General features: G+C 41.0%; 5 protein-coding genes and 1 long non-coding RNA gene across 7 annotated transcripts in view; all 6 read right to left on the bottom strand.

The window, feature by feature from the left end:
* The window catches only part of LOC133531411 (histone H2B), a 520-nt gene extending 199 nt beyond the window's left edge, over window positions 1-321 (bottom strand). The window contains exon 1 of the mRNA XM_061869615.1: window positions 1-321. This exon is cut by the window's left edge and continues 199 nt beyond it. Within this exon, the coding sequence (XP_061725599.1) occupies window positions 1-321 (321 nt within the window).
* Window positions 322-6394: 6073 nt separating this feature from the next.
* Window positions 6395-7096, bottom strand: LOC133531415 (histone H2A). Its single transcript, XM_061869620.1, has one exon. The coding sequence runs from the start codon at window positions 6861-6863 to the stop codon at window positions 6489-6491; it is 375 nt and encodes a 124-aa protein (XP_061725604.1). The 5' UTR covers window positions 6864-7096; the 3' UTR covers window positions 6395-6488.
* A 370-nt stretch (window positions 7097-7466) lies between these two features.
* Window positions 7467-8496, bottom strand: LOC133531407 (histone H1B-like). Its single transcript, XM_061869611.1, has one exon. The coding sequence runs from the start codon at window positions 8335-8337 to the stop codon at window positions 7660-7662; it is 678 nt and encodes a 225-aa protein (XP_061725595.1). The 5' UTR covers window positions 8338-8496; the 3' UTR covers window positions 7467-7659.
* Window positions 8497-28153: 19657 nt separating this feature from the next.
* Window positions 28154-46942, bottom strand: LOC133531580 (uncharacterized). 2 transcript variants are annotated; one of them, XR_009801557.1, is made up of 5 exons: window positions 43105-46942; window positions 41013-41169; window positions 38106-39573; window positions 30608-30718; window positions 28154-29799 (listed from the first exon to the last, which is right to left on the bottom strand). It is a non-coding gene; the product is annotated as an uncharacterized LOC133531580 (long non-coding RNA). The 2 variants fall into 2 exon arrangements; XR_009801556.1 differs by lacking the exon at window positions 43105-46942 and having other exon boundaries at window positions 41013-41780.
* Window positions 46943-55239: 8297 nt separating this feature from the next.
* Window positions 55240-56366, bottom strand: LOC133531582 (THAP domain-containing protein 3-like; the record flags this gene model as incomplete). Its single annotated transcript, XM_061869886.1, has 2 exons — window positions 55240-55584; window positions 56293-56366. Coding segments are annotated over 2 exons (270 nt in total), but the record flags the coding sequence as incomplete, so codon positions are not given.
* A 14637-nt stretch (window positions 56367-71003) lies between these two features.
* LOC133531263 (zinc finger protein 320-like) overlaps window positions 71004-72089 on the bottom strand; it is a 17071-nt gene continuing 15985 nt past the window's right edge. Inside the window, exon 6 of the mRNA XM_061869394.1 lies at window positions 71004-72089. This exon is cut by the window's right edge and continues 706 nt beyond it. Coding sequence (XP_061725378.1) covers window positions 71114-72089 — 976 coding nt within the window. The 3' untranslated portion in view covers window positions 71004-71113.

Genomic DNA, 72089 nt, shown 5'->3' with positions numbered 1-72089 from the left:
GGCGAGCTCACCGGGCAGCAAGAGCCTCACGGAGGTCTGCACCTCCCTGCTGGTGATGGTGGACCTCTTGTTGTAGTGAGCCAGGCGGGAGGCCTCGGCGGCGATGCGCTCGAAGATGTCGTTCACGAAAGAGTTCATGATAGACATGGCCTTGCTGGAGATACCGGTGTCGGGGTGGACCTGCTTGAGCACCTTGTATATGTAGATGGCGTAGCTCTCCTTGCGCTTATGCTTCTTCTTTTTCTTAGAGTCCGACTTGGAGATGTTCTTCTGAGCCTTGCCGGATTTCTTGGCGGCCTTACCGCTAGTCTTGGGTGGCATTATGATATAAGTAGTTAGTTAGATGCTTACAGTACGAGAGTCGAACTTGCTATGTGAAATCCGGTCGGTCGAGTAATCTGTCGATACCCCCCGTCAGGGGGGTATGAGGGGCCGCTACCGCACAATGGCTGCGGCGGCTGTCGCGGGTCGCTTCCCCACCGACTGGTGGGGTGGTCGAGTGGCCGTCATTTTGGGGACGGTGTGGGTTGCTGGTGTGGGCCAGCTCTTCGCTACCGATCGTTTATCCAACCCCACGGCCCCTAACCTGGTGATACCGTTTGAGCGGGGCCAGGTTATGGAGCCGCGGAGAAGGCGACCGGCAGCTTAGCTGGCGTGTGTGGCGTGTTGCATCCGAATGTAGTGTGGTGAGCAGTGCTTGTCAGCTACTGCTGGTGTAGAAGGGCTCGGGGCAAGTCCCGAGCCCACCTCTCCGGAGGTCTGGTGTTGTGGTGTGGCGCGATGTCCCGAAGATGGTCCAGGCCGGCGTTGTCCGCGCGGTCAAACATGACCCGCGCGAGACGCTCGACGAACTCCTCCAGGCCGCGCCACTTCAGTGTCTCGGTGAGGGCTGCGTTGCTGACGTACCGCGGGCACTTGAGGATGGTCCTCAGTGTGAGGGTCTCCTGGCGCCTCATCTTCTCCTTGTTTGACCTGGAACAGAAAGAGTACCAGGCAGGTGAAGCATAAGTCAGTCTTGATCGTACGTAAGCTTTGTACAGACCAAGCTTGGTCCGTACAGGGAGCTTACTGCAGAAGACCGGACGCAGACACATGCGAGCGACTTTCGCTCTTCGAACTGTGTCTGCGGCGTGCCGGTCCATGTTGAGCCTCCTGTCTATGGTCACCCCCAGGTATTTCACTGCGGGCGACCATGTGAGCGGCTGACCTAAAAGAGAAGGAGGATTGGGTAGGGCGGTGGCTTGCCCTGTGATGAGAGCTTGCGTTTTGCCCACATTGACTGATAGCCTCCATTTGGAGAGCCAGTCAGGAAGGGCGTCAAGCGTCGGCTGTATCTTGGATACAGCATGCGGCATCTTAAAAGATGTCGCAAAGTAGGCGGCGTCGTCTGCGAAGAGGGCTAGCTGCGCTTGCCCAACGACAGGAATGTCGTCGGTATAGCACGCATAGCATGCGGGCGACAGGCAGCTCCCCTGCGGGACGCCAGCCTGGATGCGGCGTTCCTGCGACACCGCGTTTTCCACTTGTACGTGGAAGCGGCGGTCTGTCAGGAAGGATGCGATGACTCTCACGATGCGGCGGGGTGCTGTGGACAGAGAAAGTTTGTATATTAGACCATCGTGCCAGACTCGGTCAAAAGCTTTCTCCATGTCTAGGAGAACCGCGACTGTGAACTCCTTCTTGTTGAGCGCCGCGCCCATGTGGTGTAGGACGCGGGTGAGCTGCAGCGTCGTGGAGTGTTGAGACCTGAAACCAAATTGCTCCGGCCTGGGAGTGATGTGTGGTGAGAGGTGCCGGAGCAGCATCCTCTCAAACACCTTAGAGAGGTTGCATAGCAACGTGATTGGCCGGTAGTTCTTCGGGTCTTTTCTGTCCTTCCCTGGTTTGGGAAGGACGATGACCCGCCCGGTCTTCCAGATGTCGGGGAAGTGCCCCGACCGCAGGATCCCGTTGAACAGGCGCGCCACCGCCGCTAAGGTGTTTAGCGGCAGGTGGCGGAGCGCCATGTTTGGGATCTCGTCGGGGCCCGGCGCCTTCCTCGGGTTGCAGTGGCGTTTGATGGACGCCTGGACCTGTGAAGGAGAGAAGTACAGTGGGTCATCGTGTGTCTGTACAGGCACGCTGAGATAATCTCGAACGTGTTGAACGATGTCCGCTGTGTGCTGCGGGTCGGTGTCGGGATTGGGCCTGAATTGTTGCTCAAGGCTGCGAGCGAGTATTTCCGCTCTGTCCTTGGCAGTGTACTTCAGGTACCCGTCCGTGTCGTCCAGTAGGGGCCGAATTGGTTCGGGCGCCGTGCTGAGTTGTCTGCATAACCTGTGGATGGACGGAACGTGATCAGTTATGCTGTCAATGTGTGCTTCCCAGCTTGCAGCTCTGTGCTCGCTGAGTTTGTCCCTTAACAGTCGCTCTAGACGATTGAGCTCAGCCTTGACCGACTGAGCCCTAGTCCTTTGCCACTGTTTCCTGTACCAGCGCTTTTTCTCCAAAAGCGCTTGGAGCGGCCTTGGGAGAGGGGTGCGCCGGTCCGTCTGCGGGATCGTGCGGCCTGCCACTGTGAGGGCCGCCTTGATGTCCTCCGTGATTGTTGCTGCTGCTGCGTTGACCTCTTCTGCGGTCGAGATGGGACCTGTACGGGGAGTGTTTACCATGGCTTCTGAGAAAGCCGTCCAGTCGTAGCGGCGTCCAGGTCCTTTGGTGAGTCTCGTCGTCGGCTGGTCTGCGATGGTCAGGAGCACCGGCCTGTGGTCGGATGAGAGATCGTGAAATACCTCGTGTCGCATAAGGGCATTGACTCCGCGTGAAATCGCGAAGTCGATGGTGGTACCTCTGCGGTACACATCGGAGTCGTGGTAGTGGGTGGGCTCGTACGGCCCGGCCGCTACGAGATCCAGGTCCTCCACGATCCGGTAGATGATGTCCCCCGGAGGGGAGTGCGCGGAGGAGTTCCAAGCGGGATGCTCGGCGTTGAAGTCCCCGGCCAGGATGGTCGGCACGGGGGAGTCCACCAGAAGCTGCTGTAGGTCGGCTTGCATCTCTGCTATCCGGCAGTAACCGCAAGGCCTGTAGATAGCAAACAAGCGCAGATTATGCCTTTGCAGTTTGATATCTACCCCTAGAGCAGAGAATGATGTTGGCTGCGGCATGTCCACCAGTTGGTGGATGATAGTCCTCTTTATGAGGACTGCGAGGCCTCTGTAAGGGGCTCCGTCGTCGGGCCTCCTTTGGTCGAAGCGGTACACGATGTAGCCGCTGGCTGTGAGCGTCATTGATGGTTTCAGCTTTGTCTCGCTGATCAGCATGACGTCGATGTCTTGGCTGTGGAGGAAAGTGCGGAGATCATTAATTTTACCATTTAATGTCTGCGCGTTCCAATATACAACTCTTAAATCTTTCTCTTTAAGGCCGTATAAAAGTGCAGCTGGCGAATAACTTGCGTTATTGCTGAGAGAGGAGGGCTAAGTCTGGGTTTTAGCCAGTCTTAGTCAGAGACTTAATAACTACTACCAACTCGTCTAGCGTTGCCTTCAAGGACTCAGTCACCGCGGCTTGCACCGTGGCGACTATGCTCTTGTGCAACGCTTCGGTGTCGAGCGCGGGGGGCGCTGCGGGTGGCGTCGCTCTGGGCTCTGTTTGTGGCTTCCTCTGCTGTTGCTGTCGTCGCTGCTGACCCGTCGTCCGGTCCTTCGGCTGGTTGGCTGGCGCCATCAGAGAACCTGTGGAAGATTCTACTACCATGACTGGAGTGTCCGAGGCCCTCGTGTCTGGGCCTCGTTGCGGCTGGCGGCGGGTGGGCGGGCGGCGGGTGTGAGAGCGAGTACCCGCACGCCAATTCCTCAGCTCTGCGAGGTAAGCTGGGCACTGCCTGTGGTTGGCAGGGTGGTCCCCGAAGCAGTTGCAGCACGTGGCTGGCTCCTCCTTCGGTCTCGTGCACTCGTTTGAGTGGTGGTCCAGTGAGCACTTGACGCACCGGACCGCCCTGTGGCACCCGTGGGACGAATGCCTAAACCCCTGGCACCGGTGACATTGCGGTGGCCCGGGCTTACCTCTCCAAGGTTCGACACGAACCTTGGTGGTGATGCCGGCTAGGTCCGTGAGGTCCAGGAAGCCTGGATTCTCGCGTTCCGTTCCGACGAGCTCGACGAAGAACACGCTGCTTCCTCGTCCTCTGCCTGGGGATATAAGTTTAGAATGCGATACGTTATACCCCTTTTCGGCGCAAGCGTCCTTGACGTCTTGCACCGTCGTTGTCGGTGGAAGGCCGCGGATTGCGGCCTTCATTGGCATGGCGGACCTCTCCGCGTGCTCGACGAACTCGAGCTTGTGGTGAAGGTCCCGCTGCTCCACGAGGTACTTCTTGACCCCTATGTATTCTACCCCGGACCTAGGGTAGAAACGGAGGCCTTTTGGGCCTGCGGTCTCGGTTGTGGCCGAGAACCCAAGCCGCTTGTTGATTGCCTGTACGTGACGGCGCCAGTCCGGGAAGTCCTCGACCAGGATCTGGGGTGGCTTGTACTTGGCCGGCTGGCCAGGCCTCTTCTTGTTGCTGGCTGTGGTACCTGCGGATGAAGAGGGGGCGGTATTAGCCTTTTTAGTCTTTGGCGGCGGCGATTTGGCCGCGGCGGCGTATGTGTCAGTGCTAGCTGCCGGCGTAGGCAGCAGCACTTTACGCTTTGGTGGCTGGTGTGATGTTCCGGCGGCTGGTGTCGATGGCTCCGCTGTGTCCATCGGCTGTTGGGAGACCTGTGGGCAGACCGCGGGTTGAGTAGGACCGCGCGACACAGGAGTGATACGGTTGCATTCCCGTTTCTCCTCCTGTGTCGGCGGGCTGTCCTCTTCCCGCTGTCTCTTCTGTTGACGCACCCCAGAGTGCGTCAATAGGGTTGACAGTAGCGCCGCCTCGAGCGGACCGAGGACGCAACTATCTAGCGATCCCCGAGCTACTCTGTCGAGTTTCTCGAAAATCGCCATCCAGGCGTCCCCGGTCATCTCGAGGCCGGGCTGAGGGCGGCAGGGCGACTTGCGGCGGCGTTGCGGCGAGTTGGCCGGCGTGATGAGGTTGCCGGCCGGTTGGGACGGACTTTCGGCACGTGGTGATTTACTACCACGTGGTGATTGGTCAGACCGAGACAAGTCTAGTGGCGACAAGTCGAGGCACGAGAAATCGCCACGTGCCAGACTCCCGACGACTGCTGTCTGCTCCGGCTCCCCGTCCTCGGGCGTCCCCGAATCGCATTGGCCCTCCGCGTTTGAGCCTTCGCTAGTAGCTTCCACGGAGTCAACGACGTCAATGTGCTCTTCCGAGTCACTATTTGACATGGTTGACCCCGTGTAGCTTCCTCGCGCCGGCAAACGCTTTGGTCCTTTACTCTCGGGTTCGTCCTCGGTCTCGGCGAGCAGGAGCAGGCCAGTGTCCGGGAGCTTTATCACCCGTGCCGCCGAAGTCGTCGCTGTGGCTGCGCTTTCCTCCGTTGTGGCCTTTGCCGCCTTGGGAGGCGTCCTCTGAATGAACATTGTGTTGCGTCGCGGGTTGACCTGTAAATTAACACAGGGTAAGCACAAGATAATACAGTAAGCACTATGTTGGGACTGGGCTATGGTGCCCCGTTCGTGGTTTGGGTTGTCACCGTTAGGTATCCACCAACAAACGGCCACTACGAAAGTGGTCTTTCAACACTGGGGGCCACTGCACTTTGCACAAACACTGAAGCTAACACAAGACAACTAGTGAGTTGGATAGGGTGCGTAAGTCTCGAGAGCTAGCTCAAGCGCGTGCGGTCCCTTCAACGTCACAGTCGCGACTCTGTGTGTCTATTCTGTTGTATGTATCTGTTGTCTGTGAAATCCGGATTTGATACCTCAATTTTTGTTAGCGCGGCGAACGGGAAATAGGGGATTAAAGATCGAGCGTCGCGCCGGCGGTATCTCGACCAATGGCGTTCGTGCATTATTAATATCGTCGGTCGGCATGGTGGGGAGTGCAAGCGCGTGTTGTTATTACACTTTATTATAACTATATTATTATTCTACCACCGGATGTACTATGTAATAATATAGTTATAATAAAGTTTAATTATCATATATATATATATTTATTCGTATGCTTAATAACCATATAATAATAAATAAATTGTCGTTTAACATTCGATATTTCTCGACGCGATAAATATCTCCAATTTAGAATATTACAAATATTCTATATTAGGATACAGTTAATCTACTTACAATTATCATTGCATTCATTGTTTCATAAATTTGATCGATCGAATGACATCATATACGTATGCGTTATATACATGAAACTTATAAACGTTATCACAGAATTATATTGTGGCCCTGAAAAGGGCCTTTTGTAACGGCCACTCGGGCGGGAATGTAACAGAGGTCCCGTGCGATAAATAAATATACACGAGACAAATGCACACATTCACCGATAGCCGGGTGTCACCGCTATAGATGTAGCCATGTAGATGAGAAGTGAAGTGCACTTAAGCCTTCTTCTCGGTCTTCTTGGGCAGGAGCACGGCCTGAATGTTAGGCAGCACACCGCCCTGGGCGATGGTCACACCGGAGAGGAGCTTGTTCAACTCCTCGTCGTTGCGGATAGCCAGCTGAAGATGTCTGGGGATGATCCTGGTCTTCTTGTTGTCGCGGGCGGCGTTACCCGCCAACTCGAGAACCTCAGCGGCCAGGTACTCCATGACGGCGGCGAGGTACACCGGGGCTCCGGCACCTACGCGCTCGGCGTAGTTACCCTTCCGTAGAAGCCTGTGGATACGTCCGACGGGGAACTGGAGTCCGGCACGGTTAGAACGGGACTTTGCCTTTCCCTTAACCTTGCCACCTTTACCGCGTCCAGACATGTTTTAAGAGATTTAAGTTTAATTTACACACACACAAAACGAGAGCACGAATGCTTGTCAGTGTAATATTAAAAAATTGGCACAGCGCCCCTAAGATTATATAGGTTCACGGAGTGCGCTGTTAGTGGGGATACAACGAGCCGACATAACACGAGCCCGATCGACCAATCAACGCCCCGCGAGCAAGAGCACGATTTAGATAGAGATAAAATGTTTGAAACGATTGATTGATTGTTTGAAATCTAAGACTTTAAATAAATAAATAAATTAATTAATTAATTAATTAATATAAAATTTTGTTGGTTATACTAACGGGTGTGTGTTTATTCACGTTCGTGTGTAAATAAATTTATGAAAACCTAACATAATATGTATTATATTGAGATCATAATGATAATAATCATATCATATCATATTGAGACTTTTCCAAATGTCTGTTTGTTTACAGATGTATTTTTGTGTTAAGAGTTGCTTATAAGACACTTGATTTAAGATCGAGTTGTTTGTTTGTTTCTTTATTTATTTATTTGATTTATTTTGATCGATCGACTCGTGTATGTGCTTGTTGCAATGAAACAGAGGCGATGAACCCTTGAATACATTTGTTAGCCCTGAAAAGGGCTTTTTGATGTGCGTTTAACGCGCACAGGCGTATGACGTGAGTCGAGAAGAGGCGACACGTCGTCGTATAATAATATATAGCAACGACAATCAACATCTCCTCTAACAACATATCACTACAGTCACGCACGACCGATGTAAGAACGACGACGACGACGACAACGCGCTCGCAGTCTTACTTCTTCGCGGCAGCCTTCTTAGCGGCGGGCTTCGCTTTGGGAGCGGCCGCAGCTTTCTTGGGCTTGGGAGCTTTAGGCTTCTTGGTCGGCGGCTTCGCGGTCTTCTTGGCCTTGGGCGCGGCGGCGCTCTTGCCCTTGGCGGGGGTGGATGGTTTCTTCGCGGCGGGCTTCTTCTTGGCGGCGGCGGCCTTCTTGTCTTTTGTGGCGGCCTTAGGCTTGGCCGGGGACGCGGCGGCCTTCTTCGCCTTAGCCGGCTTAGCTGCGGCGGGCTTCTTAGCGGCGGCTGAAGATTTAGCGGTAGATTTCTTGGCCGCAGCGGGCTTCTTGCCGGTTGACGATGACTTTGACTCCAGTTTGAACGAGCCGGACGCGCCCTTGCCTTTGGTCTGAATCAGTGCGCCGGATTCGACTGCGCTCTTCAGATATTTTCTGATGAACGGCGCCAGCTTCTCGGCGTCGACCTTGTACTGGGCGGCGATGTATTTCTTGATAGCCTGCAGGGACGAACCGCTTCTCTCCTTCAACTCCTTGATGGCGCTGTTAACCATCTCCGAGGTCTTGGGGTGGGTGGGCTTCGCCTTAGGCTTCTTAGCGCCTGCGGAGGCGGACGCCTTCGGTTTCTTCGCGGGCGTCGCCGGGGCTGGAGCGTCGGCAGCAACTGCGGTATCGGCCATATTTAATGTCGAAATAAGCAAATAAGTTGTTACAAACACAAATTAGTAAATCGCACGAACTGCGCAAAGAGAACAGCGGACGCGTGTAAGCGGAGCGCTGCGCTGGCGAGTACTAAACACGCCTATGGGGGCGCCACCGATTATATATGTCCTACGGCTTAACCGTAACGCAGACCCTTATGTCGCGGGACGTTTTCTCGTAATAACACTTCCAACTTTTCACTTACTCGTTTATGATTAAACTAAATTTATAGTCAATTATATTATAATGATTATAATAAAATTGCACATATATATTCTTTATGAATTGATATATGTATTTTTATAACATTTATATTATTTGGAACGCCGATAAACGAATGGGAGAACTTTACTTTTGGTATTATAGGTTGCGGACACCTCGGGTCAGTTTAAAAACTGATTTTTTTTAATTAAAATCACATTTAACGGTATTATGTGTTTTCCAGTTAAAAGCGAAGATACCATAGATGGATCTGACACAATAACAACATTATGAAATTGTCATTATAATGTTATTTTGACTTGTTGTATTCACTGTCGTAAAACAGCCGTACCGCGACTTTGATTGCCTACGTTCACTGGTTTGCTCTCTGCTGGTATCGATGTAAAACAGGGATAGGTAATTTATATTATGTTTAAATATTATTCTATTATTTATATCGATATATCGTAATAATGATAAACACATTCACGCCGCGTATATTATTGTAATTCGTTTAGTTAAATATATATATCTCTCTCTTCTACGAGGATCGTACAGCGACACTCGTAAATGACGGGCATGGTAGGGACTCGTGTCGTGTAAGGTCGTAGGTATTTTAAATTTAAAATTTTTTTTTTTTTTAACATATTATGATGATCCGACTGACTGCCGATATTAAAACAACAACAATCTATATAAATTATTTTAAATTAAGTATACAATTTTGATCATAAAGATTATTAATTATGTTTAGATAGGTAGGTAAGTAAGTAAGTATATATACATACATAATATATTCATCATAGGAACATTCGCGATAGCGTTTATATACACAACAGAAGACGAAACCCAACATTTTTCTAGTCCAGTCTATTTACCACCTTCAGGAGGGGGTGAGGTCAGGTGTGAGTGGGTGCGGGGAATGTGGGTGTCCCTGTCTGTTTTTTGCAATATTTGCGAATCCTTTACCTAATTGGACAGTGCATCCTAGTCGGTAGTTATCAGTAGATGGCCGATTAGTTCAGGTCGGGCAGGGTCAAGTGAGAGAGTCGGTCACGGGTGAATCGCGGGTAAAATAAAATATGTGTGATTGTTTGTTTGTTTGTTTTTATTAAGTGGTTGTTGGACGATTGTGACTGATGGTGTTACATATTATTAGTAGTAAAACTAAGTGTGTGAGCGTGTGACAAATAAATTGATCCAGTGTTGTGCGGTGCAGTGCAGTGCAGTGCAGTGCAGGGCATGATTTTAATATTTGAAAACGTGAGTACCCAATGATAACATAATTAAATGTTAAGTTAGGTTAGGTTATGTAGTTATGCTAGTGTCTTGTCTGAGGAGTCTATGGAGTCGGGAAGTCGGGAGAGAAGAGAAAAAAAAAATAAGAATAATGTATGAAATGAATGAATGAACCTATCTGTGCGGTGCGAGAGAAGAATGATAAAGGAGAAGAGAATGGAGCATTTTAATTCGATCAATATATATATGATATATGAATTGTTTCGAGTATCATAGACGGACGGACGGACGGACGGACGGACGGACGGACGGACGGACGGACACGCGTAAAGCAAGACGTACAATCCGATCGTATATACATAGATAGATATATACCTACTCGTACACATAGATTGCGCATGACTGATTTTATGCATTTATTTATGTAGAAATGTTCATGAATATTATAATATGCAAGTTTCCGCAACTTGCATGATATAATATTTATTAATTTATTTATGGAATTTAGGGTAACACATTTTGTCTAATTTCAATACATAATATGTAAGTATTGACGAGCGGTCGGTCGGCGTTCAGTTATGTATGTATGTATTTACTTACAGACTGCCGTGCGGTGGTAGATTGCTACTTCGTGTTAATAAAGTCTCAATAATAAGCGCTGGACGACGACGATATTGTGTAATACTGTAGTATTACCGTATCGCGCGCGAGCGCACCGCGTGCCTCCTCGGACGCAAATACAAAAGGCCCTTTTCAGGGCCGCAAATTATTCTATTATATGATTACCAATACAAAGTTTCAGTAGCGACACAGACGGACGGACAAACGATCGATCGATCGATCGATCTATCTGTTTATTTATTTATTTAAACATACATACATACATACATACATACATACATACATACATACATACATACATACATACATACATACATACATCTCGCCACTAACATTTTAGACTTATATTGTATACGCACTAAGTTCACCTATATAAATATATATAAACTATTTCATATCATAAACTACCTAAATTATTAATCTATAATCTACTGTCTATGTTATAATTATATGTATGGCAGGCAGGCAGGCAGACAGACGGACAGAAGATTATTACGATTCGATTCAACGTCTGTCTAGCTAGCATTACGTGTGTCTGATACGATGACTCGAAACAATTCATTCATTCATTGATCGAATTGAAAAACTCTCAATTCTCATGCATATTCGCGATAGCTACAATACATAGCTCTCTTCATAGGTACAAACAACATTACATACTTCTTATTTTACTTCTCTCCCGACTTCCCGACTCCGTAGACTCTCCAGACTAGACACTAGCATACTTAGGTTAACCTAACTTAACATTTATATGTTTACTCACGTTTTTCAAATAGAAAATCATGCCCTCCACTGCACTGCACTGCATCCATTTATTTGTCACACACTCACACACTTAAGTTTTACTAATATGTATGTCACATCAGTCACAATCGACCCGCAACCACTAAAAAAAAATAATAATAAAATAACCAACAATATGCAACCGCACACACCACATTTTACTTTACACGAACCCTTTAGCGAACCCGTCACCGGCTCACTCACATCACAATGACCTGACCTGTCTGGCCCACCTACTGATGACTCCGACTCCGAGATTAATAAAGGGGTTTTTAAGACACCTGTATTTATATCAAACATCTTTGTTTGCATGCCGTCTCACTCGTTCCCGTGCGTGCAAAAGAGATGGCGCATCAGCGAGGGGCCCCAAAATTTTGAAAATTTTGAACGACGTCGTCAGTGCGTGCGCCGGCGCCGAAGCGAGCGACTGCTCTTTGTTACTGATTTAGATCCAAGTTAATCAGATCTTTATGCATTTATATTGCATTTCTATTAATAAATAGTACGTGATATGGAATCAATGATTCATTGAATGCAAGTGAATTCTGTGAAGTGAAAAGTGTCATTCAAATGGAGGTGAGTTTACGAAACATTTTATATATAAAACGTGAGCCGTTATCTCAAATGCTTATTGTTTTTGTTTTATTACGAAAAAAAAAGATTACGGCACACACGTATCGTATTATGTAACTAATAAAGATAACAAAAGATGCAATTTCTTTTGTTACCGTTATACCGGCCGGCACGCGTCATACATAATTATCGTCGCAGGTAGATACAAATAGGTAAGATACAAGCTATATTATATTGCACAGTGATTGAAAATCATATAAAAATAGTACTCATAGCAGGTTTATCGTACCTATTAACTACATAAGATGTATTCAATTCATTGTTGCTTTTACGTAAATAAATACCTACTTTTGTCGTGATGTATATTTTGTAGTGCTAAATTTACACATACTTATTTAAGATAAATATATTGTATTGCAATGCGCAGTGATAAAAATGTCATATGTATTTAAAAACGGTCCATATATTTTCTGACGCAATAACATTGCGTAATACATTTCAGAAATTGCAAATTTGTGATAGTCGATACCATTTTGTATTGTTCTTATAATTATTTTCTAAAACCTTGCAAGTTTAAGTATTTACATGTAGTTATTTCCTGTGTGGTGTGGACCAACTTCCTACAACTACTAGAATCTAGAACTCTGCGACGAAATGAAGTTGCGCAGTACTTGTTACGTTAGACTTAGTGTTATAACGGCTTACTTCTGAATAACAACGGCTGTCATTTCAAAACTGAATTACTCAGTATTTCTGTAGTACTTTTTCTGTCAGTAGGTATTTATTTACGTGATGTGGCTGTATAAATATAACGGTTTCAATAAGTCCGCATTTCCGTTGTGCGTTTTATGTCAGTAGGTATATATACATATATTTATTTACGTGACTGTTATATATATAGAATGTGTGACAAAATATGATGTAAAGTCAGCGTCAAATACTTCGTAGCAGTCAAAGTAGCCAAATAGTTCGGTACACCATATATTTAGTATGGTGTACCGAACTATTTGGCCACTTTGACTGCTACGAAGTATTTGACGCTGACTGTACATAGCGTCGGGGATAGTGTAATACCGCATAACTATCAAAGTTGAAAGAGTTCTAAATTCAAAAAACGTTACAAGGAAGTTGGACCTTACTGCATTTGTTAGTTACGCGGAATTGCACTATCTCCGACGATAGGAATCTATTTCTCAGATGCCCAGTACAGACAATCATAATGATACCAAAAAACATACCTACAGCTTAGATGGACCTCTCATCTGGTACTGGGACTGGAGATGGTGCTTGGCTGCCTCCGCCTCATGTCAGTGGTGCTCAATTCCTTGCATCAGTCGACCCTGGAAAAACAAATTAGTATTTTTTTAACATAGTTAATCTTTAGAGGTTCTGCATTGGTGTTAATAACTATTGTTTTGCCCGCTTTGTCTTTATACCCATACCTACAACGGCTTGCTGGCCTAGTCGGTAATGACTGCCTACGAAACAGGAGATCCCGAGTACAAAGGCATTTATTTGTGTGTTCATCAAGAACATTTGTGAGTTATTGTCGTTATAGATCGTGTCATTCACGAAGACGTGTACATGACTCGTAATCTCATGTTATTAAAGGTTACATTTATAGACTAAAGGTTAGGTTAGACAATATACGCGTCACCATATACACCTAAGTATGAATATCGTCGACTAGTACGCATTTAGCTTTGCTTAGTTTAGACGTATTCGATCTGTGTTAGATTGTCCCGAATTATTAATTTATTTATATTTATCAGGTGTGCATATTTTTCAGAAATGTACAGCAAAAAACTCACCTCGTAATAGCAGCGCCTCGCCGCGGCTGACTCGCTCGACGATGCCCGGGTCCTAGCTTCGCCAAGCCGCTCCGAGGCCAGATTTAATTGACTCAGCTCGGCCTTACCCACAACCGGTATCAATGTGTTCGGACAGTTCTCCTGATCACCGTACATGCGGTAGTAAAGCGGAAAAATGGTGGACGGGATAGTAATGACGTCACAAAGATGGCGGCCGGACCTATTCTTTTCGGCGGTGTATCTCGAAAACCACTTAACCGATTTTAATCATCGAGGTGTCAAATAATAGCTTATATTATGGAGATTATTTCCTTTTCTACAAACATTTACGTGAAACCTATAGGAAAAAAAAAAAATCACAAAAAACAGTTTTTTTATAAAATTATTATTTTTTATTTTGTAAAAATCTCCGTAAATATTAGCATTTCGCAAATTTTGTTTAATATAAAACATATTGCTTCATTATCAAGGAATATAATGAGCCTTAAAACATACAGATCGAGTAATAAACAATGAAGCTACACTCATTTATTTGCGCATGGGTAACGATAACTGGCTTTTACCGGTCGAAACTGTGGTGACTGTTACGATACGTATTGAATGGAATTTATAGAGTATCGGTTTTAATTACTGAAATTATAATGACAATTATAAAAACCAGACACAATAATGTTACCTTACTTCGACGTTTAGTCTCTTTTTTCGTCTTAATCATAGGTAGGTACATATTTCTTTTTACTTAAAAATTTTATACAGGGTGAACTTTTAACCACCAGTCATACTCTGCGCAGCGACTTTATAGGTCATACTTAACAACTTTTACTATGGGACCAATTCCGAAATCGCGAAAAAAATTTTGACTGTCCCATATAAAGGTGCGACCAACTTTACCAGACCAACACTTTTCCAAACTGAGCTACAGCTGTCCGATGAAGTTAAGTACTTAGGACTAACTCTCGACAATAAACTCAATTGGAACAACCTCATCAACAAACGGATAGACAAGGCGGGAGTTGTCTTCTGGCAGTGCAGAAGGATGATTGGTAAGAGGTGGGGACTCAACCCGAAAATTACCCTCTGGCTCTATAAGACGATAATCCGCCCCTTACTCTGTTACGGTGCTCTGGTTTGGTGGCCAAGAACAAACCTAGGCAACGTACGAGACAAACTACAAAGACTTCAAAGGCTCGCATGCGCGGCCACCACTGGCTGCACGAGGTCTACCCCGACTGCAGCCATGGAGGTCATTCTAAACCTTCCACCGCTGCACCTACACATACAGCAAGAGGCCAGTCTCTCAGCGGTAAGGTTGCGAACCCTCAAGATATGGTCTAACATCACAGGAGCTCTTCACACAAAATGCCTGGAAAAGGTGTATGACGAATTTCCAGTGCTTAGGTCAGGCACGGACCGGATTCACAAACAAGCTATCTTCGATAAAAGGTACAAAATACAGTTATATGAGGACGACAATCATGAAGGACTCAATCCCCGGGAGCTGAGAATCTTCACTGATGGGTCCAAAACAGACAGCGGATCGGGCTCTGGAACCTTCTCAGAAGACCTGAACATGTCGATCACCACTCCGCTAGGAGCCCATAACTCGGTATTCCAAGCTGAGTGCATGGGCATCATAAACGCGGCGGCTGCCATCACTGCAAGGAACGTAGTAGGATCCTCCATCCGCATACTCTCCGACAGTAGAGCAGTCTTAATGGCTCTAAATAGCCATATAGTTACATCCAAACTTATACACGAATGCCACGAACGACTAATGGAGGTATGTCATAATAACAAGATCACCCTACAATGGATCAAGGGACACAGTGGATCCCGAGGTAACGATGCTGCGGACGAGCTTGCCAGGCAAGGATCGAATGCGGGGGCGATTGGTCCGGAACCGATTCTTCCGATACCATTTAGCAAGGTACGCTCAATGCTGCTGGCACGTACAGGGAAACTACACACAGAACACTGGCTGAACCAGACTGGATGCAGACAGGCAAAAGAAGCCATGCCTGGCATCAACGGAAAACTCACAAGGGCGCTCCTGCAACTAGGGAAGGTCCGACTGAGTATGGTAACCAGTGTCATAACAGGTCATGGACTATTTAACAAACATCTTTTCACAACAGGTGTCACAGACAGTCCCCTGCGCCGAGGTTGCATGGAGACAGAAGAAACAGCCTCTCACGTGGTGCTGGAATGCAGCGGAGTGACTCCATACAGGTCTCCGAGAGACCTCCCCGAGGTCCTACTCAACATCAAAGGTTTGATAGGATTCCTCGAGGAGCTGGGCTGGCAGGACTAGCCCACCCCCAACATATCACGCAAAATAGGCGCAAGTCGTCGAGTTGCGGAAAAATCGCCCGAATACAATACAATACAATACAATACAATACAAGGTGCGACCAGACCGCAGCTTAAAAAACGGTCACGATACGGAATCGCAGTGACGCGTCGTATGCGTACCGTTTTTGACGCATGCTCCCCACACCGCTGTTTAAAAAACGGTGACGGTACGGAATCGCAGTGACGTGCTTCACGCGAATCTTTTTTGTTCGCAAAACAGTTGCGTCTTTTACGTCACCGGTACGGTGTCTGCCATAAGATCTCCGTGTAATATTTTAAGGTGCGTCAGCTTATTTTAAGCAGCGGTGTGGCGAGCATGCGTCATGGACCCGGGTACGTCCTTAAACTATGTCCAAAAGAGAGGTATGGGCATTGTGAATGTCATCTCGCTTTGTTTGGTAGGGCACAGCCAGTGGGTGTCATTCCAGATCCAAATTTTCTTGCGTTATTCGGCATTGGTCCCATAATAAAAGTTGTTCAGTATGACCTGTAAAGTCACTGCGCAGAGTATGGCTGGTGGTTAAAATTTCATCTTATACCTATATTCGACACAAGTAGTAAGTACTTACAGACCAACTATGATACACATTTTGCCTGTATAGTGATACATAGTGAATAAATTAATACCTGATTTAAAAAATAAAACAAAAATAACAAATAGCATGTTATTTAATTCAGTAATCACTAATCAGTCTTAAACAATGAACATCATACTTTTAGATTAGACAACAAAATGTATATTTATACTGTGTTTCGACTTGAAAGATTTTACTGCTTTAAAACATAAGACAAACCTACCAACCAAATGTATAAAAAAAAAATGTTTTTTGTGATTATTATTTTCCTATAGGTTTCACGTAAATGTTTGTAAAAAGGAAATAATCTCCATAATATAAGCTATTAGTTGACATCTCGATGAATACAAACCGATTGTATTCATCGAGATTTCAAGTGGTTTTCGAGATACACCGCCAAAAAGAATAGGTCCGGACGCCATCTTTGTGACGTCATTACTATCCCCTCCCACCATTTTTCCGCTTTACTACCGCATGTACGGTGATCAGGAGAAACGCCCGAACACATTGATACCGGTTGTGGGTAAGGCCGAGCCGAGTATAAAAATTTTAAGTAAAAAGAAATATGTACCTACCTATGATTAAGACGAAAAAAGAGACTAAACGTCGAAGTAAGGTAACATTATTGTGTCTGGTTTTTATAATTGTCATTATAATTTCAGTAATTAAAACCGATACTCTATAAATTCCATTCAATACGTATCGTAACAGTCACCACAGTTTCGACCGGTAAAAGCCAGTTATCGTTACCCATGCGCAAATAAATGAGTGTAGCTTCATTGTTTATTACTCGATCTGTATGTTTTAAGGCTCATTATATTCCTTGATAATGAAGCAATATGTTTTATATTAAACAAAATTTGCGAAATGCTAATATTTACGGAGATTTTTACAAAATAAAAAATAATAAATTTATAAAAAAACTGTTTTTTGTGATTTTTTTTTTTTTCCTATAGGTTTCACGTAAATGTTTGTAGAAAAGGAAATAATCTCCATAATATAAGCTATTATTTGACACCTCGATGATTAAAATCGGTTAAGTGGTTTTCGAGATACACCGCCGAAAAGAATAGGTCCGGCCGCCATCTTTGTGACGTCATTACTATCCCCTCCACCATTTTTCCGCTTTACTACCGCATGTACGGTGATCAGGAGAACTGTCCGAACACATTGATACCGGTTGTGGGTAAGGCCGAGCCGAGTCAATTAAATCGTGTTTCTAGAGGGCTTTTGAGATTTGGCGACCGTACTACTGAAATACACGGTAAGTATTTTCTTATTACATGTTCCATCTTGAATAAGGATAAGAAAGTAAACATTCACGATATTATCGCTTTAATCTTCAAAGTACAATTCTTTTTAGTCTCTCATAATTTAATGTTAATACTAATTTTATTGTATTTGGTCAAACAAGGACCTCAGCAAGACATATTGTTTCAAGTTAGGTTTTATGAATTTAGTTTCTATGTATTACTGACGAGTCATGCCGGAAATAAATGATTATTTAACCTCTCCGCAGAAGGTTTTGAATATTAATCATTAGAAACTCAATATCGTAAAGGAAAAAATCCGAATAAGGCCCCAAGGAAGCATAAAGTTATAAAGTTTACCCTCTTGGAAGGTCAGATGGCAGTCGCCTTATAAAACTAGTGCCTACGCCAATTCTGGGGATTAGTTGCCAAGATTCAGAACTCAATACCTACCAATGTAGATCCGTTCTCGGCATATGAAAGTTGAAAAAATATTTTCCAGATGTGGGAGATTACAGAAATGTGAGTTGGAGTTTGACTCGCCTGGTAGTGGCAGAGGGCAGTGCTCGCTCGGCGGTGCTCGGCTCCTAGCTTCAGCAGTCGACACTGAAATACACGGTAGGTATTTTTTTATTACATGGTAAACCTATAGTATTTTCTAGAAAAATTAAATTCATATTGGTTAAGCATATACCTACAGCCTGCTAATCAAAAGTTGCATCCACACCGCAGTTAGGTTTTGGTGCAACACGGCAACGCGGTAACATCAAGTAACTTACCTAGTTACCACAAAAGTTAACTGCGGCATGGATGGATTGAAGATGTGCTTATTTGAATAAATCATCGGAAATTCCACATTGGTAAATGAAGACAATATAAAAATGATGCTCCAATCATACAATCTTAAAAACTGTCCTTATCAGGACACTCAAACTGTTCTTTTCAGAGCAATGTTTCACTGTTTCGTGTACACAGTCAGTCAGTCAGTCAGTCAATTGACCAATCAACCATAATAACCTTCCGGGACTAGATCTCTAAACTGTTCTTTTCAGAACAATTCTGTCACTGTTTCATACAATACACATTAAATTGATCAACCTATTTGAATCCAAAGCTTTGAATCTACCTATATATATATAGGGTCTCAACATGTTGTCAATTTGATAAGATACTAACAAACGCAGAAATCTAATTGCGTAGTATTATGCAGACTAACCTACTTTTATTACTCTTCAGTGAAGTGAAACATAAACTTGTGTATATTTTTCAGGTGAAATGGAGTTCAACTCACCTGATAGCAGCACAGCACTGTTGTCCACGTCAGCATCAGCGTCGGAGCTCGGGTTGTAGCTGCGTCAACGCACTGGAAAACGCAGCAGGTACTTTTTAGTTTTACTTTACACCCAGATATGCATCAGTGTGTGCAATCGAACAAGTTCATGCATTGAGCAAGCTAGAGCCTAGATAAGATGCCCGATTGACTTGAAACATCGAGTGAATCCGTGGACGTGGTGGTCTATGAGAATTGTTGCTACTACATACACATGAAAGTGTAAGCCTACCCATCCGGTGAGCTTAATACAGAATAAATAGACACCACGCTACGAAGCAAAGAGTACGAGGTTACCTTACATAGGTGCAATTTTACTTATAAAATGCTACGATTCGAACACCACTACCGAGTTATAATTAAATTAAACATCATATTTATCATTTTATTAACTGCCTAGGAGTGGCATCACGGTTACATTTTTATCGCTTATTATGGTTTATGGTTTAAGAATTTATTTCTCCAAACGAATATTACAATTCACTTACATAGAGAAATATAAAGTATAGTATAAAGCATAGTGCACGAATAGCATAAAATATATTCTAAAACAAAACAACTTATTTATTTTTGTAAGAAACAAGTGGGTACATACTACATAGTGTGAATCGGCAACTGGTAAGCCAAGTACAAGTACAGTACAGTGAGATTGTCATCGCGCGAGCGCGGGCGGACCGGGTTGTCGCGCAGACCAGCGTAACGTGACCGAGACATTAATAAAGAGAGCGCGCCAGAGATACGCGTTAATACTGGTTGGTCTGAGCGGTCAACACGTCCGCCGAGCTCGCCCAGCAGTTGGCGATAACAGTCCTACAACATGGATAGGGCTATATTACGTGTTTACTTTCGATCGCTTTGGCGTCATACGCGCCGATAGCAATTCAATCAATGTTGCTTGTTAAAATTGAATTCATTTATTTATTTATTACCCGTCGCTTTTGCACTTACATACTTGTTAGAACGTGACAGGCATGGTGACAAATGATAAAAAAGCCGACCATATTAGCCTTCCTCCAGACACAATTCCGCCTTCTATGTATATCTCTAAGTTGAAATAATCTGCATAATATCTTAAACCTGCAAATGTTTCTTTCAGGTCGTACAAGTACTATAACAAGTTTATCGATGATAGCGGATCATATAAAGCAAGATGGAGCTCAACTCACCTGGTAGCAGAAGACACGCGGCGCTCCAGGCGTCAGTGCCAGAGCTCGGATTGTAAGCGCCACTGGAAACCAAAGGTACTAATTACATTTTCAATATTAGGTATGTATAAAGCCTGGAGTTGCTAACTCAGTCAGAATAACATGGTTGGTCATGAGTAGTCAATTAAACAGCTCCGCTCCGCAGAGAAACATTTTTAAAGGGAACTGAAAACTTGGCTGAAAGACTGTTAACACAGACGAAGTTGCAGGCGGAGACAAGCAATGATCAGAAGCCGGAATTCTCGTGGCATTTTTGAACTGTCTGGCATAGGGATTTCTCATTTATCGACTTCCAAATGCAAACATTGCAACGGTAAAAATCTACCAATAGAATCGCATGAGATCTTCACTCCTTTTGCGCTTTTGCTCAACGCTCGACTGCCTCGATAATGTCCTCGCTTCGGTGGACTGGCAGCCTAATCCTTTGCGGTATCTTAAAGGTGTTTATGTGCATCAACTTTTCAGGTGGCGTATAATACACATACCTATACCGCGTGAGGTGCAGCTCGCCTCACCGAGCAACAGCAGCAGCAGAGGAAGGCGCTCGCTCGCCGCGTTGACGCTGTACCTCAGTACACTTCTAGCCGCGTAGACATCCTTGGAAAACGCAGCAGGTATTTTAAAACATTTTTTTGTTATACACTACACGTAGGTATATGCTAACCGCTCCGCGTTAAAGTAGTCAGTATCTAAAACGTTATAAACTCCGGATATTACTCACCATCAGGCGGAAGGTATGGTCATATCGGACCCTTATAGTTTTGCCATGTCCGTCTGTCTGTCTGTCCGAGGCTTTGCTCCTTGGTCGTTAGTGCTAGAAAGCTGAAATTCGGCATGGATATATAAATCAATAAAACCGACAAAGTCGTACAATAAAATCTAAAAATTTAATTTTTTGGAGGGTACCTCCCCTACACGTAAAGTGGGGGTGAAATTTTTTTTCTGCTTCAACCCTTCAGTGTGGGGTATCGTTGGAAAGGGCTTTCAAAACTAAAAGGGGTCTTTAACAAACATTTTTTGATAAAGTGAATATATTCGGAGATAATCGCTCCGAAAGAAAAAAAAATGTGTCCCACCCCTCTAACTTTTGAACCATAGGTCCAAAAAATATGAAAAAAATCGTGGAAGTAGAGCTTAAGAAAGACTTTAAATGAAAACTATAGCGGACATGATCAGTGTAGCTGTTTTTGAGTTATCGCAAAAAGTTTCCCCTTCATAGTAAAAAGACTTTAATTAGGTACTGATTATGCAAATTTGCCTATTTGTTTAACTCGCGTGAAAGGTACCATTTCATCCCTTGGTTAACAATTTACTTTCAGCTCCAGTTTAGCTTATTGTGACGGAAGAGTAACTACGGAACCCTACACTGAGCATGGCCCGACATGCTCTTGGCCGGTTTTTGAATAACAGATCAATGCAACTAAGCACTGAACAATGAAAGTTCTCATACAATATAATTAAAACTTTTTAACGATGACAGAGAGTTTGAAGCAATCGATTCCTAAATTCAATGTCATAATTTTACACTATTAAATTGAACCGCATTTAAACCGCAGCCAGATAACACTAAACCCTATACTCATAGCGTTGTGTTCCTGTCGGTAAGCAAGATTGCCAAAGCTCAACGAGCTCCTTTGGAGTTGCAGGCGTAGGTACATAGGCTACGGAGACTGCTTAATATCAAGCAAGCCGTATGCTTCTTTGCCACCGACGTAGTATTAAAAAAATAATATGAATGTTCTAATCGTGGTATATGATAAAAAAAATTTTTGAGTTTCATTTCAGTTCTAAGTATGGCGAACCTCCAAAATTTATTGTTTTTTTTTTCTATTTTTGTGTGAAAATCTTAATGCGGTTCACAGAATACATCTACTTACCAAGCTTCAACAGTATAGTTCTTATAGTTTTCGAAAAAAGTGGCTGTGACACGGACGGACGGACGGACGGACGGACGGACGGACAGACAGACAGACAGACAGACAGACAGACATGACGAATCCATAAGGGTTCCGTTTTTTGCCATTTGGCTACGGAACCCTAAAAACAAAGAAAAAGTAGAAAACCTACCTACTTACCTAGAGTTCGAGTCTTGCTGAAAACAGTGAGCACTATTTGATAGCAATTCAAGTTACTTTTTTCTTTACACGTTTTATAATATTCTACTCATTTTGTTTTCAGGAAATGAATCCGAAGAACATCGCACTTTCAGAGCTACGAGCCAACGTTACGACGTCTCGTTCCAGTGGCGCAAGACCAAAATTTGGTGTGGGCAAGGCACATTAAGCGAGGCCCTCTGGTGGCGCAAGAAATAACGAATATTTATTACGTTGCGTTGCGTCTGAGTTACGATTAGAGGCGCGAGGTCCCTCGCCCACGCCTAGCGCCGCCTGTCTCGTTCCAAAAACCTAAGAAGGGTTCGTCGTAGACAGTAAAGAGAGGCGCCGCGAGGCAATCCTCCTCACCATGTTACCTATCTATTTCGAATGATGGCAACTTGATTAAATTTTAAAAATATAGGTGCGCGGCAGACTGAAAAAGATTAAGAACCTCTGGTATAGATGGCGCCAGCATAAGTTTTACCTGTTACTTAGTTTTTTTATCATTAGAAAGAAAGTAAACGATCTTGTCGTGTCTTTTTATTGAAAAACAAATCACAGCAAATATATAAAAATTATATAAATAGCATATAAGTCCAGGGGTCGGACAAAAAGTGCGGATGACGTAAAAATGACGTAATCTTGCACACAGGATGATGTTTGAGTTTGTATTTAAACTTCCGTGTGACATATAGTAACAAAGTAGTATTAATGAAGTAACAAAATAATCGTAAATAAATCCATGGAATTAATAATACAGGTGGTAGGGTCATGTAGTGAATAAAATAAATTTCACGAAACTTGTTACCATAAGGTATAATTATTTGAAATTAGTTAGAACAAGTCTGTGGGATTGCCACAATATTCGAGTAAAGATGACATTATAGAGCGTTTTCTTATACATTAGTAAATATAAATTTTAGCTAAATATAATCGTGAAGATACAATAGCTAAACAATAACGAAGTCAATTTATTGTTCATCTGATTGACAATGTGTCAAAAACGTACTTACTCATTTCAAGTGGCGATATCGTTTAATAAAGAGGTTGATAAATGATAAGTGATAATTGTTTATGAAAATCAAAAATACTATTTGAAATCATCCTATAAGTCGTTTGACGTCATCCGCACTTTTTGTCCGACCCCTGCATATAACTATGATCATCTACATTCTTCTTTATAAGTGAAAAGTGGCGTACTCGAAGAGAAACTGTGCGCAGCGTCGGGGATCGTGAAAAATAATAATTAAAGAGCGATTTTCAATAAAAAATACATGTCAAATCAAGATTGTTTACATTTTTTATAATGCTTTAAAATCTATGTATAGTCGTAAGTATCTGTAAAACCGGCCAGCCACATTGTTATCGTTTCGTCTTGCAATAGACTTCCACGCTCTGTGCTATCATCAAACTCGCTGCAGAATTAACTTAGACTGACTCTAGCGTTGTTATTGTCTTATTATCTATTCTATGCAAGTAATTAAGTATAATAGAATACGAGTAAGTGTGGCTGGCTTTCATATTGGGGTCGGTCTACACATTGACTAGTGTTTTTTGCGAGTTCATACATCAGTATGTGCAGACAGGCCCCAGTGTCAAGACCAGACACATCTCGCAGTCAGACGCTAACTTTAAGTCGTTAGATAATGTTCAGATACTTTTGATCTACGCCATTTATGTGCCAAATAACGAATTATCTTTATTTAATAATAAAAGCTGTGTCAGTAGGTCATTGTGGTTTACTTACTTATCCATTTCGACTTATTTGTATGCCTGAGCAGTTTCGCCTGTACAGTTCAACTGCACAGGTAAAGCTGTATAGGAAGCTGCACAGTCGAATGCCACACACGCTCCGTTTTACCTGTGCAGTTGATAAAACTGCGCAGGCATACCCTGGTTTGTACGGCCAGCTTAAGAGGAAAGGAGACGGCCGCTCTTCCATACAAACGTAGTCTCCATTTTCCTCTCTAATTTTCACATTGTATTGATGTATATCAACAATAGCAATTTTTGATGATTGTGAAAACTAGGAGCGAAAAACAGTTTACATACAAAAATTTAATGCTCCTAACTCTTATAATAATTACAAATTCGAAAAATATCAAACGCTGTGGTCGATATACAACAAATTGTGTCAAAATATTTTCAATAATGGTAATATCCAGAGAGGAAAATGAGTACTATGATTGTATGAAGAGGAGAATTGTGTCCCCTATGTGGCGCGGTTCCACAGGGCTGAGCAGGGTGAGCTGGTTGGCGAAACAGTATGAGCAACGCTAACTGGCGCGAACTAATTTACCTATATTGTTCTCAAAAACGGAACCCCTATGAAAAATCAACCTTCTAAGCCAACGCAATCAAAAGATACACTCACAAGGGAATCAAAACCTACAGGGTACTTCCCGTGAACATCCTCAGAATCTTGAAATTTGGTACGAAGCAACGTCTTATAGCACAGATAAAGGAAAAATTCGTTAGTTACGATCATCGTGATGGGTGAACTTTTACTTATATTCCTACAGGTTTGTACGGAACTCTCGGTGCGCGAGTCCGACTCGCACTTGTTCGGTTTTTTAAGTAGTGTGAATAATAACATTTTTAATATTATTATTAGTATTATTACCTACAATTACAGTTGTGCCGTTCTCGAAAACATTCCCCATAGTAAACGGGGAACGTTCTCGAGAACCTCAGAACATATTCTTCCCATTTGCATGTACAATGAACTGCGAAATTGCATGGAGAAATTATGAATGAATTCATTGATAAAGTCGCCGTGCACTTTTGTGGCTCATTGGTACTTGTCGAGTTTTTTTTATAATGAGCATGAGTATGTTATGTTTTGTCATCGAAGAGTTCGGTTTCCTAACTTCCGACTGCATCAGCAGATCAGATCTAAGTATATAATCTATAATGTCTACATACTTATTTCAACTAAATCAGACACCAGGAAGCGGTTCCCATTGAAATTAAAAGATTTAGTGCACACATACACAATACAAATATATTACGCAGTCAAAAAGCTTTTAAAAAAGTGTGTAAACCGGAAAGAAAAAAGCAGATAGACTTACCAGTATTTAAGATCAGAAGCCGCACTCCACAAAGCAGTTCTAATCGCCAAGAAATAGGAAATGTAATAGCACTTCACAGAATAGGTGATGTGAAAAAGATCAACACAAAACAAAGAAATTTACCTACCCTCAATTTAAAACGTGCCGTAGATTAAGCAAACTATACACTCACAAACAATCTATAGTTCGTATTTTTAGCAATAGGAGGTAAGCTAAGCGATCTCGACGTGGTTTTTTTAAACACTTTCAAAAATAAGTCACGGCAAATATGTAACAATATACGATTATTTACATACTTTATCTTTCATAAGTAAAATGAACTAATTTTCAAAAAACTTTTTTCAATAATTTTCAATTAAAAGACACGTCAAGATATTTTACCTTTTTTCTAATGCTAAAAAACGTATAGCGTGAAAACGAAGAAACAAAGTTGCGTTCTTGCACGCGAGACCGCGAGTCCAAATTTAAGTCACGCAAGATGTATTGAGGGAACGCAACTCAAGCTAGCAGGTCAGATTTATGTATATCGTGCAGATCTCTGTAACAGATAAGACCCTTAATGTATTGGGATTCTTGACCGCTGCCTGTTTTTGCCATACACTGACAGTTTTGTTCGACGACATCTACCCTCATATTCAGAATTAAATTAATCAAATCAAACGGCCATGTATATCGTGATATAATCCGTGGATTTACTCTAAAAATATGCCTGAAACGCAACACATTTTTTAACCTACGTACCGCGATTTTTTTCCTATAAAGGGCAGCAATCATACTTTACAATCACAGTATTTTACAGATGGTGCCAGCATAGGTTTTACCTGTCACTCCTACAAACAGTGATGTCGTTGATCCCCTGGAGGATGGGCCGTGCGCTGGTGTGGGACGCTACTTGCGCCGATACGCTGGCAGCTTCCTACTTGCCAGCGACCAGCAGAAACGCCAGGGCGGCGGCTGACGCCCGAGAACGTTTTAAAACTAATAAATATAGCTGTCTCGGCACCAACTACGAATTCGTAGCTTTTGGTGTCGAGACACTTGGTCCGTGGGGCAAGGGTGCGCGTGGGCTCCACAGGGAGCTTGGAAAGCGATTGAGGGAGGCAACGGGAGACCCTCGCGCAGGCAGTTTTCTCGCGCAAAGGCTTGCCGTCGCGATACAGCGCGGGAATGCTGCCTGCGTGATGGGCACCCTGCCAAGAGGCCAGGGTCTGTTTTAGGTATCTTTATTTTTTCTAGGTAGGTTTAGTTTTAGTAGTTTTATTTTATAAGTAGTCATAATTTAATTTTTCAAAATGTATCCTTTTTTCATCATAAATATATTCAACTTGTTTTAGAAGTGTCTAACTCTTTCTTTTGGATAAGTAATTATAGCCTGAATGGCCCTTTACTTTAAGCCAAATTAGACAGGATAGAACAAAAATAGACAGGTAAATCCTACGCTGGCGCCACCTATGAAAACTGCATTTGTGATATTACTTTGATTAGATGCATAGCATTTTGAATATATCAAAGAAATATATCCAATGTGCCACAGTGCCATCAATTAAAAGATTAGTTCAACGCAAGCAAAAGTAAACAGCAGGTTAGTTCACACAGTTCGCAAAGGCTCAATAGAGGCGCCACCATCTACGCAAGATAAACTTCATTTAATTTAATTAAAACTAACGACAACTTAAACTTTAACTTCTACGAAATTATGACGTTCAAAATTAGTCTGCATTCTGTGTTATCCAAAACGATGCAGGATTAGCTTAGCCTGACTCTATACACATTTTATATTTATAGACAGTGGCGCCCAATTGTGTTATAAGGAAGTAAGGAACACGGTTACCGTTTTCACTCCACACAGATGTCACCACCGTACAGCCATCACCATGCACATTGCAGCTTCAGCGTCAAGTCATGCAGTAGGTTTAAAAAAGGTAAACCATCTTAATGTGTCTTTTTATTGAAAAACACAAGTAAATAAATAGTAACTATTCCTTACGAAACCAAAAGAATACAATAGTTATTAACGACAAAAGTGCGAAAAATAGGATTACGTAACGAGTGGCGATAAATTAAAACACGACCGAAGGGAGTGTTTGAAATCGACACGAGTTGCGAATTACCTATTCGCACATGTATCGTACAACGTTTTACAGTACATATAACCCTTTAAATTTTCGATATAGTTACATAATGTGCTAATTTACGCATTAGTGCGGAAAAGTAGCACCATACATACTGTAAATGATCTGCAACACATTTTTCAAGTTTTGTTCAATAAAAAGACACGTCTAGATTGCTAGGATCTCATACGTGAGATGCGTCATTTTCTAACCGTATCCATTAGAAAGAGACAGGCAGTCTATCTCACGCGCGAGACAGATAAACTGACACAGATACTGTCAAGAGGGATAACTGAGGACAGTTATCCCTCTTTTTCTATTTTAGACAATATTTTTTGACTATGCTAGTTCATATCATTTAGCTAGTTGAAAAATTTACCCTAAGACTAGTAAATCCTAATTCAAAGAATGCTTAAAGTATGCTGCTGACAGCTGACATAATTTCAATTGTCACCACTTGATGGTAACCATTTCAAATAACAAAAGAGATCTTGTTATATCCGAGCAAGGGCAGGGAGTACGTAGAGAAACACTAATTGTGACAGTATAAGAACGTATATTCTCTGAAAACCTGCTTATACACACACGTTAGGGTGCGCTGACACAAACAATATGCGTTTATGTCACAGTAAACAGTAATTAATAATTATAAATTATATATACACGAGTATATATATTATTAAAAAGCGGCCAAGTGCGAGTCGGACTCGCGCATGAAGGGTTCCGTACCATTTGAGGCGTATTAAAAAAAATCTACTTGCTAGATCTTGTTCAACATTTTACCACTTTGGACACACATTTTACCACTTTGGAAGTGTCTCTCGCGCAAACTGTTCAGTTTAGATAAAAATGATATTAGGAACCTAAATATCATTTTTGAAGACCTATCCATAGATACCCCACACGTATGGGTTTGATGAAAAAAATTTTTTTTTAATTTTATGACGTATTAAAAAAAAACTACTCACTAGATCTCGTTCAAACCAATTTTCGGTGGAAGTTTGCATGGTAATGTATATCATATATTTTTTTTAGATTTTTCATTCTGTTATTTTAGAAGTTACAGGGGGGGGGGACACATTTTTTCACTTTAGAAGTGTCTCTCGCGCAAACTATTCAGTTTATAAAAAAATGATATTAGGAACCTAAATATCATTTTTGAAGACCTATCCATAGATACCCCACACGTATGGGTTTGATGAAAAAAGATTTTTTGAATTTCAGTTCTAAGTATGGCGAACCCCCAAAATTTATTGTTTTTTTTCTATTTTTGTGTGAACATCTTAATGCGGTTCATAGAATACATCCACTTACTAAGTTTGAACAGTATAGCTCTTATAGTTTCGGAAAAAAGTCGCTGTGACAGAATCGGACAGACAGACGGACATGACGAATCTATAAGGGTTCCGTTTTTTGCCATTTGGCTACGGAACCCTAAAAACTGATCGGCGATTGGCTCTAGTCATTTTATAATTATATTTTATCACAGAGTTCCCATGGCCATTATCTCTTGTCTTCATCATCAGATCGACTCCCTCGGAAATCGGGAAGTGGGTTACATTTTGCGTCTAAGATTTGACCCATACTAACCAACTTGGTAGTTAAATAAAAGCTTGCACAACAATTCGATAAATCATGATTGGGTAGCAAATTAGCCAATTAAACTGTGTAGTATTTGGGATATAAAATATCACGTTCATGTTGTTTACAGTTGTGATAAGCAATCATAAAAATACAAAGCCGACTTTATTATGTACAAGTGCCAATCCAAGAGGCATAAAGTACTACAAAGTAAATGTTGGGCTCTACATCGACATATACAACCTATTACTACCTAAACTGCGGCTATAATATTACTTTATACTATTTACTAGTCTTATTATTCAAATTGCGATTACGCACAGGCAAAAATGTTAATAACAAAATTAATGATCTAGAGAAAATAGACCAAGCTAACTCCGCATTTATAATGACACTGATATACATATGTACATATATAAGTCTTTTCAAAGTGCAAGATAAAACAAAATCTTTATTGTAATATTATAAGATTATTAATAGTTACGTAACGATACATCACAAGCCAAGCATCAGTCTAATACAAAGATCGCAGGGCTTTAAACGTTAAATAACATGATCGCAATTGTTAGTGAGGCTTGCCTTCGGCGTGGACCCTCGAGCGCGGAGCCCTGCTGTCTCGACGGTGGCCGCAAACGATGTACCTATAAATACTCAGAATTAGTGAAGGAACTAGCCGTGACTGCAGCAGTCCTTTTTCTTAATCAAGCGCTTTACTTAGTTCTTTGACTCTAGAGAAAGACCACGTAAGCACTTAAGGTAAGACTTCATTGCACTTAACCTATCATTCAATCAAATCAGATTCTTGCGGTGGACCAACATTAAATCTTAGTAACATTTAACAAGCTTTTTTCACACAAATCGCCTCTTTCCTTTAGCAGCTTCATTTGCTGTATCTGTAACGGATGGCGCTTTACAGGGCCGTACATTATAGCACCATAAATAGAAAGAAAAAAACCGGCCAAGTGCGAGTCGGACTCGCACACGAAGGGTTCGGTACCATTATGGAAAAATCCCTTTTTTGTATGAGAGCCCCCTTAAATATTTATTTTATTCTGTTTTTAGTATTTGTTGTTATAGCGGCAACAGAAATATATAATCTGTAGAAATTTCAATTGGCTAACTATCACGGTTCATGACATACAGCCTGGTGACAGATGGACGGACGGACAGCGGAGTCTCAGTAATAAGGTCCCGTTTGACCCTTTGTGTACGGAACCCTAAAAAAATGCAAAGAAATAGTAGTACAAAGTTGTAAATTGACGGCTACAATATTTTGAACGATTTCACGCATCTCTGTATACTCCTATCTCTACGTTAGGAAACTAGAGCGTGTTTATTATATCTTGGCAAGGCCTCTTGACAAAGGCCTCCTAGCTAGTTCCAATTGTCATGGCCCACGCTCCTCCATTTCCGTCAGTCATGTTTATTATATGCAAAATATAAATTTACCTTGACAGCATCATAGATGTGCCACTGCAGTGAGGCACGGAGCAAGAGCAGCGCCGAGCAGCTTTCACGCGAGCCCGAGACGAGCGATGGCGCCACCGTCGCGGACCGGTCCTGTAACAACGACAACAAATGTGAGTATCTATACGTATATAGGCTTCTGTTATAAGAACTAGATGAAGAAACAATACAATAGTCTAACAGCCTGAAAAAAGGAGTTATATACTTGTTGAGGAGGAAGACGGGATGGAATGAATCAAATTCTGGACGGACCTAGCAGTACAAACTGGAACTGTTCCAGAGATAGCGGGAAGTTGCGAAGATACATATGTATATAGCAGTGTTGGGCAAAAAGTAATTGCATTACGAATTATGAATTGCAATTACAAAATGTTATTTAAATAATTAATAGAATCAGGCGTTACTTTGCGGAAATCCATGCTAATTAAAACAAGAAATATTACTTTGCTAATCCGCGAGAAAATAACGTGTTAGTCAACCGTTATACTTACTTGCGTATTTTTACATGCAATTAATGTTCCCACCCTCCCACCGCAAAAATCAAAATCAAAAAAAATTGGTCAGTTGTCGGGTGTCAGACCGTCAACATCTCCAGCATCTCCTGAGGATGCCTCGTAGAGAGGCGAAACACGTGTCGAGTTTTGTACTTTTGGTGGTGGGTTGTTATATTTATTTACGTATTTGTTTTTGCGGTGGGAGGGTAGGAACATTAATTGCATGTAAAAATACGCAAGTAAGTATAACGGTTGACTAACACGTTATTTTCTCGCGGATTAGCAAAGTAATATTTCTTGTTTTAATTAAAATGTTATTTGTAATTGCATTAAAATTTCACTGCATTACCAAATTTAATTCGCAATGCCATTAGAAATTACATTTTGTAATTTGAATTCGTAATTCATTACTTCATGCATTACAAATTACACTCGCTTAGTAAAAACATTTACATTGTTTTTATAAAGCATGCTATACTTGTTTGTGGGTTTGTGTGCTAATTTAATATGTTAAGGCCAAATTTTGCAACTCAAATTTTAAGGAAAGTTTTTACATACTTGTGTAAGTTTTTTAGTACGTGTTTTAGTTCTTACATTCAACTTTGGACGCTATTTGTGTCAGTCCAAATCCAAAACAAAAGGGACCTTATGGCGGTATTTTAGTTGGGTTGATTCTTGTATTAATAGTTAGGTATATGTTTCTAGATTTATATCCCTTAGATAATTCAATTTCCGCCACAAGGTCCCTTTTGTTTAGGACTGCCACATATATGTACTTTTCCAGTTGACTGTACCTCCCGGATATGATTATATTACCATTCGAAGATTTACACTTAACTTATTAAAATCATATTACGAATAAAATGTAAGACTAAAAAAATACTTATACCTAAGTACTTCCTTTAAATGCTTATTAGTAATTTAATTTATATGTATTTTGGTAAATGTTTATCCAATAAATGTTTTAAACTAGACTGAATAATTTCCTTAACCATTCCACGTGGGTAAATTTGATCCTGTTTGTGTAAGTAATAAATAGTTCACACAACGTAATTGCGTAATGCAATTACGAATTAATGTAATTTCAATTAAACAACGTAATTGCGTGATGCAATTACGAATGAATGTAATTTCAATTAAACAACGTAATTGCGTGATGCAATTACGAATGAATGTAATTTCAATTAAAAATTACCAGGTAATCAAACTTAATTTAATTCAATTACGAGCGTAATGCATTACAAGTAATTGCATTAAATGTAATTTAATGCGTAATGCAAATACAAATTAATTGAATTATGTCCAACACTGGTATATAGGTACTTAATACTTTGAAACTTACATTCAAAGAGTAAAGTGCTTACATTCATACTTTTTAAGTTCGTCAAAGAAAGTATGACAATTTTTAACCCCATTATGCAGTCTTAAATATAAACATAAGTATGTAGATATCAATAATTTGTCATAGTTTAACCAACTGAGAACAAACTAACTCAATCTAATTTCTAACCCCATTATGTACTTAGTCTTAAATATGATATAAGCATTAAGATAGAAATCATTTGTCATAGTTTAACCAACTGAGAACAAACTAACTCAACCTAATTTCTAACCCCATTATGTAGTCTTAATTATGATATAAGCATTTAGACAGAAATCATTTGTCATAGTTTAACCTACTGAGAAAAAACTAACACAATGTTTAAACATTTAAACTCAAGATAACATTATCTTAACGCTTGTAATATACTGAAATGTATATGGCTGTAGGAGTAGCTACACAAAAGCAGCTCAAATTGCATACACAAAAAAAAGAAGCAATAAGTGAAGCCAACTGTATGTATTCACATTTTAGAAGAAATAGTTATTTGTTTTACAAGGGGAAAAGTTGTTGTTTAAACTCTCGTGCTAATATTGATACCCTAACAAAAGATTCCAAAATAGAACCACGAGCGTAGCGAGTGTTTAGAACGCAACCTAATCCACTGTGTTATGGTGTAAGTCATTTTGACAAAAATCAATAATTGGTCGCTGGCTACAGAACTACATATTTCTAAACAGTTTGTTAGGCCATAATAACGTTTTTATTGATTCGCTTTTGACATTCTATAAACAAACTACAGGCCTAACAGATATTATTTTTAACGGTTGTGGCCGAATGTTAATTACAATTGAAAATGAACCATTACAAAATGAACTATTAACTGTAACCGTCCGTACGGTTTACGGTTCCATTTGTAATGGTTAATTTTTAATATTTTCAATTCTAATTAACGGTCAGCTAAGACTGATTTTTAAGCTCTTAAGACCCAAGCCAATTTTTGCGCTCAAAAATCGAATTTATTTACGAAATTCGTGGGGTCTTATCAGCACGGCTAGCACATGATTACACGCGGGATAACTCGCGCCGCGAGAAACAACAGTCGCGTGTCACAAATTTCTATCTCGACCTGTCAGTTTCTCGATTTTGGTAGCATAAGTTGGCAGATCGAGAAAAGAATTCCACGCGAGAGAGCCATCCCGCGCGCGACTTAGCCAGTGTGGCCATTTATACTTGGAACAAACTTTTCTTTCGTGGCAACACTGAATCGGTACTAACATAATCGGAAAAATAATGAATAGTCAGCTTTAGAAACGGAACGTCCCTAGTCACGATAACTTTGTCTCCTTCTCGCAGTATTAAGATTAAAGAAATAGCAAATATTATTTTGAAGTCGGAAATGTCAATGTGTCAATCATAATTTGATTCGCTTTGTCGTTACAAGTTGGAGTACATTATTATATCTAAAGATAATTACCTACCTAATAATTAAATACCACTCCTTACGAATGATTGGTGTTTTTTTAAAGATAATTGAGATTACCCGAAAGTGTTGGCTAATTAGCTACCATCTTTACGAAGAAGACTGAAGATCTCATGATAATCCCCAACATATCTTCATTGTGGCTGGCTAGTTGCTGCACCGCTGGCTTTGAAGATAGATTGATGACATGCACAAGTCTGTCATCAAACACGGCGCCTATACCTCAGCATGCTGCTGCTGGGTGCAGCCATCCTGCCACGGAGGACATAGAAGGGCTCATGTTGGGAACCTACTCCACACTCGAATGTTAAAAACAATGAGTTATTTTTGCGTGTTTTGTATTTTAGCGATGCAGCGTTAGTTTTTTAAGTTTTCTCATATTGCAAATACAAAAAAACATTTAGTTATTTTATTTACTCTGACCTCTTTTAGATATTTAGATTTAAGTACGACTACTACGACTCCCACCGAACGGGCGGAGTCGGATCGCATTTCTCATTTATGTGGCCGCAAGCCGGTCGGCTGCTCGCGGACGCGGAGACGCCTCCGGACGGATTCTATCGCTTCTGCGATATATAATATATAGGCACATTAAAAATGCGCTCCGGTGCGGCCTGAGTCCAGCCAGTCGGTGGGAATCGTACATTAGGGTGGTAACTACAGAATACTCGTATTACGGCCGTGGCCTTTTGTAAGGTGGAGGTTGAGTTGGGCTGCCAGATTCATTATTTTGCATTATTTTATTATCTGCGTATAATAAAATAATGCATAATGCATATAGTAACAAAAGTGTACTTAGACACCTACTTAGGGTAAGTAATAGGTACCTAAGTACAGTAGGTGTAGGTTACCTTACCCAATCTGAAGGCTTTCTCCAAAGTTTTAAAATACATTGCGTTTTTGTACTACTACTACTACTTCACTCGCTCAGTGACCCAAACAAGATCTTGGCCTCTGACGCAAGAGAGCGCCACTCTGCCCTATCCTGCGCCACTTCACGCCAGTAGGGTATTCCGAGGGCGAACAGGTCTTTTAGGACTTCGTCACTCCAGCGGTATCTGGGACGCCCAGACGGACGTTTTCCACCCGGGTGCACCACATACACTCTTCTCACAGCACGATCCTCTCCCATCCTCTCTAGGTGGTGCGTTTTTGTACACATATTATAAATCATTAGTACCCGGATATACCTATAATTAAACCCCAAGACCGCGGTTTATATCCCACAATCAATTGAAGCACGTGACGAGTTTTTGTACTTAGGTGGTGGTTTATTTAACTATTTGCGTATATATATTTTTTAGGTGGTAGGTTGCATGCATTGACTGTAAAAATACGCGTGTAAGTGTAACGAGTTAGCACTGATTGACTAGCACTTAATTATTTCGTGGATAGCGAAGTAATATTTTTGTATCAATTAATACGGATTTCCACAAAGTAATTTCTATTAATCACCCTCCAGTCAATTCGCCATCAAACTGTTTGCTTTGTTGATGTGGTGGCACAATCTTAGGCTTTTAATTTTTCTGTCGGGTTTTCATTTAACTTAAGAGAACAAACAAGTAAATGTGAAAAAATACAATCATTTTGTTATTACCGGCATGATATATAGATATAGGTATCTTAATAGGTATGTTATAAAGCAATACCACGTACCTACACCTTACCTACCTAGCTAACGGACACATCATAAAACTCAGGATTCATATTAAAATTACTCAGATTATTGCTGTAGTATGAAATAAATACAAAATATAGAAAATTAACTTTCTTTTAGGACCAAAGTCAACAAAACTTCGACAAAATATGCTTCTCGCGACCCTCTAGCCTCGAAGACAGTTTCTCTCCTTTTGACGTTGAAACGCGGGATATTTTCTCTCCCATAGTGCACTTGTGCTACGAGTTTCGAGAGTATCCCGCGTGGAACTGTCAAACGACAAAATTATGTCGCTTTGACATTTGTCCGCCAGACAGCGGGTTGTCGCGCGCGTCTTATGCTACCGATTCGCGAGAAAGCTCTATGTCGCGGCATTTTCTCGCCTGTCGACTGTCGCGCCCGTCATGTGCTAGCCGTGCAGACTCGATGTGATGTTGATGGTGAACTATACTATAAAATATTTAAAGATAGTAAGCATATAATAATACAGATACATTTATAAAACGTCGAATAAGAGTCATCAACAAGTAGGTCAAACGTCAAGCACGACACATTTAAATCACACGTGTTAATTTTCTAGTTACTACTCGTAATATGCGAGAAAACTAGTTACTGCTCGATGCACTAAAGCTACGCTGAGTTTCCGTTGTAAAAATCATACAAAATACTAATATTCTTATCTAATTAAGGATATCTTGTTTAAGTATTTAACTACAAGTGCCTATTTGAACGCGACAACACGGCGCCACTAGCAACGGACGGCGCGTGAACTAGCCGTGCCGGCGCCGGCCGTCTGGCCCACGTTCATAAATATAAATAAATTAATATGACAAATTTACTAAGCCCCACAATACGCTCAAATCTTGTGTTATGGGTACTCAGACAACGATATATAACTATAACATGTATATGTATAAATACTTAAAATACATAGAAAACACCCATGACTCGGGAACAAATATCCATCCTCATCACACAAATAAATGCCTTTACCGGGATTCGAACCCAGACACATCGGCTTCATAGACAGGGTTACTACCCACTAGGCCAGACCGGTCGTCAAAAATATGAACCTTAATACAATACAAGAAATCTGGAAAAGCACAGTCCGTGGCAATTTTCTTTGTTCCCGCTCGCTGCTCAAATGTTCATATGAAAGTTCGAATGTTGCAAACATGTCTCTGCCAACTTGCCAAGATTAAATACTTATTATCCTAATGTCATTTAGGATCATAATATTGACTTACATGAGACTTGGCCATCCAAATATGATTATGAACACACGTCGTCGGTCACTTTAAAACCACAAACATAACTCCACGAACGTGTTATTTCGCGACGCACAACGTATTCATGCAAATCAAATATGGCGAACTACCGGACTAAACTTTACTAACCACAAATCTAAAATAATGATTGGACGAAAATGAGAGTCACATAAGAAATATTAACCAACGCTTTACAAGTCCGCGATCGGCGGAAACGGGACACAACGACACAGAGGCGACCGCCTCGGATGGCGCGCGAGACTCGACTGTCGACTGGTTCGCCGGTCACCGCTCACCGGTTCGGCTCGGTCCCGGCGCGCTCGGTTCGGAACTCGGAGCGCGTCGGTTGACACTGAGACGCGCCGGACGTTTTGTTATATCTGCTTAAACTCAAGTTTTCCTAAAAAAACACCCGTCTTTATGTGTAACTATAGTGATAAGATATTATAAAACTTTGAATGTCGATTTTTTTAGGAAAAAATGAGTTTTAGCCGATATAACAAAACACGTGCTCATTATTTTTTGCTGCTTTCAAACATATACTCAAACCAGCCATTAACTAGCAAGTTGCTTGAGCATCACTTTCTATAGGAGTTAGAAGATTTAGTAACTTTTTAGTACTTTGGAGGACAATTTCTCCCAATAGGTTGAGTTTGGGCAGCTAAAAAAAAATACGTGTCCGTTATTTTAGACTAGTCTATAACATATATCAAAATGAATCAAATCGGAGTCGGACAGTTGGGTACCCTTCCTTGTAAGCCTGTCACGTTCTAACAAGTATGTAAGTGCGAAAGTGACAGGTATAATAACAAATGATAAAAGTGCGACTGTGCTACAGCTCGAGTTCCTCTCAGTTTGCTCAAGAGTTTCCAATAAGGAGAGGCGATGCCTTAAGGCATTAAATCCGCCATTTGTACTAAAATGTGTTGTGCAATAAAGATAAAACAAATAAATAAATAAAAGGAGTAGCCAGTGGCGGATTTGTAGTCTCCTGTAGTAAGTATATACTAGCCGCCCCTTTCTCAGCATCCATCATACAGACTGCCGCCCCTAATATCTGACCGCCCTACGCCCGGGCCTACTGGGTCTCAGGGCAAATCCGCCACTGGGTGTAGCGATACAGCCCTCATTTTTTTGAAGTCTATTAATATAGTATCATTTTAAAGGGAACACGAAAGTAAGATTAGGACTCCCAGACTTGGCCTGTAAGAAAGGCTGAACAGGCTAGACCTATGAATACAGACACACAACACTGACCTCAACAGCATGGTGACGATGGCGAGCAGCAGAGCACGCAAGCAACGCAAGCGATCATCGCATTGGATGCGGGTCCGCGCGCCGCTCCGGGATGCGGACGGGAGATAGCTGCACTTGCGCGCTCTTTCGTCAGATCCACACCCGCTTCATGGTAGCCGCGAGCCTCACGAGCAGCGCATGGGAAGCAAGAATATGTCACAAGTATAAGTATTCATAGAAAATCAAACAATCCCAAATAGAGCGCGACTTGTAACATTTATGGACAGTAGGATAAAATATACATAAGAGTAATTTATTAGAATAGGCAGAACTAATATTGAGGGTTTTGATTAAAAATAGAGGTCTTCGGCCGACTTGTTACATTCTATAATCTAAGCTGAAAGTCTTATCGTTGCTCTCGTTTAAATGAAATGGCGGAGTAGGAGTCACCATCAAGTCATTGCTACCTACGTCCTGCTCCGCTGCTTACTGGTTGAGAAGACATTCTGAAAAGAACATTTCTGAAGTTGCGTCGTCATTGAAACAGGGAACCAAGTGTTCTGAAAAGAACATTTTTGAAGTTGTGTCGTCATAGAAACAGTGACATTTGTTCTGAAAAGAACAGTTTCATATTGCTCTGAGAAGAGCAGTTTGTCTGTTGCCCTGAAAAGGGCAGTTTTATTTGTCCTGAGAAGGCTGTCCTTCTATATCAGGAGCCTGCAGCATCGATCGTCGCATTCTTGAATCAGTAAACAGTGGAGCAGGAGGTAGCTTAGCAATGACTTGATGGTCACTCCTAGTTTGCCATTTCATTTAAACGGAAGCAACGATAAGACAGCGCAATTCAGCTTAGATTATCTCCATTATATTTTAATATTAACAGATAAATCCTCACGCTAGCTAATATAAATCTAACTATTAATAAAATCACCATACATAAAGCAGGTTATAATCCAGCCCGCCTGATAAATAAGTAGTTAGAGTTACCACGTAGTTACCATAGCATACCCATTACAAACACTTTCTTCTACACTTTTAACTAGGTACCCCTTGCGTCTCAGAAAACTTTGCATGTGCCAGTTTAATAATTACAAATTGCAGGCATTAGACACAAGCGGCGCGAAAGGCAAAAATCGAAATTCTCTATCGCTCTTGCATATTCTAATGATAGAGAGGCAGATATAGAAATTACGCTTTTCGTTTTTCGCGGTAGACCCTCTGTATATCGCATATGTTGAAATAAATCTTTCATTGAGTTCCATCTAATGAGACATTATCATTCTATTGGCAGTTACATCTAATTACAAATATCCCTTTAAAAATATTTGAATCAAATAAAGATATAAAAAAGTTAATAACACACAAGTCTTACCTTTTTGCAGACGGGCTTTATGCCAGTATGTTTTAGGCGACTTTCTAAGCAGCCTGCAAGTTTTAAAGCTTTAGCCATTTCTGTGCGAGCTGGCATCGCTTCATTTTCGACTCCTCCCTGTAGAATTTAAGACAATCAATGATTAAAATGCAGGTACAACCATAACTTTATAACAGAAGAAGGTAAATATAACATGTTAGTGGTCGAGTTCAGATCCCAACTTACATAATCCAACAATATTTAAGTTGGTATATTATTAAAACGAACAGCGTTGAAATATGTGGCCGAGCATCATGCTGACGAGAAAACCTTTTGCCACATTATTAGAAATTTATATATTATAAGTTATAAGGTATTTCTAAATATTATTAGAATAGTTAGTTTAAATTAAGTTAGGTTATTTTTTTACTTGTATTTTGTGGCAATATAGCATATTTATTTCTTTCTTTCTTTCTAAGTCACTTAATGGGCTACTGTAAACGAGGTGTAACAGCGAGATGCAAGCATGGAAGTCCCCTATCGGAATTGAACGACACTCTTAACTCTACAGAGAAGTGGCAAAGAAGAGGTTATAGTCTAGCCGCCTATTATTCAAAACTTGCCAAGACAAATGCAACTTTGATTTGTTGATAAACAAAGATTTGAAATGCAATGGAATAAAGCCTTTTGTAGGTCTCTAGGCGGCTAGAGCATATTATTACAATGGGGGTATCATACAGAGTACGAGGAGGCTTTACTTATTGCATCAGGTTGCGTCTCTCTTAACCAGCAGAGCTAAGAGAAAGAGTCCCCATTAATGGATGCATAGCAGGGACTGATTTCAGTTACGGTATAACGGTATGGTAGCGGTATAAAATTACGATACCGATACATTGTACCGGTTAGGCCGCGCGGGTCCGATATAAAAGTATCGCTACCGTTTTAAAATAACGGTTATCATATCTTATATACCTAAATAGTTTACTTGTTGTTTTGTTGTTAACGTAGGGAAGAGCGGTGCCTCCCAACACAGGCAATTCATTACTTACCGGGCGGCTCCATCCCCTAAATCATGGCCAGGTGTATTTTAAGGAAATAAAGAATTTTGTAAGGATATAAAGAACGTTACCGGTATGTTTTCCGGTATATACCTTAAACGTTATTATAGCCAAACTGATAGTATTAAATAAAATCAAAAGGGCTTACGGGCTTACACTTACAAAGACCGCTTCATCCAATAGGAACAAAATTGGCCCAAGGCGCGGGCGGTATGGCAACGAAGCCTAAGCTGATAGGTTACCTTTATGAAAGTGGTTAAGGTACCCGAATAAATAAAAATACCGTTATTTTTCGGCAGCGAAATAAATTTATTCGACTACCTAAATGGTTCTAATTCTAATTAAACCGGTATGACGTGATACCGTTATATAAAGGTATCGTTATTTTTCGGTTCGGTCGGCAGTCCGTGGTGCATAGGCATAGAGACTGCAAAAAAGCAATTCAACGGTAACAAACCTCCCCTGTATATATGAAAGGCTTTTCACTACACCTATACATACATTTCGAGCAACACATACCTGACAGCGCGAGCGGCATCGCACGCAGGCGACGTGGGCGATCTTCAAATAGGTTGCGGGTCCGCACGGCGCTCCAGTACGCGAACGGGACATCGATTCGTGCGTGGCGTTATATCGTCAGAGCGACATCAGTTATAGCGCAGTGGCCACCGCGAGCCTCACGAGCAGCGCATGGGAACCAAGAACATGACACAAGTATAAAGGGCTTGTGCACAAATGACAGTGACATATGACAAAAACCATCTCCTTCGATGGTTTTTGTCATATGTCACTAGAAGAACTCAGAGAGTCGTAATAAATGGATATCAATCCGATGTTGTTCTAGTTACATCTGGGGTCCCGCAGGGGTCAATCTTGGGTCCTTTGCTATTCAACATATTCATCAACGATATTAAAACCTGTTTCAACAACACTCATATACTACTATATGCTGATGACCTTAAAGTTTTTAGTGAAATTCGTAATTATAACGATTGCTTACTATTTCAAAGGGACCTTGATCAGTTATCCGAATATTGCTTATTAAACAAATTAGAATTAAGTGTCTCTAAGTGCAATACAATAACTTTCACTAAAAACAGAAATATAATAGCCCACAGATACAAATTATGTAATGAACATCTTCAGCGGGTCCAGCTCGTGCGAGATCTTGGAGTAACCTTAGACTCTAAATTACATCTCGACCAACATGTTGACATAATTATCTCTAAGAGCTACAGAATGTACCATTTCGTTACGAGGGCCGCCTCTGACTTCACTAGGACTTCTACATTTACTTATTTATTCAAAAGCTTAATCCGTCCACAATTAGAATATGCAAGCAGTATATGGAATCCCTTCTACAAAAAATACATCGATGTAATAGATAAAGTCCAATACAAATTCCTTAAATTTATCAACTTTAAAATCCACAAGAATAGCCGACTGCCTTATAATAACTTGCTGAAAAAATACAGTCTAACAACGTTAGAGAAAAGACGCTCGTTCCTTGATGCAATGTTATTACATGGACTTTGCAACAATAAATTTGACTGTGTGCAGCTGGTGAATAGCATTAAATATGTGGTTCCTAGAAACGCGAACCGTCGTGAGACGCGTGCGTACAGATTATTTGCCGAGAGCCCTTGCCGCACTAACGCCGGCTTTCGTAACCCGCTTCGCCGGCTCCTTGCTTCCTACAACCAAAACTTTACTGCGATAGATATATTCCACCTGCCCACCGCTAAATATAGAAAAGCCTTATCAGATTGTTTAATATAGATTAATGTATACTAATTTAATTTATAATTGCCGTGTTTAGCCAGAGATACATTTAAACTATTATTAGCATAGTAAAATTGTATATCTGTCCTACCTTCTTCAACTTTATGTGTATAAGTAACTTGTGGATAACGTTGTTGGCTGTACATAAAAACAACACTTATAATGTAACACCATTTGTAGATTGTATTTGTATAGTTGTTTGTTATCCCTTAAAAACAATAAAATAAAATAAAATAAAATAAAAATCACGCGAAGTTTTTTTCGGCTACTTTTTGCCATTGCCATTTTAAGAGCAGTTTCTGTTGCACTGAAAAGGGCAATTGTATTTGTCCGGGGAAGGACAGTTTTATATCAGGAGCCTGCAGCATCGTCGCATTCTTGAACTTGACGTGACTTAATGTTCACTCCTCGTCTCTCAATGAAATTGAGGGCACCGATAGAGACCGTGCGTGCGTGAGGGTCTGCTAAATTGTGACCTGAATCGAAAGCGAAAACAATTCACTCTTCTAGGCAGGTGCTGCCCCCTACAGTTCATGCTGGCTCTATTTTGCATAGTAGGGTCTGCCATCTAATGGCTTAAATCTAACAATCCACCCCGCCTTCTGTGCTGCCGTCTACAGTTCTTGCACGCTCCCTATAGGATAGTACAATGCAGCTTGGATTATGTTTATATTTATTGATGGGGTAATTGCGTCACTATCAAGTGCAACAAGAGTTCACAATAAAGGGTGGCGTGGCGAGACTGCAACGGCGCCAAGAGCTTCAGCGACAAAGAGATCTACGTAGTAGTAGATTGAAGAAGGAAACACGAAAATAGAACACTACTAACCTGATGGCATGATGACGATGGCGAGTAGCAGAGCACGCAGGCTATCATCACATTTTAAGCAGGCCCGCGGGCCCCTCCGGCATGCGTACTCTCGTCTCGTCAAAGCCGCATCCGTGTTGACTGCGGTAGCCGCCTCAAGCCTCACGAGCAGCGCATGGAAACCAAGAATGCGACACAAGTATAAGGAATAAGTTAAAAATTACTTTATTCATAAAACAAATTGTTAATAAGTATTCAAAGGAAACAATTTTGCTGATTTTGCACAAAACGCAATCCTAAACAGAGCCAGACTTGTAACATTACGATAGTACAAGACAACACAGGAGGGTAACACGATACTTTTTATTGCACACATTACAAGGTTACAATAGGTACAGGTACCCGTATAGAAACATAAACAATTTTGGTAGAAGCAACAAACGGTGTTATCGCTAAAAAGACGCATAGATCTGTGTATAAACATAGAAACAGGAACCAAGTGTTCTGAAAAGAACATTTTGTAAGTTGTGTTGTCATAGAAACGTGAGAGTCAGAATGGCGGGTGTACCTAAATAAAATTAAATGAAAACCATACCATATTTTTGTACCTAATTTGTACTATTTAGTACCTCGTTTAAAAAAAATTGTACCTCACGGTACTTAAAGTTATCACCAAAAAACAGGTCACCCGCCATCCTGACAGTCAGAATGGCGGGTGTACTTTATTACGCTATGTTCCCGTGGTTATTGATAAATTCTATAAAAGCCAAATTTTTGTACCTTTTTTGTACCTTCATATTCAATTATAATACGAGTCATTTTATTTGTGCTTTCCAAGTTTTACTCATTTTATATTTTGCTTGCTATTACAATTTTGCAGGCGTTATAATTTTTCAAATTATCGATTTCATTTTTAAGAAAAAACGCTAAGGTACAATTATTTTTATTACGCCAGGATTTAGTACCTTTAATGTTTAATCTGTTAAGTTCAAATAACTCAGTAAATCATGTCTTAAAAAAGGCTAGGCGCCAATTCAAAGAAATCTTCCTAAGAAAAATCATTTTTAAGACATGATTTTCTGAGCTATTAGAACTTAACAGATTAAACATTAAAGGTACTAAATCCTGGCGTAATAAAAATAATTGTACCTTAGCGTTTTTTCTTAAAAATTAAATCGATAACTTGAAAAATTATAACGCCTGCAAAATTGTAATAGCAAGCAAAATATAAAATGAGTAAAACTTGGAAAGCACAAATAAAATGACTCATATTATAATTGAATATGAAGGTACAAAAAAGGTACAAAAATTTGGCTTTTATAGAATTTATCAATAACCACGGGAACATAGCGTAATAAAGTACACCCGCCATTCTGACTGTCAGGATGGCGGGTGACCTGTTTTTTGATCATAACTTTACGTACCGTGAGGTACAATTTTTTTTAAACGAGGTACTAAATAGTACAAATTAGGTACAAAAATATGGTATGCTTTTCATTTGATTTTATTTAGGTACACCCGCCATTCTGACTCTCACATAGAAACAGTGACATTTGTTCTGAAAAGAACAGTTTAATATTATTATTATTTGTAAAGCAGGCAGGCAGTTGAAAAAACTGATAATGCCTGTATCCGGAGTCATCAATAAAGTTTTCAGTGTTGAGTAGAATTTGCATTGTGCGTATCTAATTTATTCTTAAACTCATTAATACTATATGCTCTGGGAGTTTATTCCAAGCTTTGACCACTCTGTTGCTAAAGAAGATATTGCTCTGAGAAGAGCAGTTTGTCTGTTTGTTGCCCTGAAAAGGGCAGTTATATTTGTACTGAGAAGGACAGTTTTATATCTGGAGCCTGCAGCATCGTTGAGTTCTTAAACCAGCAAGCAGCGAAGGATGCGGTGCGGCGACGACTCGACGTTTACTATTTGTAGGCCAGCCGGAGGCAAGGCGGGTACTCCGTTCTGGATGGAGGGTATAAGCGGCATAACAAGCTTCTTAAGGATAAGACCACCTGTTGCTTAATACCTCCTGTGTTGAAGTGTACAATAAAGAATATTTTTATAAAACATGTCTAAGAAATACCTAGTGCTACAAAATCTGCTTTTAAATACAACAGACAGACACACAAGTAGCGGTAAAATGTGTAACTCCCTCCCCTCTTTTTCCAGTATCCAAAAGTTCAAATTCAAATTTAGGCTTAAAAGGTGGACATGAATCATCAATGAGTTCGAGGATATACAGTGACCAGCCCGGTGAAGGATGCGTTCATAAAGTTAACTTTTAGGTAAATACTTACTTCATGAAGCATGCTATTCTATTCCTGAATTAATTACCCCGTAAGAATATTTTCAAGTTAATTGCATAATTTGTTATATAATCTTAATACTTTTCCAATTAATATTATTATATAATTAATATAATTAAATCCATCAAGCTGTACTGGCTCCATTTTCGTTACACAATCACATTGTTGCACAAGGTTTAGACAAATATGTATTTACCACCTAAGATGGACTATACAAATGTATACCCAACCCTTATACCTAAGAACCGCTGTAAAAAAGTAATGTAATGGGGCTAACTATCTATCTTAATACACATGGAAAAAATGACCATCACTGAAAAACAGTAATTCCAAAATGGCTTCAAGAAACAAATAAAAAGAGAGCACAGCATAGCAAATGTCATTCCAGATCTAGAGCAGGGCCCAATTGGGGAAGTACCTCTACCTTACAGAACCGCAGCCAAGTAACACTAGACCCTACTCATAGTGTTGTGTTCCTGCTGGTGAGTAAGGCTACTAGAGCTCAACAAGGGTGCAGAGTGTCAGGGACGGCAACGCGCATGTAACTCCTCTGGAGTTGCAGGAGTACATAGGCTACGGAAACTGTTTACCATCAGACGGGCCATATGCTTGTTTGCCACCGACGTAGTATTAGTATATATATATATAATTATATAAAAAAGAAAAAAACTATCATGAAACTAAGCGACTGTAACTACTCCAAATGTAAGAAACAAAGTTTCTAAGCACACACATACGCATGCACACATACAAATACTATTTACTAAAAAAATAAACAATAGGTTCCTACAAGTATACAGGATCTAAAACCACTTAGTTGTTAATACATGATATTTGAAAGGTGGTTCTTTTTTGGTATAAGCTTGTATAACCAGTTGTAAAACTAGTCAAAACTAATATGTATATGCCTAACTAAGAATAAAATAATTACTCCACATGCTGGACGTGGACAGATAAAAGATGTCAGTAGCATGTTTTTAAAGTGATTACCAAAGCCTACATGTATAAGCTTGAACCACATAGTTGCTGCATTCCACAAATCCACACCCTTTAAAAATTTACACTACTTCTGGGAAGTGCAACCTATCTTCGTCATTAAAATATGATTTATAAATAATAGTTAATTATTTATAAATTATAATTTAAATATTATAGTTTTTTGAGCAAAATAGCTGACATATGGACAGACAAACAGACAGTTTTTACCATTTTGGCTATGGATCATAAGTATATCTACTTAATCAAATGTTACATATTTATTATACTGATAAAACATGTTTACATGACCATTACCTACAGTGTGTAACTAATGCGCCATGAAAGTTTAGATTACATTATGATACATTTATAAGATTACAATTTTACAGTTGAACAACTATTATCCATCCTCTCACAAAACCTCAAGACATTTATTACACACAGTCGCCCATATCGCAGTCAGTAGCTGATGCCAAGAACGCATTCAGCTAGCAGGAAGACTACACGACACAGTGAGAGTGCCAATAGGTAGGTACATGATATATAATCAAGGAAATATTTCATATATATCGAACAGAACTTACATGACATGACGAGGCATTTCCAAAAGGCATTTCGAAAAGGTGTTTACCATCAACAAGCAGTCAACACAGCAAGCACATCACATTCAAACCACAAACAACACGTGTTAGTTTCACAAACACTAATCTGCGAGAATGAATAGTTACTGCTCAATGATTTAAGGCAGCGCTGAACTGATATCACGCTGTAAAAATAGTAATAAAATACTACTGTTTTAATCTATATAATTAGAATTTTCTTCTTAAGTATGTCACCTGGCGCCACTAGCGATGGACCGACGGTCGGCGCGCGAACTAGCCGCGGCAGCCCCGGCCGTCTAGCGCGAACGTTGGATAAATATGAACCTTACCATACCATAATTCAATAAAGCTGCAAACGTACAGACCGCAGCACCGGCGATGCACGGGGAGGTGAGCCAATTTGTTTGTTAGCGCTCGCCGCTCGAATGTTACAAAATGGTCATCTTATTTTCGCTACCCAACTTTAAACATTGGTTAAATGGAAATAAGTAAAACAAATTTATCCTACATACAGAGAGACTTAAAATATTTTTTAATTAGGAGACAGTAGGATAAAAATACACAAAAGTTATTTGAATAAACAGTAACATTTGAGGGATTTATTAATGATAGAGGTCCTTGCTCAACTTATAACATTATTAGACCGAGATCTCGGTCTCGGTCTCGGCATTCTCGGCCAAAAATCGAGCTGAAATCTCGGTCTCGGCTCTCGGCCAAAATGGGCCGAGATTCTTGCCGAGACCGAGACTAGGCAATGAGTTATCATTGGTGAATGTAAAAGGTGTACAATTTCAACGACTAAATCTATCGATTTTACATTTTTGCTCTCTTTTGCAGGCGTTATAATTTTTCAAGTTATCTATATAATGATAAGTACTCAATAGTTTTTAGATTTATGACGTGTAAAATGTACTATGTTTATATTTACCAATAAAGTCTGTATTCTGTATATCGATCTCATTTTTAAGAAAAAACGCTAAGGTACAATTATTTTTATTACGCCAGGAATTAGTACCTTTAATGTTTAATATGTTAAGTTCAAATAACTCAGAAAACCCTAAAAACCTATATCTAATCTACCGCAACCTAACCTAACCCACAAGCCCCCTCCAGACTATGCGCGTGAATCGCGGCGCGACTTCGCGGAGCGAACATACCTCGACGTTGACGTAGACTCCACACTCGCACAACTTCACGGCGATTTCGCAGTTTGGTTCGCGGCAAGACGACGCCGAAGCGTCAGCTGATCGGATTTAGTTTACGGCAAGGTACTGACTCAAACTGGGAACTGTTAAATTGATTTTTGGTTGAAGTTCGCACCCAATATAACCAAGTAGCCGCCATATAAGGTTATGATATGACAATTCAGATTAACTGACTCGTGAGCGAATCGCGGCGCGAAGCGATCGCGAGTGTGGAGTCTTGCAAGTTCGCGCTTCGCGTCTCCTTTGACGCGGGCCAAATACCGACAAGAAACGGGGAATAAGGCGCGAAGGCGTGAACAATCTGCGAAATCGACGCGAAGGCCCTCCACATTCGCGTTCGCGACTTCGCGCACGAGATTGGAGGGTCCTATACGCACAGACCGACAGACATAAGCACATGACGAAACTATAAGGGTTCCATTTTGGCTACGGAACCCTAAAATACTATTTAATAGCGCTAGGAATTGATTATGATAACTTTTTTCTGATAAATCGTCGAATTTCGATTATAAGAACATTTTTAGTACAAAATTCGTCTTTTTAGGGTTCCGTACCCAAAGGGTCAAACGGGACCCTATTACTGAGACTCCGCTGTCCGTCCGTCCGTCTGTCTGTCACCAGGGGGCCTACCGCGAAAACCGAAATTCGCAAATTGCGGGGATCTTTCTCTTTTACTCTCACTAAAACGTAATTAGAGTGACAGAGAAAAATGCCCGCAATTGACGAATTTCGATTTTCCCGGTAGCCGCCCAGGCTGTATCTCATAAACTGTCATAGCCAGTTGAAATTTCTACAGATTATGTATTTCTGTTGCCGCTACAAATACCAAAAACAGAATAAAATAAATATTTCTTTCCATCCAATTACCGAAGTTAAGCAACGTCGGGCGGGGTCAGTACTTGGATGGGTGACCGTTTTTATAGAAAATGGTACGGAACCCATCCTGTGCGAGTCCGACTCGCACTTGGCTGATTTTTTTTCTATGTTAAAATTCTCGGTCTCGGCCGAGAAAAAAACGTTCTCGGTCGGACCTTACTTTATATGCCTGTATTATGTTTTCAAAAATAAAGATCATTTCAAAACGGTTTGTCGTCCATTGATTACTTACCCTGTACCTTCAACTCGCGCATTAGGAGACTGAAATTTTAAATGTGACAGTCTCTTCAGCTGACATGAATAGCTTGGGTATGGTGACATCTGTCATCTCAACATAATTTTGCGTTTTAAGGTTACCAATTGTGTGACAGCTATCACCATATCCAAGATATGTGAAAAATATTATAATCCAGGGCACAGGGCAAAGTAGTTGCATATGATAAAAAAAAACAAATTGCTTATGTTTTATTCGAAGTACAAAGGAAAGAAAAAAAAAAATCATAGTAATTGTTCTTATTCAACATGGCACTTATTTAGTCACTCTGTTCATTGTTTTTATTACTTTATTCATCTTCATTATAACTTTTAATGATGCGCATACAATTCCTGGCAAGCTTTCCATATCTCTCATGGTACCGGCAGGAGCAGCCCTCAAACCAGTGGTGCTCAGCTTCTGTCACCTCATTTGACTGAGGCTTGAAAACTGTACACTTCTTTATGGACTCTAAATGATTGTTCTTATAATAAGTTCTGTACATGAAATCACAGTACTTCATCCCTAGAGCAATTTTCTCTTGAAATGTATTTGCAGTTCGTAATTCAGATTCAAAAGCAGCTTCATCAATACAGTTATCATCAAGGTCAGGAGATACCTGACTTCTCAATAGACATGTCATGGTCTCATTCGATTCTTCCTCTCTCCACCTTCCCTCTGCAACTAAAACCAAGGCATCAATGTCCAAATCTTGCAATGGTTCCCGAGACTTTATTAGCAATTGAAATAAGACAGCTTGAGTCTGTATAGGCAGCAGCATTATCCAGAATGTTCTAATCAAGGTCTGGGGAACAATTTTGTCCGTTTTAGCAACCAAGTTATTGATAAACTGCAATAAAGACTTTGGTCTTAAGCCTTTCATGTTGCGAAAGATAAAGCTGAAAGTTTTATCATTTTGTATGAGCGAAAAAGTTGTAACAATTCTTTCCTTTAGGAAACCATATTTGTTCTCAGTTGGTTGGTTGGGTAAGTCACTCAAAAACAAGGCTGCTATTAGGAGCTCCTCAGACTGCAGGGCATCCATGGTATATTCAAACTTGAGTTGATCATCTCTGACAAAGTTCTCTGAAAAGGCTGCCTCCAATGAATAAAACCACAGTTCTGGGTCACTTGCAACAAATTTGGGTAAAAGTATCTTTGGTTTTTTTGTTCTCGGGTGAGAGTGATATTTCTCATATGCAGCAATCCCATCAGCTGTTGCGGCTAGCTCTTTAGGGCTTTTGTCGTCCAGTGGCTTCGGATCCAACAAAATGGCAGTAAACATTACTTTCTGGATGTGACGAGGCAGCCGGGCCAGGAAGAATGTTCGTGTGATAGACTTCGGAATAGCATGTTCACAAGAATATATCTTGAACAGTATGTTGAGAAAAGCAGAAGGTTTAAGATCACGACAGCGAAAAAACGCTATTCCTTCAATAGTAGGCTCAGAGTCGAATTTGTCGTTTATCTCACTTAAGACATGCTCTCGTAGTCCTTTATATTTCTCTCCATCCGCACTTTCCGGCAAATCTTTAACTAAAAACCCATAACCAGTTTCCTCTAGATAATGCTTCACGTAATCGTACTTATGGTCATCACAGTAGACTCCTGTAGAAAGTATTAGTTCCACCGAGTTTAGCCAAAACTCGAAATCACAAATCTTTATCGTCGGCAGTTCAAACCATGTTTTCAAATGTTTCGACGACATTATCAATTTATCGCTCTTCTTGCAGCTGCGGCTGTTCGATTTTCCTCTTTTAATTATGGATTCTATGATCAAATTATGGGTTTTGTGGGTACGGTACTTATAGATTAACCTGGCGCTGGCGCACTTGGCGGGAATTGCGGGTAATCGGGTAAACTAAATCGACTTTGACAGCTACAACAATTTGACAACTATTACTTTTTTTTTTCGTCCATCTGGAGACAGGGTAAAGCTCTAAGCCATACTGCCTTGTCATAAGTAGTTTTTTTTTTCTTTTCAGTAAGTTCAATCCAGTAAACGTCTTCAGTAAATACTATTCATAATAGGTCAATTCCGAAATCCATTGATTCAGTAGTTTTCGTTTACTTTAAGTATATTTTTTTTATTTTTTTTATTGATTCAAAAAATTTACACAACATTACAGCGAAAAGTGTGACCAAAAATGAAATGCAAGTGTGTGCGTAAATTGTCTATGTGCGAACAAAAATAGTGATGTCATGTTACAACATATTAACAATCTATCGATGTTTAACTGCTTTATCGAATACTTTTTCAAATGTGTTTGTTTTTATAAATAAATGTTATATGGTATGAGTATTATTACTACTAATAAAATAAAAAACAATTTAATAAAATTTATTCAATATCCATGCTGGTGCCGTTTTTTAAGTATTCAAGATAACTGTTTTAAGAGACAACCGCTCTTCCACAAAAGGTTATTATAATTAGGATTAGACCCTATTAGCGCCTATAGTACCTTTAATTTTTCTTTTACAGCAGACGCATAGTAAATAACAATACTGATAGTGATAACCGAAGCTACAGACGTTACAGTCAGCATCAAAATGGTCAAATATATACACATGTGTGTGTGTATATATAAATACTAAAATACTCGCTACTTGACTAAATTACTAACGTAGTCCGAACAAGCATTAAGGAACGCGGCGCTGTCGGTAAAGCAGGTGACTCGCGTTGATAAAGCAGGTTTCTGTCGTATGCGGGTGTGAGTGGTGTAACATGTGCAAAGTCGTTAACACAAACACATGCTAAGTGTTAACAGTAGGCGCAAAGAGTTGACTTACCAAAGAAAATTTGAATTTCGCGCCTTTTGCTACTGACGTTGGGTGTGTATACGCTGTGTACAAGTATACGCTGTCTTGTGTTTCCTTGTGTTGGCGGCAAAGCCGTGGAAAAGTGGTTAAAATATAAGTACTGTGTTGGAAAGTGAAGTTTAAATTTATCGCTAAACATGTGCACCTTCAAAAAGGTATTATAACAATTGTTATTATTTTAAGTCGGTTATAAAGGTTAATATCTTAATGATGTCTTGTGAACAACAAATTCCATACCTACTAATATACCAAGTTATCGATACAGTGATATGAACATTTTGTCAAGCCCTAGCGTAAAGTAACAGTTTAGGTTTTTACACAAAATATTCTAAATTATTGTTAGAAAAATACACTTTTCATGGTTGTCTATGCTCCCTTCTTATAAAAAGCTAGGTGACCATAGAGTTCTCTCTCTCTCTCTCTCTCATTTCTGACAAGCCGCCAACGTAGTGATTATAATATATGCTCTTTGAAGCCGCCTATGTAATGTAGCTGTAAGTTATATGTGTCGTCCATTAATTTATTTTAAAACATAATTGAAATACGAAGTCTCTACAGTCGTTGTGTGTACTTAATTCCAAATGCATATTAATTATACAATATAATTCCTGCATGAAGATGATTGTTTGATTTGTGTCCGCCACCACGAAAACCTTCCTGCGCTCTCAACTCTGCTAAAAATGTTATGTAAATAGTTTGCGCGAGAGACACTTCCAAAGTGAAAAAAAGTGTCCCCCCCCCCCCCTGTAACTTCTAAAATAACAAACCATGCAAACTTCCACCGAAAATTGGTTTAAATGGTACGGAACCCTTCATGGGCGAGTCCGACTCGCACTTGGCCGCTTTTTTTGGGTAGGAAATTACCTATATCGGTAGCTCACATTCAAATCCTTGTTGCCAAAACTAGTGGAAGGATCGGAGCATCAGACATATTAACAATAGTTCTAGCTAGAAAATCTGCATTCTTTCCTATATGTGACAGTATCCAGGCAAAATTAATATCAGTGTCAGTTAAAGATAATTCCCATCATATTTTTAATAGCAAATATGAGATAGTGTTAGCATGAATTTTGTTGCTTGACTGCTTGACAGACTTTTAAAGACACTCATGCTATCACTGACGATTACCCAGTTTTGAGACAAGTATTACTTAACGCCATATAATATAATAATCACAGACATAGTACACCGAGACCGATAGTCGCCATGCGGCTACTCAGCCAAAAGTGAAGCCGAAACACGATCGACGTGTGCGTGCGACGCTCGTGTCTTACGCTCAGAAACGCACACAAGTATACAAAAACGGGTTGCCAGTATTTAGTTATTCCCGTCAGAGTAGGGGTATTTTAACAACATTCTTATACTTGGTTATCAATAATTTGGAGGTGTGTAGATTTTTAATTTAGTAACAAAAAGCTTTTTAGGGTTCCATTATTACATTGAACCCTCAAAAATTGAGTGTGATTGCAATATTGCTGCGGTCGACCGCATTACTGCAGGAAATGTCAAATACATAGGTCATTTACATAATACGAAATCTATCAAATTAGTCTATAAAACCGGACAAGTGCGAGTCGGACTTGCCCACCGAGGGTTCCGTACTTTATAGTATTTATTGTTATAGCAGCAACAGGCATCTGTGAAAATTTCAACTGTCTAGCTATCACGGTTCATGAGATACAGACGGACAGACGGACGGACGGACAGCGGAGTCTTAATAATAGGGTCCCGTTTTACCCTTTGGGTACGGAACCCTAATAAAAATTTATCAATAATTATCCGTTCCGTAGCGGTGCGCGGCAACCACTGCTAGACACCAAAATCGGTCCGGACGTGGACCGCATGTACTTGTAAGATTCAAAGATTTTAGTTGTACAACATAGGTAGATTACAAGATGTTAGATAAATATTTTGGTATCACTATGTCGTGCCTATTGGCATACAAATTCAATCAAAATAGCAACGCGACGAAATCGCTGGGAGAGCCACGCCTGTTTTTTGGCAATAAGGTTTAAATAAATAAGCTTTAACTATTTTATTTTACAAATATGAAAAAAATACTATATTTGAATACATTTTACAAGTGTACAAACAATGAGGTACCTCATAAGCTGACTCTGTTCAATATTGGCGCTATAGTGTCGGATTTCTAAATCGATCATTACATGAAATAAAAATAAACTGAAATATTATTTAAAAAAAACATATTTTGAAATAAAATAACGAAAAATATAATTTCCTTTAATAATACAAGGAACTTAAAGTAAGCGTACTTATTTTAGAATGTCAACGTCATGCCTCATGTGGAGGAAAAATGATTTATTTAACTGGCAACATTTATAAGCAATGGCGGCTGACGAAGGTTTGGATTTTAGTATTCACAATTACGTAAAAATATCATATTAAACTCGATGCTTACGCGTGGAATGTAATATCAGGTGATTTGTTTTTATTTAGTGATGAATCGTGACACCCATTCAACGCACAAACAGCCATCATTCCTGATTTTTTTAATTTACAACCGGGAGGTGTACACAAACCGACTCGACCTTGAGTACTACGAGGGCCGTTCGAACGAGTGCGACATAATGTCGCCCCTGAAGTGGCTTCACTAAGGATGTGCAGACTAGTCATCTATGCTTTTTAAATCTATGATAATAATCATACTAACGTAAAGGTTAAGGCCTGTCCAGACGAGTAGATCAAATTGTCAATTTTATTGGAAAAAAAATTGGCGTTAAATTGTATGCGCGTATTATTTTTATATAAAAATGCGCTTCAACGCGCATAGAAAGAGAATTTGAAATAGAGGTGGATTGTCAAATAAAACTTTGTAGCCAAAGTAAATTTAGCGCCATCCACAGACAAGATATCCTCAAGACGTAGTTTTAAGCAATTATTTCATTAGAACCGATTCTGCCAAGAATGCGGGGAAGCGGGAGACGTTACCGTGTTGTGATTCGTCGATTCAAAATGACGTGACCGTCAGAGGCGTCAGACCAAGGCCGCCTAGTGATGTGACGCGTTCGATAAGAATGAATTGTCAAATATTGTTAATCGAAATAGTAAATAAATTATAAAAACTTAAAGTTCAATTTGAATAAAACAATTTAAACGGATTATATTGCGTATATTCATTGAGTTTATTACTCCGGATGTTATATAATATAGAGTAATACTATAAATACTTACTAAACTAAAAACAAATCCTTATTGGTACATTAACATGTCAAATAGTTCTCATTTATTATATTATACAACATTTTACATCACTAAGAAACAAACAAAAATGTAATGAATGGCATTTGTATACAAAAATCGCCTGTTGTTAGACGTTAATTTAATATATTCTGGTTTGAAGTGCCGTGAACATAAGACACTGGTGTGTGAAGGAAACCAATCCGGTGATCGTTTTGTGGCATCAATCCACATTTCTTTTAAGTTTGGACATTTCGGGAATCTTAAACAACAGATACACAATTTAGTTGACAATCTAAAACATTGTTAAAAAACATACTACTAGTAACGTGATAAAAGCTTTAACTATACCGTTTTTATTGGTGGATGATGAAAATAGCAACCACCGAGAAGTTCATTCGAAATTCATCCTAGAGGTGTGCCACCGTAGCTTTGGACGATAATACATCTATCCGTTAACTTTGGCGTACTTATATATATGATCTATGTATAGGTCATTTCAGGAGAGTTGAGGCCACGCACACAACCATACGTCGTGTAATGACAGTAGAATTTTGAAATTAGTGTTCCTTTTCCGGTTCGATTGTGTACCTGTGTGTGTTATCATTCACCTCAACTTAGGTGAAATTACCTATACATATAAGAAATTAAACGGCATTTTTGTAAATTCTGTTTTTTTATTTTTTACTTATTTTCATATAAATAAGTCTTCCATTTACCGCCAAAATCTTTGCAATGAACATAATTCAAGTCTTTGAATGATTGCATGAAATAAAGAATTGAATTACCTTATCGATAATAAACGAATACACACTATGGACATCACTAGTTACGCAAGAGTGGGGAAGACAAGGAAAGAGCGAGTTTATCGCGCAGCGCGTTAGAAAGAGAAAAGACATGAACGCGTGCCGTGTAGTTAAACACGAAATTTATTGTTTATTTATAGAAAAATCTGTAAAAATCGGCTTACCTGTGAAATGAAATGCCATCCTTTTTGACACTCGATGTATTTGTGTTTTTTCCACACCATTTCACGCAACAATAATGCAAATTGCATTAGGAAAACTTCGTTAAAAGCGAGAGCGCAAGCGATGTTATTATTGTGTTTGCCGGCCGTAGACTGAAGTTAGCAACGGGGGCGTGTCACACGGTTCGAGTCAAATCACTATAACCGTGGCAGAGGGGGTCGCCTGTGTATGCTACGTCTTGAGGTTATCTGGTCTGTGGCGCCATCTTACCGGGCACAACCATCGCTTGAAACGATGTCGCCATAACTCTGGCCTTTGATCTATTATTTGGCGTCACTTTTTAATATTTAACAAATTTAACACATATCACTGAAAGAATAAGGATCAAAGTCCAATGGCGTTCTAATAGTTTTAGTCATGTGTCGAAATATGGTAGTAAATTTACGTGGCTACAAAGTTTATGTCCACACAACAAATTGTCAATTCAATAAAAATAATAAATAGGCGAAATATTATAATATTAAATATATTAAAATGGATCACTCGCGTATTTTAAGCCAAAAAACACTCGACACCCCGACCTGACTCGAGTGACACGTTTTAATTGACCGAAGCGTAGCGTAGGTCTACGTTTTGACTCGCGCAATCTGCTTTCGTATGTCCGGATGTTCTCCTCTACAGGTCGCAATTCTCAACCGATTCGCGTGAAATTTTGCGACCATATTCTATGATCAAATAGAATTTTTTTGTCGATCCAGTTTTTGGATTTTTTTCAAAATGGCGGAGTCATGGTACGTCGCGCCTAAACAAATAGCCGTATCGATATAATAAGAGTTTCCTCCTTTTCAGACATGGTTACAGAGTGATTTGCGAAAAATTCAGATATTTTAGAACGCTAGTTTAGGGGGTATTTAGATATTTAGATTTACTCGAGAATAAGTAGCCTAATTTCACCGTGTCACATATATCTATTCGTGGCTCAATTGGAATACACTAGCTTTATAATCATGAGGTTCCGGGCTCAAATCCCTAACAATGGAATCTTTTTTGTTTTTTTTATGCACTTTAATTTCCTATTTTTTATTGACTAAGCTTTGTAACAGGGAGAGAGAAGAGGACCCTGGATCTATTCCCTGAATTGTAACATTTTGTATTTTTTTTGTATTTAAATTTCGTATTGTTGATCAAGCGAGCACGAAGCGCGAGCAAAGCGTATTCGTTTCAGTTTTATTGTCTGAACTTTTTTTACGGCCGTTAAAATTCAAGGAGACGGACAGTTGCGCAGGCGAAAACGGGTTCATGTTTAAAAAAATCTGAGCAGTTTTTGCATTTAGATTAATTTATCAACTTTGGCTTTGCTATAGAGACGTAGTTGTAGATTGGAATATTGATATTATATTAGGTATAGAAGTTTAAAACGTAAAAGTATGTTATATTGCTTTAATAAAAATAAAAAAATATCATAGCTAAAAGAGGGAAACGGTTTTTTAAAATATTTCCTGCGTGCAGTCGCCGCAGAAAGTTTCGGTACGGTTCGTGGCATTCTTTTAGAAAATTTTGGTGCATATAGATTATTAAGAGCCAGCGATGCTTGCTATAATCTTGTCTACAAAAATTCAGGGCACAATATCAACAGATATGATATTCTGTTGATATTTTAGTCAAGGTATTCGATGTAGCAAAATGATGTTTTAGCGGATTAAATTGCTAAATCCTATAGATATAAAACACTACAGAGTGAAGCTCTGATGACCCTTCTTCTGCCGACGAAGATGGAGGTGGTTCAACTTTTACCATTCAGGGGATGACCGACTAACTGTGGGCGTTTGGAAACGGGAAAGGGAGTATTTTCTCTTTCCTTCCCATTTTGTAGGCGATGGCAAAGCGAAATTGAAATGGAGGTGGATTGTCAAACAAAATTTTGTTGCTACAGTAAAATTGCTGCTATATCTTTCGACACATGATAAAAATTTGTAGAACGCCATTTGACTTTCCTTTCCTTAATGATCTTTTTGATCCTTATTTGTTTACTAATATATGTTAAAATTGTTAAAGACCTAAAAGTGGCGCCATCTAATAGATAAAAGGCCAAATGCCACCATATGGAGCGATGGCACCATAACGTTCCAAAAGTTTTAATCATGTGTCCAAAGATGGCAGTAAATTTACATGTGCGGGCTTTTTAAATTCTGAGCTATAAAAAATTAAGAGCAATTAACATTATTTAGAGGTCGCTATAAATGAAACATCACTGCTATACAAAATAGTATGAAAATAAATTGACCCATCAATAATTCTGCTTTGGAAATGTGTTTAAGGGCTCTTTATTCGTTTTATTTATTATTTATAAGTATCCTAAAAAAGATGGCGATCGTTTTTTTGTTTTAGGTAACTTTGCATTTTTTTATTTGTATGAGGATATTACAAATCACAAAATCATAGCGACCACCACACATCATTTGATTTGATTATTCGCATATGAGTTCAAATTTGGCACATAGATTACTGTTCTATAAAGGGAGCCATGTGAAGATAAAATACTTTCAACTTTTTTCTACATACAAAGTTGGACCTTCCTATTCGATAATTATGTTTTTTTGTCAATTTAGTTTTTATAAATTCTTCTAAACAGCGGAGCTATACATTTATTCAGTTTTAAGGGATACTCTACACGATGGCCCAGCGTAGGCCAATCTAAGGGACGCAGATATGCGGTGAAATGAGATAGCAATATCACTTGCTCCCTCTAACGCAGTGGTTCGTAACCTTGTCAGTTCTGTCACCCCTATGACTAACTAGGGAACCCGATTTTACCCCTACTCCCAATAAATATCAATATTCTTGCTTACAGGTCTAATTTCTGATATATTTAATTGAGCTTATTACCTTCATAAAATACCAGATTTACCACTACGGGGGTAATTACCCCCAAGTTAGGAACCGCTGCTCTAACGCATAAATGCGCCCCTAGGACTTGCCTAATACGCTGGGCCATCGTGTAGAGGAGCCATAAGCTATGCTCGCGAGGTCTACAGCTCACAGAGCTACTAGTATATTTAATATGACTGCGAGTCTGTGCCTCACGGAACTTTTGATATTAATATGGGCAAAATATTGTTTCAACACTGTGAAATAGGCCTTATAATTGGCACTGGGCACTGGGAATTGGGCATATAGGCCTTAGGCTAGTTCGTTTTACAACGCTTCCCTTTCCTTTTTACAACCTTACTGTGCTTCATATATCTTAAGGTGCAGTAGGTTCAGCCAGCAGTTATTGCAAAATCGTGTCGATTATAAAATCTTGAGGCCTTTCTATTTATTCACACGATAGCGGTGGCGCTTTTTTATCGAGCGTTGATGTATTTTCGACTTAAAGCGTTGGCGTTGGAAACGAATCGAATTCAGCGTACGGGACTACAAACTTCAGGTTCTAACGCAACGCTTATGACTGCGGATTTACATTCGCGGCTCATGGCTCGGCATGCGGCTCGTCTCGTCTCTCAGCCAAAGCTCGTAACCTCCTCGTAGGGTTGCCATCTCTAAAATTAGGAAACCAGGACAAGACGCGTGAAAACCCCGGATTTTAGCGTCCAGAACCCGGATATGTCAACAGGTTTTTTAAACAGGTTGTGCGTGTGTTGCGGGCGGCCAATGACTAGGCCAATGACTTGGCCGCCAATGGCCTGGACTACAGATGGAGCCCCCCCCCCCCCCCCTGACGCCCTCTAAACTAGGACAAATCCGGGGAAACCCGGACGGATGGCAACCCTATTCTTGAGTGAACTCTCCTGCGCAAGTTTTTATCTTTTTAGTTTAGGTCAATCCAGACGGGACAATTTTCGGCTTAACTCGTCAAATCAATAAAATGCCTCCAAACGCGCATACTAGCGTCGAAAAACGGCATTCTTGCGTCCGTATCTCCATATCCGGAGGCATTTACTTGGCCCATTGCGAAAGATTAAGTGAAGAATTTCCTTGGTGCCTAAAGATACCTTGCAGGGTACATATTATACATGTACGAGTAATATGATTGCAATAAATGCTTTGTCTTGTCTTAAATAAATCGTAAAAGACGGGAAATGTTGTTCGCCAATAATTTCTAATAAACTTGAGGCGCGAACGCAAGAACACCAATTTGTGACTCTAGTATTCACGTTTATTAGAGGATTTTCTTTAATTTTAGAGCACTCATAAATCTAAATGGGAGATTTACGCCAATTTCTTTTTTTTCGTCTGGACGGGCCTTAAATTTTTAATTTCTGAACGGAACGCAAGTTTATAAGTGTGTGGGTAGTTTTTTTTGGTGGGTAGCATACGTAGTGATTATATGCTCTTTGGGTAGCATAGATTTGTCCTCCTCCTTGCATCTAAGTATGTGTCCTGCCTACTTCTATTTGTTTTTTTTGATAGTATATGAAACATCTTTAATGCGAGCGTTTAAATACACTTAAGTACATTTTTTGAATTTTTGACCTTATAGGCGTCTGGGTCATAAAATAAAACAAAACACTGAGTGTCAACAAAACTGCACCGTTTGTAATTAATGAAATCATACATATAAAACTATATACTTACTTACAAATTAATTTTATAAATATACATTTTTTTATTGCAAGATTAATGAGATTTATCTACTAGATTAGATACTCTTGTGTCTAGAGTAAAATTAATAAAAGTATGAAGATACAAGTATTTTTTTTGTGCCTGATGTTTGCTCATGATAGGCTGGCGGTAGTAACAAATCGAAACGCTAACTTAATAATTTCATACACAAATAGGTTCGCGATTCCTACAAATTCAGACCCAAAATAACCATCGCATTTAAGTTAGAGACATTGAAAAGAAAATTCAAAGACTACTTGTCGCATATAAGCCTAATAAGGTACAGTCGCCATCAGATATATCGGAGCGGCCGAGGTACTCAAATATTTCTGAGCAGCAATAAATTTCAATAAATTCTTTACAGTAAATGAGGTCAATAACATCTGAACATCCAATTCGCCATAAATATATGAGCAGTGGTTTTTCAATTAAATCTGACCACACAACGAGACAATAATATCTGCACAGACAGGGTGATCATAAAATCTGAACATTTAGGGAAAATATACCTTAAATCACTTAGCATACAGTTTAAATGTAATCGTACAGATGTAGTGAATATTCCTTTTACAAAATAAGTAGGTATACAAAATATAAATCTGCGAAAAGCAACTTCACGGTCTTGTTACAAGAGACACATTTGAATAAAATATTTTGGCAATTCACGAAAACGGTAACATACTGTCATTGCATATGTGTGTCTCACGTTTTGATCTGTCACTACGTCATTAATTCCGTGCAAGTATCAAATGTATATATATGTAATATTGAAGCTGCCAAATTAAAATAGGTACGAATGCTTTTCAATATTTCATCTACTATTGCGTCGGTCACCATGGCCTAGCGGTTTAGTTATAAGAAATCATAATTATATACCGTTGCGTCAGGGTTCAAATCCTCAATTGTGCTTATTTTTTGTATTTTGTTAAGAATTCATGTTCTTATTTTTATTTTTATTTTAGTATTTTTATTTATTAAAAACTAAACAATCTTAACATCAAAATTAGTACAAGCATGGATTCATGAAAACAGAGATGTGTTGACTAGAATCAAAATGCCGGCTAAGAGCCCCGACCTCAATCCCATCGAGAACTTGTGGGGAAAAATGGTCCAAGAATAGGACGAAAGCCGCTGTCGCACAAAGGAAAACTTAAGACTTCATGCTTACAACGTGTGGGAGTCGTTTATAGGCCGCACTACCTGCGAGAATCTAGTCGATTCGATGAGAAGAAGGCTGCAAGCGGTACTTAATGCAGAAGGAGGTTACACCCAATACCTACTAACTTTTGTTACCCATGTAGTAGTGTTTATGATTTTATTATTATATTTCAAACTAAGGTATATTTTCGTTTTATTAGGTACTCTCTTTTATTTTCACTACTCTTAATATTCCTAATGATATCATTCTATGAAAATAAATAGGATCATGGACTTATTTGCCGTACATTTAGCCCTTAACCATATTTTATTAGTTTACGAACTGAAAATGAGAAGGCACTTGTCCCACCGCACACGGTTAGCGAGAAGCGAGCAGCGAGCAGCGTAAAGCTAATGTGTTCTGATAGCATTTTCGATTTGCCTATAAGAGGGTGTTCGATTGCGGCGGGCGTACATTCGCTTCACGACCAAGGTTGCGGCCCTGCACAAATCCGCACGCAAGACGCATGTGTTCAGCGGTATTAAAAGGAATTAAAATTATCATTGTTATGTAAACTAGATCCCAACAAAAACATAAATGTGTACAAAAAGGCCATATCTGAAAGAGTCACTGAGTCCGGGCGACTCATGCATGCCGCACGTTTCGCACATTAAGAGTAAGATAAGGACGCCATTAGTATCACGATGACGTCACGCTCTACCTCAGGCAGTGTATGTATACACCCTACATCCAGCAATCTCTTTTTAGTTTTGACATTGACAAAACCGAATGGTGGTTGTGTTGAAAATGTATTCGAGCGTAGTAGTACCTACGTTAAAGAATTTTAAATCATATGCCAAGTGACTTAAGGTATATTTTCCCTAAATGTTGAGATATTTATGATCACCCTGTCTGTGCAGATAACTTTGACGAGTTGTGTGTTCAGATATTATTGTCTCGTTGTGTGGTCAGATTTAATTGAAAAACCACTGCTCATATATTTATGGCGAATTGGATGTTCAGATGTTATTGACCTCATTTACTGTAAAGAATTTATTGAAATTTATTGCTGCTCAGAAATATTTGAGTACCTCGGCCGCTCCGATACATCTGATGGCGACTGTACCTATGTATATATGTTAAGGTTTCTATGTTGCGTTCTAATCATGTATTAACTTGTAATGTGCATTTTGTTGATTTCTATGTGTGTAGTGTAAGGTAATCATTAGGATATTTCAGATGTAGGAACTGATTGTCCCTTTAATAAACCCAGCCCGATAACGTAAGCTTATTGGTTGGCTAATAAATAGTTAACACACTCTCCGCGCAATACCCACGCAATTGAGGGGCGTGGATTGGCAGCCCGCTGAGGCAAAACATACGCCGCAGCAAAGACTAACATACGCTTCACTTGCCTGGTATTCTTTCTGTTCCAGGTCAGACAAGGAGAAGATGAGGCGCCAGACCCTCACACTGCGAACCATCCCCAAGTGCCCGCGGTACGTCAGCAACGCGGCCCTCACCGAGACACTGAAGTGGAGCGGCCTGGTGGAGTTCGTCGAGCGTCTCGCACGGGTCATGTTTGACCGCGCAGACAACGCCGGCCACGACCATCTTCGGGACATCACGCCTCACCACAACACCTCAGGACTTGCCCCGAGCCCTCCTACTCGGACTCGGACACAGACCCACCAGCACGCCGCACACGCCAGCTAAGCTAGGGGTTGTGGGGTTGGGTAACGATGGGTAGCGAAGAGCTGGCCATCACCAGCAGCACACACGTCCATAAAAAGATGTGGAATGACCTCCCCACATCGGTGGGGAGCGACCCGCTACAGCCGTCGCAGCCTAACGGCGGACACGGCCACTCATACCTCCCTATCGAAAGACACACAGTCCAGTCCGCCGCAGCACATAGCTGAAATAGAAGGGAACATCCCGTCAATACACAAACTTTACCATCAACTAGGACCAAAAAACATACGGCCACACAACCAATCAAGACAGCATCGGAAACCTAACACTAGGTAGCAGAAGCCAGAGCCGAAATATTTGCAGATAGCCTAGAAAACCAATTCAAAACCTAAACTATTAACCAAGAACACAACAAAATAGTCACTGAAAAATTAGAAAAATACCTAAAACACTAACTCCAACCTGACGAAGACCCAATATTTTACACAACATCTATGATACAAGTAGCAATTAGAAGAACCAAACCAAGAAAGGCCCCTGGACACGTATCTCAAACCTGACCGTAAGGCACTTGCCACTTAAGGCTATAACGGCCATTACAAGGCTATATAACAGAATATTAAAAGCAAGAAATCAGGGAAAGTTATACTAATCTTGAAACCGAGAAATAACCCACAAAAGGCGGACGGTTACAGACCGATAACACTGCCTCCGACTTCGTCAAAAGTGTTCGAAAAGCTTCTAATGAGTAAAAAGATACCACACATAAAGCCGAGAAAGCAGCAATTCGGCTTCAGACCAGGTCCATAACAGCCATCACAAGACAGAGACATTAACGGCATACTAAGAGCGGACATTTCCCGAATACATGGAAAACAGGGAAAGTAAAACTAACTTAGAAACCAGGAAAAATCCCACAAAAAGCGGACAGCTAAAAACCAATAACACTGCTACCGCAAGGTGTCAGGGCGGAACCACCAGACTTCCACCAACCCAAAAATCAGATCAGCCCACCCACCCTCTCGCACCTCTAACATTCCTCACCCAAGTGGTGACCCAGAGGCGGATCTCTAGCTGGAGATGGACATCGCTAATGCCCTGGACATAGGCGAGGTCTGCATATTGACATCAAAAATCCGCAACGCGAGTTCCACCACAACAGCTGTTAGCCATGGCCCATCTTGAAACCGAGAAAGAACCCACAAAAGGCGAAGGGTTACAGACCGATAACACTGCCTCTGACTTTGTCAAAAGTGTTCGAAAAGCTTCTACTGAGTAAATTAATACTACACATAAAGCCGAGATAGGACCAATTCGGCTTCAGACCAGGTCCATAACAGCCATCATACGACAGAGAGGGACATTAACGGGATACTAAGAGCGGACATTTCCCGAATACATGGAAAACAGGGAAAGTAAAACTAACTTAGAAATCAGGAAAAAACCCACAAAAAGCGGACAGCTATAAACCAATAACACTGCTACCGCAAGGTGTCAGGGCAGAACCACCAGACTTCCACCAACCCAAAAATTAGATCAGCCCACCCACCCTCTCGTCAGCCACACCTTTAACATTCCTCACCCAAGTGGTGGTCCTCTCCAGCTGGAGATGGACATCGCCAATGCTCTGGACATAGGCGAGGTCTGCATATTGGCATCAAAAATCCGCAACGCAAGTTCCACCACAACAGCTATTAGCCATGGCCCATCTTGAAACCGAGAAAGAACCCACAAAAGGCGAAGGGTTACAGACCGATAACACTGCCTCTGACTTTGTCAAGTGTTCGAAAAAATCAGTTCCGGCCGAACCCAATTCAGAACCACGATCACCACAACGAAGTCTTGGAACACCTGGAGAGGTATCTAGTGCAGCCGCTGGAGCCAGAAGAGAACCCGGTTTTCTTTTCACCCGGCCAAGCGCAGCGAGCTCTCCGTCGCTGCGAACCCAGGAAAGCCCCGGGCCCCGACGAGATCCCAAACATGGCATTAATTCACTTGCTACAGCGCTCCATTGCGGCAGCGACGCGCCTTTTCAACGGGATCATGCGCTCGGGACACTACCCGACAACGTGGAAGCTTGGTCGGGTGATAATGCTGCCAAAACCAGGAAAGGACAAAGGACGACCGGAGAGCTACAGACCTATCACCCTGCTCAGCACCCTCTCCAAGGTGTTCGAGAGGCTCCTGCTGGGTCGGCTCCAGCCCTTCATCGAGCCAAGACCGGAGCAGTTCGGGTTCCGTGACGGCCACTTCAGAACCCTGCAGCTTACGAGAGTGCTTCATTTCATGACGGCGGCTATGAACAAGAAAGAGCACACAGCAGCCGTTTGCCTTGTGTGGAGAAGGCCTTCGACAGAGTGTGGTAGCCTCCTTCTTGACTGATCGCCGCTTCAAAGTCGCAGTCGAAGGCGCGGTCTCGGAAGAGCGCCCGATCCAAGCGGGCGTCCCCCAGGGCAGTGTCCTCTCACCTGCATGCTACGCCCTCTACACTGACGACCTCCCGGTCGTCGGCGACGTCAAGCTGGGCCTCTACGCGGACAACGCGGCACTCTTCGCTGCGTCCATGAACCTCACGCACGCCGTCAAGAAACTCCAGAAGTCCCTTAACGCCCTCCCGATTGGCTCTCCAGGTGGAGGCTGTCAGTTAACGTCGGCAAGACTCAGGCGCTGATCAACGGTCACACCAACAAGTCTCCTCCGCCTCTCCGCCTTCACGGAGAACCCATATAATGGATGTCGCAGGTCAAGTACCTGGGCGTAACACTAAACCGGCAGCTAACAATGAAGCCACACGTGGACGAGGTGGTCGGGCGCGCGAAAAGCGCCCGAACACTGCTGCCTCCGGTGCTCTGCAGCATCCTCCCCCGTCGCACGAAGGCACGAAGGCACAAAACCTATATACGGTCCCGCCTGACGTACGCAGCTCCAGCATGGTACGCCCTAGCGGCTGAGACTCACCGGAAGAGACTGCGTGCGCAGGAGAATGCGGCCCTGCGCACGATCGTGAATGCCCCCCGCTACGTGCGAAACGTAGACATCCAAAGAGGACTGAAATGGCAGAGCCTGGACACCTTCGTGAGCCAACTAACCACTAACCACAAAAATGTTCGAGCGCGCCGACCAATTACGACATTTCCACCTACAGGGCATAGTGGTGCGAGAAACATCGCCTATCAGCAGCTGAAGGCACCACAAGCCGCAACGCCGCAGACAGGCCACCGAAAAAAATCCACAACGCCATGACAGGCCAACACAAATGGCCAGCCAAGGACACTGAAGCCGCAGCCCAATAACGGGGCACTGAAAAGACTCGCCCGTAGTTATTAGACACCGCCTAAAAACCTAGAAAGGTTGGGAAGGCATTCTCTTACCTCCATAAGGGAGTGTAGGAATGACGCAATGACTGAGCAAGCCATTCTGTTGCGAACCTTGGATCGAGACGGATCTCTTGAAAGAGCACTATTGCTAGTTATAGTAAGGATTGGTGGATACATGCTACTGTGTAATATAGCTTCAGGAAGGAGTATAAAAAAAAAAATTGACAACATGGATGTGCTGTTTTAATCCTGACCCAGCGACCTCAATATAAGGCAGCGACATAAATTGCGACCATCCCCAACTGGACTGGCAATATCCAAAACACTGCTGCATTCAATCGACCCAAAGGTATATAATGCAATGCATACAGTAAGATATTATAAACACATGTAGTAGTCGATCATTCGAGAACAACTATTGGCAAAGATAATGTCTGATGCATTATACTCTGTAGATGAATTCTTTCGGCCCTATGAAACCATCTGATTGCTTGCCCAAGCTCCAAGTAATTAGGAGGTATAATAATAATATATATCAACAAATAATATTAATTTTAACATAACTAGTGTAAGAAGAATACTGAAATATAAAATTAAATTAAATGCAATAATAAATTACTCCGTAAAATTTTAATTAAAATTAATTTGACTCAAAATAATGATGTACCCTAGATAAGTAAGTAATGTTTAATTCGAAAAATAATACTGTGTGTTATCCCATTAGCTGTAAAGTGTTGATATGTAAAATAGCTATATTTTATCAATAAATGATTGACTGATATATAACAGCAGTCTACGACTTTTCAATAGTTTTGTAGCCCTTTATTTCGCGCATGGTGTGAATTCACTTACTCGGTAATACTAACATGACAACGCTTGTGTATACTGAATCTAAAAGTCTAAATGCACACACACTTTACATTAGCTTGCAACCACATAAAATAGCCTCAAATTGCATTAAGTTTATATATTGTTTATTCATATTCATTCATATTATTTATTCACAATATTTATAATATTACATGTCATAATAAGAAATAATAATAATAATTCGTATATAAGTGTACATTCGTAAAAGATCAACAACTAATAACTAACTAAAGCTCAACATTCAAAAATTCGTCATAACTGTAGAATGTGTGTTCGAGAAGCCAAGCCCTCAGTCTAGCCTTAAAACATTGCAGCGACGGTGACGAGGTGACTGTCTCCGGTAACCTGTTGTAAACAGTTGGACCCATTATGTGGGTCACCTTATTAGACCTTGCAAGTCTACGTTTTACTGGGACAAGTTGTTTAGGATTACGCAGCGTGCGGGCAGAGTCAGCGCGTTTTTTATATAGAGTCAGGTTGGTATACACGTAAATAGCGACTTGTTGTATCACTATTGACGGCAAAGTCAATATACCTAGTTCGCTAAAATACGCTTTCGCGGAGGTATCCTGGCTAACCTGTGCCACGCACCGCACGGCTCTTTTTTGAAGACGGAAAACGCGCTGCCAGTCCGCGGCGCGCCCCCATATCTCCGCGCCATACTGCAGCACCGAATGAATTGTCGCAAAGTAGCAACTTCGTACGACATGCCGTGGTACGACCCGCGCCAGGCGGCGAAGGGCAAAACATGCACCACCCAGTTTACCACACAACTGGTCGATATGGGTCATCCAGATTAACTTACGGTCTATTTGAAACCCTAAGAAAGTAGTGAACTCAACCTGCTCCACTTTGATGCCGTCAGCTTCGATCTGAAGTGCCCTTGGCGTCCGACCTCCAACGTGAAAGTGCAAAAAGTGCGTTTTGGAAAGGTTAAGCGCCAAACCATTCGACTTAAACCACTTAGATAGCTGATCCGCAGCATCATTGAGGCGTGTCTCCAAGCTGTCTATATTTGGTGCTGATATAATGCCAGCGACGTCATCCGCGTACATTAAAATGTCGGCGGATGTTATCGCTTCGGGAAGATCGTTTAGTAATAATGAAAAAATAATATTAGACACTGACGAGCCTTGGGCGACACCCATGGATGTAGCCAACGGATCTGACCTTTTTTTTTTTTTTTTTTTTTTTTTTTTTTTTTTTTTTTTTTTTTTTTTTTTTTTTTTTTTTTTTTTTTTTCCTAGGGGGGAAAATGCATTACGCATACCACCCGGGTGCGGGGGGCGACCCGAGTGGTTATGTGGGACTCCCGTCCAGGCTAATGAGGCCGACGGTATACCCACTAAAAACCCCCCATATGTCACCTCGCCGCCTTATTGGTGGGGTTACGGGAACGCTTGCGCACTCATCCGCGACCCCACCGGCGGCAGCCGCCCGCGAGCGGCTCCCTCGCAAATGCCCGAAGGCCCTTCACGCTAGGCGCGCCAGATGGTTCGACGCGCCTTCCTCCTCGGTCTCCGTCCTGCAGTGTAGCGGACCCCCCCGAGCCCGCCACAAGGAGGCCACGGGCGCCAGAAAACTCCCAGCGCCCGGCGGCAGATGAGGTCCATGGTTCTGCCGCAAACCACAACTCGGCTGCAGAGGACAGGGAGAACGGCACACCGTAATACCGACACTCCTCTTCCTCTGCAGCCCCACCAACGCCGCTACTGCGGAACGGCCCCGCCAAGGTCGCAGGGGATAGGGAGAGTGGCGCATCGTGATACCATCACGCCTCTTCCCCTGCGATCCCACCTCGGCCGTCGAGGATAGGGAGAACGGCTCACCGCAATACCGACACTCCTCTTCCTCGACGGTCCACCTCCAGCGCGTCACAAGCGGGCTCACCAAGCCCACTTGGAGCGTCCTCCTCGGGCCAGCCCGCACCTCAAACAGGCCGGCCCTGGTTGCCTCTTCGCTTCACCGTGGGTGACCAAGCCACGGCTACTAAGCCCCTCCACCACGACAAGGTGGGCAACCCGCGGGGGGCAACGGATCTGACCTGACTTGACCCCCGTCCCCTACCACGACTTGAGATCTGCCCCGGAGAATGTCAGTGAAGAGGCCGTGCGCATTGCCACATATACCATAGTGCAGTAGTTTTGCGCCAATTACGCCGTGATCTGCCACGTCAAACGCCTTTGAAAAGGTCACAGCAAAGCATTGCAACCTGCTGTTTCCCCTCCAACGCGTCGAAGATTTTGCGCACAGCCTCACGCGCTAAGTCGGTCGTACAGCGTCCTGATCTGTATGCGTATTGTCGATCGGATAATGCGTTTGTTGCATCGAGGAACGCTGTTAACCGAGAGCATAATCCGTTCTCCAACACTTTAGCGATGCAGGGTATAATAGAGACTGGCCTGTACCCATCAATATTCTCTCTTTTCCCTTTGCCCTTAAAGAGTGGAGAGATCTTACTAACCTTCAGAGGGTTGGGGTAGGATCCTTCTTTAAGGCATGTGTTGTACAAATGCGTTAGGGCGGGTGTGACGGTATGAACAATAGAAAGTAATAAATCCATCGATATGTCGTAAATATCTTTCGTAGACTTGTGTGGAATACGCGTCGCGATTATATTGTGAACCTCTTTGACGGTGAAAGGGGTGAGCCTAATGGAGCGGTCCGCAGGTGCGCGCGCTGCGCTCAGCTGGTCGCGCACGCGGTCAAGGTCGGCGCGAGGCGCACCACAAGCTAATGCAGCGCGTACAAATCTGGTGTTCATGGAGTCGGCTACCTCTTTTTTTGAACTACATTTTACACCTTCTGGACTTTCCACTACATCTGTAAAATCAACGACGAGACGTCTTGTTTTCCCTCTCTCTTTATTAACGACCTCCCACATTGTTTTGGACGAATTTTGAGTCATAGACATTTTTTGACAGTAGAAACGCGTTTTGCACTGTTGCAATTCATAGTTATACCTAATTTTTAAACTGTTAATGCGATTTTTTAACTCAAGATTCGTTTAGCTTATATAGATTAGAGAGTACTTCTCTCGATTGACTAAAATTTATTTTGATACATTCTACATGACGTTATGTCTCTGTGAAAATAATGAGGCGAAATTCTATTACTAAAATACTCTATATAGCAGCGTCTCTCTCAAAGGGATGACCATAGTTGAACCGAATTATATATAACTCTTACGAAACAACAAGGTTATGGTATCCTAGATATATGTGTTTCAAGATGTTTCCTTAAACTTATTTCATCGAAGAAAATCGTTTCACAAATTTCGCATTCGTATGAATGTTCATCAGTATGAATTTTTTTATGTCTCTCTAATTCGGACTCTAATTTAAACTGATCTTTACATTCTTCACAGCTGTATGGCTGTGCTCCGATGACACTCCTTATATGTGTTCCTAAACTATCTCTTTGACTAAATTGCTGGTTACGTTCATTACAGCTGGATGATTGTTCATCGTCGTGTCTTTCATAAGCAACGAAGCAATCCTTCTGTGTGAACTGGAAGTTGTGTTTTATATTGTCATGTATAACTTTTACATGACTATTAAATTTTTTTTTTTCACTAAATTGATCATAAAATACTTCACATCTATATTTTTTTCCTGCGGTGTGAACTTTTTCATGGTTAACTAAAAAACGTTTTTGTGTGAATCCCTCGTCACATTCCTTACACTTGTATGGTTTTACGCCACTATGGGTTCGTTTATGTTTAGCTAAATAACTCTTTACAGTGAATCCTTTGTCACATTCTTTACATTTGTATGGTTTGACTTCACTATGCAGTTTTTTATGTGTATTTAATTGATGTTTAAGTGCAAATTGCTTGTTGCACACCTTACATCTAAATGCTTTCCGTCCAGTATGGGTCACTATATAATGTCTATCTAAATGTTCTTTACGGGAAAACTCCTTGGTACATGCTTGACACACAAATAGTTTTTGAGGTTTTTGTGGGGCATGCACTTTTATATGTCTAATTAAATTACATTTCTTTGTGTACTGCTTGTTACAGTAGTCACAGACGAATTCAAGGTGAATTCTTCGATGCATTTGTAAATTCTCTCTACATGCAAATTGCTCGTTACATTTTATACACTTATATGATGCCATTCCACTTCCAGCGTGTTTATTTCTTATATGTTTATGTAATGTGTCCTTATCTGCA

The sequence above is a fragment of the Cydia pomonella genome, chromosome 25 (genome assembly GCF_033807575.1).
Source record: "Cydia pomonella isolate Wapato2018A chromosome 25, ilCydPomo1, whole genome shotgun sequence".
Taxonomy (NCBI): Eukaryota; Metazoa; Arthropoda; class Insecta; order Lepidoptera; family Tortricidae; genus Cydia; species Cydia pomonella.
The sequence above is the reverse complement of the archived record's forward strand: the minus strand, read 5'-3'. Positions and strand labels throughout refer to the sequence as shown.

Bases quoted from the DNA above. Each gene is read 5' to 3' on its own strand.
- LOC133531415 (XM_061869620.1), bottom strand. From the start codon at position 6,863: ATGTCTGGACGCGGTAAAGGTGGCAAGGTTAAGGGAAAGGCAAAGTCC.
- LOC133531407 (XM_061869611.1), bottom strand. From the start codon at position 8,337: ATGGCCGATACCGCAGTTGCTGCCGACGCTCCAGCCCCGGCGACGCCC.